This window comes from Protopterus annectens, chromosome 4.part1 (genome assembly GCF_019279795.1).
Source record: "Protopterus annectens isolate FY-2018-M chromosome 4.part1, PAN1.0, whole genome shotgun sequence".
In the NCBI taxonomy this organism is placed as follows: domain Eukaryota; kingdom Metazoa; phylum Chordata; order Ceratodontiformes; family Protopteridae; genus Protopterus; species Protopterus annectens.
The window spans coordinates 291,970,267-292,042,355 of NC_056734.1; positions in this window are offsets into that span (position 1 = coordinate 291,970,267).

Consider the following 72,089-nt stretch of genomic DNA (forward strand, 5'->3'; position numbering starts at 1 on the left):
CGATCACCCTTCCCTTGCTAATTCAGTTGTTCTGCCATTCTTGAATGAGTGGGAAGTGAAATCTTTCAAGGAATTTTCCATATGTTGATAACCTCATTGAACATGCTTTGGGAGATATTATTGTCCTGTTGGCAATCTAAATATAAACTTCTGTGGTGATGTATTATAAGCTAATCACTGTAAAGGCCAAGCTCAATGCATGAGGCCTGAAGGATAGAAACTCATCTTGCCTACGTAAACTTGATGACCTGTACTGGCCTGATTGTTTTTGAACTTCTTTAAACAAATTATTAAACTTTCATGACAGAGTATTATATCCTGAACCACAGAGACTGCAACAGTTCACTGAGTCAGAAAGCACCTGCATAAAGCCATGAAAATAATGTGGATAATGTGACAAAAGTGTAAAAGTCTTCTGAAATGGACATGACTCCTATAATGACATAGCATGATAATATCCTTCCAATCAAATGCCTGGAATCTTTGACAGATTCCCTAACATTGGTTAACCTGCTGTTGATCCCGTTAACTAACCAATGGTTCATAAGGTCAGGATAGCTGAAAAAGCTTGGCAAGTCTACCCAACATGGCTAAATGTATCCAGATTGAGCACACTGTTTCTTGCAACAAAAAATGTGTTGCAAGTAGTGACTGATCACTGAAAGTGACCAATGCCTCTTTGGGTATGATAAATGAAGATTCAAAGATTTAAAGAAAATTAAGGCCAAGGTATAATCATTCTTGGTGTTGGTCTCCCATGATATGGTCAGTAAAGCCAACATCAATCTGCTCCAATCAGCCATATCTCTGGCAAAATTGGTGTGGGGAACAGGTGAAGCTAGGTCTTGGAACCTGGAAATCTGAAATCATAAGCAACTATCAACTATGGTGCCAGATGTTGCCAGAAAATGCCTGCTAGAAAAAAGATACATTAATCTGTAAACTAAGCAAAACCAAAAGTCTCAGAACTGACTGTACTCATCTAAAATGGGAGGAGTAATTATTTTATCACACTGCCTGATTATTGCATTGAAATACAACTTTGTAGTTCCTGAACAGATCCTGCCAATCTAAAATGGCCTCCCAGATCATCATCATGTCTAAAAAAAGTGATGTCATGCTTATTTATTAAGCCTTTATTAATCAGGTTAGTCCCACAAGGCTAGTAGCCTCTTTTCATGGGGGGACCTAAGGTGGTAGTTATACTACTACTAGGGGATATTTGGCCAGGGCATCAAGGTACTCCTTTTAATAGGTTCAATGAGATCTTTTACATCCACCTGAACTACCACCAATTCAGGCAGATGGGGCCTGTGTTTAATGTCTCATCCAAAGGCTCATACACTCAGCACTCCCATAATTATACATTGCAGTTTCAGCAACTGGTCTACCATGTATGGGAATAAGAAATCACAGCCTTATGCTCCAAAGGAAAGTGTGCTACCTGTTGCATCACTGATACTGGGCTGGCAGTTATGAGCCCCTAACTAGAAAGAGTTAATCTACAAAGATTACTTACTTATAGTCAGTGAAGGTGAGCAGGGATCAAGAGAAAGGATGGAGTTCTTATCAGATTTTGTCAGGATCTGGGTGTTCCTTTGGCTACATACACATTGGAAGGAGACAGCCAGTTGATTACTTTTTATGTCTTGAAATATTGAAATATCTGCTTTTCAGGTCTTAAATTTAATGTGAAAGAAGCAGCCTTTTATCTTCAGTTTTGAGTATTTTAGTTCTACTTATTTTACAAATTAATGAATCTTCTTTCTGTCTGGCATTTTCTGGGAATGCTGAACACCATAGCTGATAGTTTGTCATGATTTCTGATTTACAGGTTCCAGGAATTGAATCCAGACACTCACCAGTTTCTCACATTAGTTCTGTCATAGATATGACTGACAAAATGTCCTGCTCTCATTCCAAGAAGAAGAAGACTAAGAAATGGAAAACCATTTACCCTGCAGGTATGTCCCATCCCATCACCAGCTGCTACATTGATATATAGCTGAGGAGTGTCTAGTGATAACCAGTTACTCAATTATTTTTCCATAGACAGATACTGTTAAACTCCAAAAGAATAACCCTCGAAAGTCATAAGTTTTCTTTAATCCTAACAGTAACACAGACCTAATGGTACTTAGTTCTTCTGCCCTTTACCATATTTATGGTCCTGCCCAGGTCAATAGCCCAGCAAGCAATGTTAAGAAGACTTTGAAGCTCCATAACTTTGTAAATTCTAACTTTCTTTGGACTCGGGAATTTGTTATGGTTTCTTTCAAATGTTGAATCTTTTCTTGTGGTAGTCTAAAAGCTGCTTCTTTAACACCAATTTCAAGATCTAAAAAAGTAATCAACTATCCGGGTGCTTGCACATTGTATGTAGTCAATGGAACACCCAGGTCCTGGAAGAATCCAATAAAAATCTCCAGTCCTATGTGATATATCCTGAATGAATCCCATGGTGGTAAAACAGATGGTCTAGCCAACCATCTTGCTGCTATCTCACACTTTACTTGCTTTCACAAATAATGTGTAAATTCTTAGTATCTTTATTATTGGTTGGAGCTTTAGACTCAACTGGAAAACCTTTGGAAAAACAATTAAAAGAAAAGTAATAATTGCTTTATTTAGCTACTTGAGAAATTTCTTCCTCAGCTCAGTGACTCTAGAGGGTGAATGAATGAATCAAGATGCTTGAGAAACCTCGAAAATTCGCAGATATTTGAGTCATGAAAGGAATCCCTTTCTTCTGTTTCTGAAGTATCACTCTGTCTGCAACATGCAGGCTATTTTTAGCCCAGCATTTTATTGAAAGGTAAAACTTACCACAGTGAGGGTAAGCATGTTTAAATTGGCAGGAAGGTCAGATGAACCTACCACTGTTAAATGCTTAAAACACTTTGTCTGAAGATTTAATCCTGGACATGCATTACAATAACTAGGCCTCTCCAGCATTACATGACATTTATTCTCAATGCAAGGGCTTATCCATGCCCTTCGATGTGCAGAAACATTTATAGTAATCTATCCATGTTGTTCCCACAAACTTGATGGGCATTGTATATGATCAATAAATATGCCAACAGTGGTAATGTTGTTGGTCTTTCACAACTACAATGGCTATAAACATCACAAAACATCCAGTTATCCCAGTTTCTGTTCTCCATTTTTGCCAGTTTTTTTTTTACCTAATGTAGCAAGAGCTGTTACCATATCTTTGAATCTGTCATTATCAGCTTCCAATAACTGGAGAATGCTGTCCTCACTTAATAGCTGAAATACTTCACAATATAATTCCCTAGAATAATATTGTCTTTATTCAGATTAGGTATATGAGCTGTAATGTGCACTCCCAGAATTATGCTTCCTTTAGTCCCTGCTCCTTTGCTGGCAAGATTAAGACCCATTGGTGCAACCAGTTGTTCATTTCTTGTCTCTACATGATGACCGTCCCTTTTAGGCTGAGTGCTCAAATTCCCTGAACTCTTTGAGTTCCCAAGCCTATACGACCACAGATCCTTATTATTAGCTTGTCCTAGTGGTCCTAGCTGTAGGATTTGTGTTAGTTGATCCAAATCCCTTTTCTAAAATTATGTCAAAAAGCCTCAATCTACTGTCTTCATGGCGTGACAAATAATTCTTCCAAGTATTCTTCAGCAGACTGATTTGTCAACAAGATGCTCCCCGAAAAATGTATGTTATGACATTACCTTCTTTTTCTAGTGTTGGAGGACTTTTTTGACATCCTGCTGTCTGCACAGAGTGTAACCCTTCTTTGACACCCTTCTTTGCCTTGCACCTCATCGCACTGGTGGGTTATCTCCCTACTACTTCTTGTCTAAAACACCTGGTTGATTTTCCCTCTTAAATGGAGTGATACTGGGGCCTGCAGGATGGAAAAACCTACCCCAGGATTCATGAAGCTCGGCGCAAGGCCAGCGTTAGGCTTGTGCTGACCATGCAGCATGCAGATCATGCAGTAGTGCCATATGCATATTAATGAAGGCGCGCTGCCACCACATCCATGTGCATAGGAAATGTGCGCGAGTGCATGGGGCATGTCGAAGCGCCGCTTGGAGGCGTGGACATGTCGGCTGTTTACGTGCAACCTAAAATGCTGAATATTACAGCCTGCCTGCAATAGTAATCACACCTGTCAGTGGATACTGAAATGCATGCAAAGCATGCAAGACAGTTCTTGTAAACACAAAAATAAGAAGCAAACACAAATGCACGTAGCCAAATATTGAGTCCCCATCCCTCGAACAAATGACATTTAGAACCCTGTGCCCATATTCTAATGCAGTGTTGATAGTTATACCAAGTGGAAGCAAAATGCATTGTGTTAGCGCGCCGCCAGTAGCTAAGTCTAGTCCAATGGTCAGGGTTACCACCTGTCCCACATTGTGAGGGACAGTACCCATCTGGGCAGTTGTGTCCATACCAAAACCATTATAAATGTAAAATATCCTGCGACCGTATGACATAATTATGTCCCACATCTCATGTAATAGTCACATACAATAGCTATTTCCGTATGTAACATACCTACATGTTACAAGAAATAGAATAAGCAAGTAAACGAAACAGAAGAAGCATCTAAACTGCTACAACAATAAGCTTACATTTAGGCATAAAACAAAAGTACTATTTGTTGTACTGACCATGGGTATGTGTTGGCCTGTAAAATCTGATTTGTGTCCGGAATATATGCCATCCTGGCCATATGAAAAGGTGGCAACTCTACCAATGGTCAGAGCAGAGCATTCACCCAAAATCTGCCCATTTGTGGTTCAAGGCGTCCTTCTCAGGATGGGACAAAGATGAACGGGTATTACCCGGGTGTACCTACCATGTCATGAAAGATAAGTATGTGCGTGTACCGATGTGCATGATGTACAGCATGTTGAAGGTGAAAAATGCCAGGGTAGTCCTCGCAACCATACAGGTACCTGACATATGTAGTGTATGCAATGTGTTCCCTTGACCGTGCCATGGGCCATCAACCAGAGAATGGATGGATGGTGTGTGTGGAATATAGGTGTGTGTGTGTGTGTGTGTGTGTGGGGGGGTAATGTAATAATCCGCAAAGGGGAGAGTGTGTTGGATGCACAATAGGTGAACTGGAGGTGTATGAGGGAGCAGTGGGTGAATCAGAAAGAAACACAAAGAACAAACATAGACATCCGCAATACAACATGACAGGCCATACTGTAGAACACAATCACACAAACATATGAATATTAAAATGTGCGATTCACATGTACAGAAACGTCACCGGCACATACCCCCATAATGGTCTAGACGGAACTGAGCCATCCAACTACAACATACCTGGATGCATAACTGAATACCTGTCATCCCCTCTACAGCACAAACCCCCCCCCCATTCCTGAACATCCACCAAATCCAGCCATACTCGGGCTGCTAGCTTGGTGCAGCCATATCTGCACATAGTGACCTCTACTCATATCTAGTAGGCAGTGTCACCCTAGGCAGTGTCAGGATTACAAACTAGGTATCCCTTGCATGTAAAACCCTATCACATTTTCGTAAATCCAAAAAAATCGAAGGTTATTGCTTGTTCAGTTTTTGGATAACCCTCATGGGATAAGTATCCTGTGTAAACATCAGACTTGGTCTCACGACACGATATCCAGTCCTGTAGACATCTGGACACAAGTTGTATGTGCAGTAGTGGTTCACGACACTGCTCAGCCTCCAGGCAGTCATGCAGAACCTACTACCCGGGATCAAACACCTGCCCGTGATGCACGGCTCCCCACATGAATTATCGTGAAAATATACTTTACACATCCGCATAGTGGCAGTTGGATATAGGGTGATTAAGGCGCTGATGTAAGCAGGGTACCTCCTGTCCCACTTTGTGAGGGACAGTCCCTGTTTGGGTAGGTGTGTCCAGACCAAGAATGACACAATGGCAAATGTCCTGTGATTGTAGGAAAAAACTATGTACCATATTTCATGTAACAGTTGCCTAAAACAGTTATTTCTGTATGTAAAATACATAAATCTTACAAGAAACAGAATAAGCAACTAAACTGCTACAGGAATAAGCTCTCATCTAGGAAAATAATGAAAGTTCTACACCCTGTACTTACCGTGGGTATGTGTTGGCCTGAAAAATCTGGTGTGTCCCGAATATATCCTATCCTGGACATATGAAAATGTGGCAACCCTACCAATGGTCAGAGCATTCGCACAATAACTGGCCAGCCTCTTAATCCCTCCTAAATCCAGTGACCTTCGGAGGAAAGGTGTTAAATGACACTTGAATGAATAATGACAATAATTAAGGGTAATAGATGCTTTTAACTTCAGAAATAAGTATTAATACATATGCTCGGAATCTGTCAACACATTTCAAGTTAATAGTACTAATATTGTAAAAGTGTCCGTGATTGTCCCTGATTTGTCCTTGCCTTGTCCCTGTCACTGTTGAAATTAGTCCCTGAGTGGTTGAGAGGTCCATACACATATGTACACCAACCAACTGTCACAGTTGTTGTCAGTACTATTGAATACCTGTAGTGAAGTCATATATCCTAACTGCCATCCATGCGGATGGTGTAGTGGTTAAACCAGTGACTAATGTGTGTCTATTTCTGGGTCCAAGTCATGTAAGGGCCGCTAATTTTATGTGATGGCCAGAATAATATCCTTCGGATATAGGGAGGTAAAGGCAGCGGGGATGTGCAGTGGACATTCAACTGCATGGGAAATGTAAATAGGTATGTAGTTGTATATGTGACATAATAATCACACACATTGGGACTAACTCTGTCCACCTACCTATTCTACTTTTAAACTTGAGTGGGCAATTCTCAGACAAGCCATCTCCAACTTGAAAACCACATGACCACACTGAAACACCTGAAAATACAAACACATGCTACATCTATCTATATTCTTCTTGGTGTTTATTGAGGATCCTTGTGAGATGCAGGGTCAGCAGTAGTCAAGCAGTGGGAATGGGGCATGTAGTGCTGCAGTTTCAGTTTTCCCAGAATGGAGATGCCTGCTGTAGAAGTGAAGTTGAGGCATATATGTTAGCTAGGAATCATGGGTATACATATAAATGAAGCAGAATGAAGCATAGTACCATAGTGTAGAGAGCGCTTGCAACGTAGTTCTTGTTCCCAGTTTCCCAGTAGCACATATCATTAGCACATTATTTTGTGGAATGAATGTCTCTGTGCTGTACAGCCAACATTTAAACAAACATGTAAAGGTGAACATGTCACATGGGGCCGGATTTCCTTGATTCAATCATCAATGTGTTGTCATAATGAATAAGGCACACGTAGCACAAAGTGGCAGTAAAGGCAGTGTAACGTGTAACATTATAAATATATATAAGTCCTCGCGGTGTAAGCAGCTCCCAGCATAGCAAAATGTGTGCTTTTATGTACAGACTTATATATATATATATATATATATATATATATATATATATATATATATATATATATATATATATATATATATATATCTATATGAATGAATGAACATGTTTACAATAAAGCATTCGTAATGAATGTGAAAAGAAACACCAGTCGTGATTACGAATCAGAATCTAACATAGTCCTAACTGAACCCTTCCAGAACTAGTGATATTAGGTGGACAGCTGGCAGAATACACGTAATGACTAATGACAACATGTATGAGTCATAAACAGCATGTACCTCGACAAATGTGAATGAATACATATGCCCTGTGACTGTCAATGTGTCAGGTTGATAGAACCAATCATCTAAATGTGTCCCTGAGGGTGTTATGTAGTATCCCTGATACAGTGTTCATTCTCCCCCATTCGTATGTGAGGTCAGCTAGTGATGGAAAGTGCATATTCCGCCGACTACCTTAGGTAGAAGATAGCATAATAGGATGGGGTTACCACCTGTTCACCTTTGTGAGGGACACTCCCCTCTGGGCAGTTGTGTCCTGCAAAATGAATGTTATTATGGCACATGGTCTATGATTTCGGGCAAAGAATCCATACATTGTCTGTAGTGGTTGCATAAAACAATTTTGTTGTATCTGAAACACCTAGATGTTATAGGAAATAGTATTAGCAACTATAATGCTACAAGAATAACCTTTACTTATGCAAACTGGTGAAATAGTCAATTTTCTACTGGCTGTGGGTATGTGTTGCCTTGCCAAATCTGACATCTCTACATATAGGCCCTATAGGGCTGCCACCTTTCCAAATGGCCAAAGTGTGACCTGCTCCATAGAAATGTCAGACGTACCATGTCAGAACATACCTACAGCAGTGCATAGTACAGAAATATACGTATTTGCACAAATCAAAGCTTAGTCTAGTAGCAGTCAAGTTGCTTATGCTACTTCACATAACATATAGAAGTGTCATTTATACAATAACTGTTACATGCAACTATTAGAGAAGTGTAGAATATAATATTGTCCTGTAATCAGAACATTTGCTATGCCTAGATTATTCTTGCATGACACATACGCCTAATGAGGGACTGTCCCACGCAAAGTGGGACAGGTGTTAATCCTAAAGTCTCACTTTGGCCAATTTAAAAGGTGGAAAACCTACAATAGGTATGCGGTAGCATGACCCGGCAGACAGATGTGGTTTCCAAAACACATTTACTTGTCTGCATTGCAGAGTATCGGTTCCCATGTATCAGCCAAATGGGAGCAGATTATATGAGGAACATGCATATAATATGATTAACTCACTGGACAGGTCGCCGATTCCATACAGTCGAACGCCATGCTGTCGCCTAATGGTCAGCCATACCCGATACTGTAATCATATAGTCCGATGTAATAGGCATCACAAGGGATTGTGCCCACCCAGCGTGAGTGAGAAATGCAAGCACCAATGCCGGTGCTTGCGCAAGTGAGGGAGTGAGCAGGTGTAAGTGTGTTTGGCTACCAGTATGCGAGTTTTGCACTGTTAAAGAAATGTGGAGTCTAAACAAGTATAAGAAGCTGTAACCAGAAGTCAGCAGTGCTTAACACCATGCAAACCCACGCACAACCGCTCCCAACTGCTGCAATGTGCCTTACTCACTCCGTATCCGATGGCCTTGTTCTGGCCGCAAACAAAGAACCATCCTTTGCAAGTGTTGGTAGCAACACCCGGCACACACAGTTAATCTGAATTACCAATACACCATGGCAAATATACAGACAATAGACAGTACCACACATATACCATACAGCACAGTCATCCAGCAGTATAGCAATGTACCGGAAGATATGTCCGGACCACTGGTGTTTGCAGACCTGGCTGTCTTGTGTTTAAGTGTGTGAGCATGCCCAGTATGACTGTTATGCATGTTTTTGACTGACATTACCGTCATACCTTCATGTGTTTGAGCATGCCCAGTATGGTCAACTGGATCGCATGTGTTACATGTCCAGGTAGTCAGTACTCTGGTGCCGACCACTGCGTTGTACACTGACAGGTGGCATGCTGTGTCTGCTGGGTATCCATCAGTAATGTGGCATTGACTGTTGCTACATTTCTGCACAGCGTGGGGGGACATCCAACTGTATCCACATTCCTACACAGCACCGGGGGGGGGGGCGCACATGACTGTTACATGTGTACGTTGGAAGGGGGGCACAGCTGACAGTTGTACACTTTTGCTACTACTGTACTGGTATGTCAGGTACTCCATTTCAGTGTGTGGACCTACCTAATGTACTGGCTAGAGGCATACCAGTGTACTCCAGATCCTAGCTTTAATTACCAACATATTAGTTTCAGACGTCCTAGCCTTCACAACCTACATCCAACTGCCTGGCCGGCTGTAGTCTGTCTGTGTGTGTCTGTGGGGGGGGTCATCCATTGGGCATATTCAGAGGCCATTGGACAGCATTTGTCTGTGCTGGTCTACACCTGTCCAGCTGGTTGAGACTTGTGTGCGCTGTATGGACACACATGATGTTCAGCCCATAACCCACAGTGTATGACTGCCAACCACAAACACCTGTTATGCCTTGGAATAGAGCACCTATCTGTTTATTCTATCACACTACAGCATTATACAGTTACAGAATGCACTACCGAGATTACTGGGACACAGCCCTCCCAGAGGCATACTTCTAGGTGGGTGACATCATCAGCAATGGAAAAGACGCCGATAGGGATTGTATGGAGAGTGAGCAGTCTAAAAGCATTATTCTGTCCCCAGGCAGATGGAAACACACACACACAGTTGGCATGGCTGGGATTAGAGCACATACCTAGCTACCTTATCACACTATAGCATTACGCAGTTACAGAATGTGCTACCGAGATTACTGGGACACAGCACTCCCAGAGGCATACTTCTAGGTGGGTGACATCATCTGCAATGGAAAATACACTGATAGGGATTGTATGGAGTGTGAGCAGTCTAAAAGCATTATTCTGTCCCCAGGCAGATGGAAACACACACTCACAATTAGCATGGCTGGGATTAGAACACAGACTTAACTAGCTTATTACACTACAGCATTATGCTGTTACAGAATACTCTACCGAGATTACTGGGGCACATCACTCCCAGAGGCATATTTCTAGGTGGGTGACATCATCAGCAATGGAAAAGACGCTGATAGGGATTGTATGGAGTGTGAGCAGTCTAAAAGTATTATTCTGTCCCTAGGCAGGTGGAAACACACACACACAGTTGGCACGGCTGGGATTAGAACACAGACCTAACTACCTTATCACACTATAGCATTACGCAGTTACAGAATGTGCCAGTGAGAATACTGGTACACAGCACTCTCAGAGGCATACTTCTAGGTGGGAGACATCATCAGCAATAGAAAAGACACTGATAGGGATTGTATGGAGTGGGAGCAGTCTAAAAGCATACTACTGTCCCCAGGCAGACGGAGACAAACACATGCCAGTGGTGTGATCAGGACAACTGCCTATCTATGGACCACTATTATAACACTACATAGATATGAGATGTGCCACAGACACTACACCTTTCAAGACTGTCAATATGACCTTCTAGGAATGCGGACATCAACATGGATGCTGGCAGTTACGATGTACAAACCTGTGAACCAGTATGTTCAATGCAGGAATCCATCCTGAAGTGGCGATGGCCATCTGTTGCCTTGATGACCACTATTGCTATACAGGGTTACAATGGTCATGCCCATACACATAGAGGCACATAACCGACACAAGGTTTCACTGGGCATGCTCACACACTTAGTAGCACACGTCCATTTGGAATGCACTATGTGTCCATTTACACAACGTCATACTGGGCATGCTCACACACTTAGTAGCAAATAGCTGTTTTGTATGCACTCTGATTCTAAACACGGAAGGGCACAGTGTGTCGATAGTTGTCATTGTTAGCATGAATGCTGCACTACATATATCTGACACCGGTCTTCTACACAACGTCTGCTGCTGTCCATCACCTTAGATGTATCAATCTAAACCTGGCACATTAATACCACCAGTGGTGATGTCCTGCCAGGAGTGGCTACTTTGCCCATATAGTGCCATTCATAGATGAATGTCCTGAGACCAGGTTAACACCCTGACACCTAGAGGACAACTGCATTTTATGTGTATGCTAAAGAGTGCTAGATGTGTAGCGTTTGTAATCACAGCTGCCAATCTAAATCCAACAATGGGGAATACTGACATCTGTGCAGTGAGGAACACCTGGCTGAAGGCTCAGTTGTACACAAAAGCACTACTACCGTATACCTCGGATACAGACATGTGGGCCATAACACTGTTATGGACCTCTCCAGGTGGTGGTGTCCCCACGTACATGAAGCCCACTCACATGTACTGACCAGTACACTGTCAAAAGCCATCACAGATGTGTCAGGTGCAGATCACAGTGTCAAAAGCTGCATTCTAGGATGTAGCCCTCAGTCATCACCATGTCCTTGGACCAGCAACACACATCTATACATGTTGCAGAACATATATTAGTACAACACCATGTGACCCATGACCGGTGGACTGTACCTAGCTCTACAGCAACTGTGCAGACTACCCATGTACTGACTCAGTTGCATCATGTGTTATGCAATGCAATGATACCACTGTTCATAACCAGGTCAGCTGTACACATAACAGGGGCCCTGGGTCATATACAGCTGTAACAGATGACTGTTGCTGTACACCAGTAAACACACTCATGTTTGGATATGACATACATGTACCTGCCATGGATATGCACATGCCCCCCACACACACAACACATATGTACATAGCATAGCTGTTCATCATAGGTTAGGTTTTTAGGCTATCTCTCTGCTAAGGCATTTAAGCCCCTAGTCAGAGTGTATGTGGCTTACACCACCCCTTAGGATGAGAATACTACGCCCTTTTAGGGTTTAGTTTACTATGCCTCTATCTAGTAGTTGCTGTCCTTCATGCAGACAGGTGGCTACAGCAATTATACACATGCACGTGGAAGGTAGGTCCATGGCTGTTGAATGCTAACAGTACATAAGGTGTGATAGCAATGTTGACTGAGTTAACATTCCCTCTGTACTGTTTACCCATGACAACTATCATATCATACAACAGTCCATGTGTCATGTATTTCATCACACATGTTCACCAATTACAATGCCTACAAACATGGCTAAATGACAGGAATGTAGGACCTACACACATGTACATGTAGTGGTGTGCATTCAGCTACCATGCGTGTGCAGTAGCTGATGTTTGCAGGTGATCTGTGTCTTACTACAACATGCAGTTGCAATGCAGCCCCATCATTGCCATCTGTATATGGTGAAATACTGACAGTACGGTAAGATGTACATCAGGTATGGATGGATGTGTGGACATAAAGTGGTGGGCCAACTTTGCAGATGGATGTTTGTTGAAGACAGCTCACAGGTGTGTCACAAGCCATCCTACCATAACATGTGCAAACACTAAGCTATGTTTCTGTTAATTGAAGGGGAAGACATACAACCTACACAGCAGTCAGGGTGTCACTGACTGTAAATCACTTGACACCTGTAACACTTAAGACCTCCTGTGTGCATATATCAGCACAATTGCCAAAGGTAGTGTCGGTACACATTGTAATGCGGGCAGTACTGCTGAACGTCTGTAATACATATCATAAGATATCAGGTGTTTGATTCACAGTACTGCCATGTGTGTTTGCTTGTGTGTCCATATATGTCACATATGATGGGGAATACATCCCAATTGTTACACACTCCTGTACACTGTTGTAGAGATCTGTACATACTGCAGTGTAGAAATCAAGACATAGGCAGGGGTGGGATGTGTATCACACACATGTGAGCTATCTGTATGTGCATGACATAGGTGCATTTAATTGTGGACTCTACAGTGTGTGTGTGTATGTATGTATGTATGGCTGTCTGGTCCATGGAGTGAGGATGTATGCTACCATAGTGAACAGATAGGACCCCTAACCCCTCCAGGTGATGCAATCTACTACCCTCTTGATGCCGTTGATTTTAGGCATTACTGACTACCTTTACATGTTCATTTTCTGGGTTGTGTCATGTGGGTGCACAGTACTGTAATGGTGATTACCACATAGGCAGGGGTCCTCACCTGAACACTATCAAGTGTGTGTGTGTGTTACAGTGTCATTGACCCCGTGAGTGTGGGCGTGTTACTGTGTCTGAATACATGTGTGCGAATACTTGTGTGTGTGTGTGTGTGTGTGTGTGTGTGTGTGTGTGTGTGTGTGTGTGTGTGTAGTTGTGTATTCTCATCTTGTAATGTGAATGTGTATTACTGCTACACAGTGAGGCCTCAAGCTATCAACTGGCCTCTACCCTTGTCATCAGCTAGACCGCTATGTAAACTCCCCGCCCCATGTAATTGTACCTGTGATGTCACCCGGTATGGATGTCATGTCTCTAGCCACTGTAGCTTAGTACACAGCTCACATGCTCCTGGATCAGTAGATGTGTAGACATCTTTGGAATGTCAGCCTTTCTAACAGTGAGGTTGAAGCTATGTATAACATGCTGGTATTGCCATACATGTCTGTGAGTAGTCCACATTTACACATGGGAAACTGCAAATACTGGTACTCAACGACACATGCAATTGGACCTGAAGGAGGGAAGCAGGGCATCATTACCAACATGCTGTTACTGTTGTTACCAAGACACATACTGCGAACAGAAAACAATGCATTCTAAACCTGTACTACATGGTATGTCTGCTGATTGTCAACAGTACACAACAATTGTAATCTACACTTATCTCCCTATTCTGTTCACTCTGTGCATCAGACCATATGAGCATGTCCCTGCACCAATGGTGTGGATGACAGGGATGCAGCACAGGCATCATCATATGCACAGTGTGATAATGTTTGCCAGGGGCCTAGGCTGCACCAGTGGATGACATCATGTGTGTGGATTAGGGCCTGTGAACTAATTGGCCATGTGTGGTTGTTATGCATGTGAGTGTTGCGGTGCCCTACAGATGTTTCTGTGTGTGTGTGTACGTGTGCACACAGTTCTGCCATGTGTCTGGCCTACACAGAGGTATTATTGACAGCTCCAGACTGTACTGATCAAGATTTACAGCTCACAGTTTCAGCCATGGCCACGTGACCTGTGCCTGTCAAGGGTTGCACGGGCACTACCAGGCAGATGTGCAGATTGGGTACTGTCTGATGACACATGTCCACTGGAACTGTGTCCCCACTGGGACCATCCAGGGCCACGTCCACGTGGCCTGCTGTGTCCTGGTGTGGACAGCTCAGCACCAGCTGCACTGCTGCTGCTACCGCCACTATGGGAGCAGGCATGTGAGGTAGCTCGTTCACGTAGACCTGCACCAGGTGATATAGCTGGCCTACGTCCACGTGCCCTACACCTCACTCCTACCAGATGTTCCAGCACAGACAGCTCACGCTTGCAGATTGTCATGCCACGGTCAAGGATTCTAACCATGTCACCCAATCGTCTGTCCAAAACATCAGCAATCTGCTGTTGAGCATTTGCCAATGCCTGGATGTTGTCATTTAAAGAACAGATAGCAGCCCTCTGAAGCCTCTGCCCTTCTCTGTTCTGCAGTTCAGTGCATGCCTGTGCCGCCATTACAGTCTGAATCATGCGTCTGGTGACACCAGCTGCTGCGCTCTGTCCTGCAGGGGCATGTTGGCCAGTGGTCCTCCTATGAGCAGCACTGGCCACATGCCTGTGTGGCACATCTCCAGTCATTTGACTGACACCATGGTGTGAATACACACCTTCTGTAGCCACCACATGTTCCTGTTCCAAGCTACCACATGCTAACTGTCCTTCCTCTATGGCCACTGGTGATGGGGTATGTGTTGGCATGAGAACTGTGTGCGGGGATGAGGGGGATATAGGTGGAATGGCAACCAATGGCACAGATTCATCCCCTGACAACCCTGCCTGTTCCTCAAGCATATGTTCATCATCACTGCTAGAGTCTGTGGGGACACTAACATCAGATGGACTGCAGGAGGGTAACGCACCTACATCACCTGTGAAGGCAAAGAAAGACTCTACATTACAATACACACACACACACACACACACACACACACACACACACACACACACACACACACACACACACCATGCATGTGATTTGACAGAAGGCATGCAACATGTATGTGATACAGCAGATGGCATGCAGCTCAGACAATAATAGTGGTAGTTATCATACATCCCTGGGTTGCACACAACAGCAAGCATGTGTCATAGCAGAAGCCATGCATTTCACACAATCATGGTATTAAGCATGCATCCCTGTGTTACACCATGTGGATCAGCACAGGTTAACAGTACACATGGCTGATGTGAGGCATAAGACCTTGACATTAACATGTAGTATGACATGTAATCTGCTGACGTGTGCATTGACATGTATACATGTTTGACACAATGGTGTCCTGTCACATGTACAGTGGTGTAATGGTCTCACATTGCAGTGTTGTCTGTACACCCTACTGATAAAATGCACTTTTAGCAGATGTGCATGACCATTGAAGGGTATTATGAGGCGTCTATATTGCTATACAGTGTGAAGCACAGACATAGTGACATTGCATGGAGTCATGAGGCATCTCTATTGCTATACAGTGTGGATTACACACACAGTGCATAGCCATGACTGTGTGCATACACAATACATATATACTGCAAATTGTGACCCACGTCACTGAGGTGTATACACACTAAACCATGATGTGTAATGTGTGATAGGTCACCGAAGGACATATGGATGACAACCCTGCACATCTGCTAACATATCTTAGCTGCCTGGCAACCATGTCCACACATGGCAGACTTGTCAATACACCATGTCCCACATGACATTTGTGTATCACGCACATGAGGTACACAGCTGACAGTGATGTCCAACAGCAGTAAGGGAAATGTACTGTATCTGTGGCCTGATGTGGTTGTCTGTATATGCATGTGGATGCTGTACAGGTGACTACTGTCATGCTGTGACACAATCATGATGTTCAACACATCTTATGTGGTCGAATTAAGTGACACCTCCACAAGCTGTGCACAGGCTTGTAGGATGTCCAGTGTTTCACATCTACAATATAACCATTCAACAAAGGCTATTATTGGACCATGTGTAGCCAATGTACAACAGGGTGTACACACAAACACATCACATCTACTGTGTGTTGCTTCATGTCTCTGGCCATCCTCCATGGCCATGTGTGAACATGTGTTGGCCAAACGGTTGTGATGGCCATCTATCTCACATGTCTGTGTTGTCCCATATGACATACACCCATAGATGTCAGATACTCCACTGTCCACAGGGTTATGCAGACAAAGGGTTGTATGTTTGGTATGTGGGGTATGTTTTATGGGATAGTGAGACAATGTTGCAGCTGGACCACTACATGTCATGGACATGTCAGATGGCACATCACAATGTGTGCACTCATTTCAGGAGCATATTCCACAATGGTGAATCCTGTGGGCTGCCCATACTCCAGCTCACTGTGTAGTACTGTTTCTGTACCCCACATGTGTAGTTCTGATGTATAGTACATATTCCTACATTGAACAACACCTCCACTGTTGTATGCACAGCTGTCCACCCATCTAGCAATGACAGTTTCTGTGGTTTCATGTCATTGTTTCACTTAGTTTGTAAGTATTGCACATGGGTAGCCAGTGTGATGGATTAAAGATGCAACCTGTATATTGTGACCGGAACATACATTATGTGTACATGTGTTAACTGGCCACATGGCGAATAGATCTGTGCATTAACATGCCTGATACTTATAACTGTCTCACCTGCAATGCCCTGCTGTCTCTGCAGAATGCCAGAGGTACCTATATAGGGGTGACACAGCAGTATGATCATTATCCATGACTGTATGACAGCTACAGGGTGCAATGTGCATGTTAACACATTTGCCAGTACAATAGGATATACTATGGAGTATGCACATGTGTGCATACACAGAGTATCATACTATAGTATGTGGCATGTGTGTATACATGCCTTGCATATGATGTTACATTACATATTGTACAGTGACACATGCAACTAAATGGGATATAATAGTTATATGTGCAGTAGTGACTTACCAGGCAACTCCAGGCTTGCGTGGTTGAGAGACACCCACCTCCATGATGGCAGCTAGGGTTTGCGGATGCTGTTCTGATGGTGTCCCCAGGTTGGCCAGTAGCTCCTCGGTACATGTGAGTGGGGGCTGGGTTGGTGGCCCACCACCTGTTGCACCTTGTTCCCTGGTGACTGCATTTGCACGCTGTTTTGCACATCTGATCAGGTCCATGCAGTGTCTGTGCACCTGCTGGTATGTGTGGTTATGGCCACCCACATCATTAACCCTCCTGCGAAGTTCCTGACGCAGGTCATCACACTGCTGTGCATGCTGTGGCACATGGCTAAACAAGGCATCATAGTTGTCTTGGAGGTAAGGTACAAGGGCCTCATCCTCCAAGCGGGTATAGGCTGGAAGCCTTGCTTGAGGCATAACTGGAAGACATTATGATAGAGACAGGTCACAGTATCTCAGAAATGCACAGAGATACAGCTGCAGATACATGTGTATTACATTTAGTACATATGAACAGTTGTCTTTGCAAATCTTCATGACACTGACACCACTGATATGTTTGTGTCACACACATGTGACACCCAATGGGGATTGGATATTATCACCATATATGTGTGTCACCTGATTACATTGCTCATACTCCATGTGGATGCTGTCTTGATGTGGGCATGTCTGTTTGCCTGTACTGGTGTTCTTACCTATCAGCACATGCCTGGATGTGTCCACATTAATGCTGTCGACCTTGATGCTGTGTATATGTCACATATAAACACATACATTGCCTTAACGGACATGACCTGTGACAATGCAGACATGCACATGGTAGCCTTTACATGCATGTGTTTTGCCATTATACATCTACACGGCACTGTACAGCAGTTCAACATCCTACCACATATTGCCTGTGTTGCACATGTGATACACATGGGACAATGGCTAGCCGGATGGTATTTGCAGGGATGGTTATCAACTATAGCATGTACAGCCAAGGTCATGTAGTAGTCTGCATGCCCTGGGCCATGTATGGACGTAGGGTGTAAGGTTTTCTAGCTGTAGCCGACAGCCATGTTTCCATCGCCAAGTGAAGCAGTGCCACAAATCTGATCCAGATGGTTAATGATACATCTACCATGCGGTCATCTCACCATGTCTGAAATGAGGTGAAATGTGCAGCTTTGCTGGACAGGGTTGCATAGTATGGCAGGAGTATGTAACGTGTATGGCACAAGGATCTATCCAGCATGTGGCGATCCTTGTACTAGGAAGGTGAATGTCCGATGTATGTATTTCAGATCAGGATATGTACATGTAGCATGTCCAACATCACAGTGTTGGACATGTCTTTATGCAGGGTAGGCATCATGCTACATAGTGGAGATGAGGATTGTAAAGGCTGGTGTCGCCCATCCAAACATGGGCAATACCCCTTAAAGGTGATATGTGATCTGAAATTGGTCACTTAAGTGATGAGTATGGCTGTACAATGATCTCCATGTTCATGGATGGCACCCTGTCATGACTAAGGTTGCCTCTTATGACTACCTAATAGGCTTGGTGATGTCACTAGCTCAGGGAGGTAAACTGCACAGCACCATCCCTTACACACAGTGTCCATTATGTTGACCGCTGCCTAGGTGGTAGTTCCTAGGTACAGGGTTATTAACCTAGCAGTGACAATGCAATATGCAGCTGTCAGATTGTGCACATATGTCACACACCTCACCCACAAAGACCATTCTGTATGTTGTCCACAACACTGAGTCAGCTATTGCTCCTAGGTCATAGCCATTCACATACTTACATACGCAGATGCCTCCCATTTGTCTGTGTGGTATGGGCTACAATGAGGGGGAGTACAATGAATTAACTGTTTTTTACTGTAGCTGCCATTGGTGTGATATGCACATGTTACTCAGACACCTTTGGTAGTGTTGGTTCTGTCAACAGTCCACTGGCAGAACACTCCTGTGACATACAAAGGTACAGCTAGTATACTGAGTGTAGGTGGAACACAGTATGGGTGATGATGTCCTATGACCTGTCACAGGTATGATATGCAGTGTGAAATCATCTGTACTGTCATCTACATCTGTACTGCTAACAACATATACGTTGATTAAGGTTCATGGACTTTCAGACCAGACTCAGCAGGGTAGTAGTGCAGTGCCTCCCATTATGAGTGGTGTCTCCATTTTGTGGGTTGTGATAACTGTTGGTGTGCACCATTCAGTGTTTTCACAGACTGACATGAAGCTATGTTTTACATGATGAGTATGTGTAGAGCAAACTGTTTTGCCATATGTGTATGATACAACCAGGGATGTGGACAGGTCACATGCAGCCTGAGTGCACCTTGTACCATCATAGTTATGGTTGCAGGGGCTCTGTAGTGCTCATGGATATGTGATTGTGTACCTGTTGGGGGGCAGTGTGTTTATGTTATCCAACACCCTATCTGTACTGCTTATTCATGCTCAACACTTGTTCAGAACATGTAAGCACTTCATGAGCTACTAATTACTATAGCACTCAGTCCTCCTCATTTCCTACAGGTAAACACTATTTGTACTTACATTTCCCACTTGCTTAGAGTAAAACAGCTGCTGTACACACTTTCCTCACATATCTAGTGGGAAATAGTTAAATATTCAGGCATGTCCAAGTGTCAATTCCCAGTGTTATCGCCTGTCTATATGATGAATATGGGCATCATGAGGCAATATAGAAATTGTCTCGTGTACACAGTCAATACTCCCCTCCTAACATACAACACTACAACCTGTGGGAGATGCACATATGTAGCCATGCTGGAGGTAAAGCTCTCTCCAACCCAGACTGAACCTGACAATCATGTGGGGATGTTAAACGTTTGCACCACACCACACTCATCACATAGTCTCACTAGATCTCCACCACCACAGGCCACACATAGTAAGACTACATCATTTGCGGAGCCTCTCAAACTACTCTGTCTAGGCAACAGAGAACTCCAAAGCAGAAATGCAGGCAGCCCCCATCACCCAACACAACACCAATTACTTATAGCCCACAGCCTCAGTGTGCCCATCAACTACAGCCAATAGGGCGATATAACGTACCCAACACACTAGTCATAGGTGACTCTATAGGCAGTCACACTGATGTCCCACTCAGCAGGCTACACAAGGTGATAGTCACATTCAGCTGGCTGTCGGGTAACAGGATCCGCAACATAACCTATGCACTCAGGTCACTCCTCAACAGGTGCAATATGACTGTGTCATTCTCCATGTTAGTGTGAATGCCCTGAGATGTAACTTCCTGGACTACATGTACAGACACATGGAATAGCTCTCCAATCTTGTAGCCCAGGCAGGTATCGCCCTAGCCCTGAGTAGCATTCAACATTCATCCAGACTGATAACACAGTACAAGGACTGAATTATTCACTTCAACAGTTGGCTATGCTTCTGGTGTCATTCCAAGGGTATCCAGTATCTGTCTGCTTTGGCACAGATGGCCTGCACCTGTTGGCCCTGGGATTACGGATAAGGTCTAAGGCTCTTGCTGCTCCTATAGTGCCTGTTTTAGGCACAGTTCAAATAACATATTCACCACCATAACAGGAACAGGCAATCAAAACCTGAGGGTAATGCTACTCAATGCTTGACATCTTCATTTCAAATGCACACACCCTAGGCACTCCTTGTAATGGACCACTTTGATATCTCTGCAGTGACAGGGACCTGCTTCTAGGCTCCTGAGTGCACCCCTGCACTAACAGGCTATTACTCAGACCACACCTTTCAGTCATGTAACCAGGACCGGAATACCCACGGCGGAGGTGTGTCCTTATTTCCCAAGGATATACACACTTCCAGGCTGGTTGCTTAGCACAATGCATCAGAGGTAATCCACGTGCAACTAACTGTGGCCATAACTGCTATACAAATTGTAGCTTGCTACAGATTCCGCAACATACCTCACGGTTAACAGGCCTCACTTCTTAGTGTACTGGAAAGTAGGGTTCAAACAGAAACTACTGATGTGCGACTGACACTACCCCACCATTAACTGGAATACCTACTCATGTACCAACACATTAGGCCAACGCTTTTCTGGGATTCATAACCTCCAATCGGCTGGATCAACCTATCCACACCACCACCAGGGCCAATAATATCCTAGACCTGGACATTACCAGCATGTGTGACTGGTGTTCCACACCTGTGGTTATCTCCTCATTGGTCAGATCCGAATGTACGCTAATTACCCTTGTTATCCACATCCCAACACCACACCCTTTATGGAAAACACAGTACAATATTTTTACAAAGCCAACTTCAGGCTTCTTATGACAGCAAAAGAAAAAATCCAGCACCCCGAGTAGGTGTAGCAGAATACTCGTTTATTATTAACCAGACCGGTTTCAGCAATTAGCTTTCTTCAGTGGTATGGTCATGATGATTAAACATACCCTATTTATAGGTAATTCAAATAAAAAGATATGACATCATTTCCTGTTTATATAAATTATAAAAAAAAATATTATAATTCATGACCAGAAAATGTGACTAAAATATGGCAATGGCAAAAAGAAAGATATAACTAACAATAAATCATCATAATTTTAAACAAACATGTATTCCCAAAATTGGAATACTGAAAGCATATTGTTTGATAATGATAATAATCATATCGGACCTGTGAAAAGTATGTCAAGGTCAGAACAAAAGGTGAAGATGTATATAACAATATTGAAATAATGATAACAGGTAGTTCATCATAATTTATCATTGAGACCTGGTGGAAACAAACCACCTAATTTGATTATCTATTTGGTTTCCTTACTGTTTAACAGTGTGTGCCATCCAGTTTTAAAAGCTCTATGACCAACAATCTTGTCAATGCAAATGAAAGAAAATTGAGCCGTTTTGTGTACAACAGTATGTTTATACAGAGCGTTGGTAGCTCTAGCATTTCTTATATCTCCTAAATGCTCAGAGATACGAATACGTAACTGTCTAGATGTCTGTCCAATATAGAATGCCTGACATGTACATGTGGCCAAATAGATCACCCAGTCCATGCTGCAATTGGCAAAATGATTGATGTTAAATATCCTGCCTGTATTCTTACTGGTAAATTCCTTTGTTGTGAATATATATTTACAGAAAGAGCAGTGACCACAAGGATGACAGCCAATTAATCTATCCCCTAATAGAGTAGTCTGGGTCATGCAGACATCCTGAGGTGTAATTCTTTTGTAATGTGAGAAATGTGATCCAAGAGTTTTGCCTTTACGGTAGGAATAAAGACATCTGTCATCTAACCACTTAGCCAAGTGTGTGTTGGTTCGCAGTATATTCCAATTATTGCTGATTATGTCCTGTAATTGGTAGGTGTTCCTGCCAAAAGTTGTTACTAATCTGAGTGATTGGACCGATGACTGAGCAGTCCTGTGTTTATAGCCCAACAAACTGTCCCTTGATAAGTTATTAGTCATACTAGCTGCAGATTGAACATCCATTTTGTTATAACCTCGCTGTATGAATCTGTTTGAGAGATCATTCTGACAATTCTGAAGGTCTAAATGAGATGAACATATTCTCTTAATTCTGATAAATTGTGATTTGGGAATGTTTCTTATAATGTGTTTAGGGTGAAGACTAGAGGCATGTAGAAGACTGTTGTATTGTGGGTATTTTCTATGTACGGTGGTATGAAGAGTGTTATCCACTTCCTTACTTAAGTGGACATCCAAAAAGTCAATTTGGTGTGTGTCATGATTAATTGTGAATCTAACACCCCATTTATTGTTATTCAAATATTCAACAAATTCCATAAGATATTCAATTTCCCCTTTCCAAACCAACCAGCAGCCATCCAGGTACCCTCTCCAAATATCCATTTCAGGCAAATATAGATTATGTGTTTCTGTGTATATAATCTGATCTTCTACATATCCCATAAAGAGATCTGCATAAATTGGTGCAAAAGAATCACCCATCGCCGTACCCTGAATTTGCCAGTAACATTGGTCTTGGAAATAGAACACGTTCTTGGTTAGAATGTGTTCAGCCATACAAATGAGTAAGGTATTAAATCCTGGACTATAGAAGTTGGTCTTAAGCAGCCAGTATTCCAGTGCCATTAGACCTGCCCAGTGTGGTATACTGGTATACAATGATGTGACATCCAGAGTACACATGATCCAATTAGCTTCAAGTTGTGATTCAGAGACAATCTGAAGGAACTCTGTGGTGTCCTGCAGTCTGGCCCATACATGTGGCAACAAGGGCTTTAAATATTGGGTCAAGAAAACTGATAGAGGTTCCATCAGTGATCCAATGCCTGAAACAATGAGTCTACCCGGAGGTGTAGAAAGGGATTAATGAATTTTGGGCAGCAGATACAAATATTGTTTAACTGGGTCCTGAACATTAAGGTGAAATTTCGTTTTTTATACTGATAATGCCCTCTTCAACAGCAAGTTGTAAGAAATTATCTATTTCTTGTTTAAATTTGGGCGTAGGGTCAATGGGCATATGTAAATAATGCTGAGTATTTGACACTTGTCTTATTCCTTCAGCCCAGTAATAACTGGAATTCATAACCACAATGGCCCCACCCTTGTCTGCAGGAAGAATGGTTATGTCAGTATTATTTCTAAGATTAGTAAGAGCCTGTTGTTCCTGAACATTTATATTGTTTCTGATAGTGTTTCCTGTGCCCGACTGGAGGTGTAGATCTTTGAGAACAGCATTCTGGAATATGGCTACGTGTTTGTCCATTGGAGGACAGAATTTAGATGGTAAGAATCGAAATTCAGTGGATCTTTGAGTTGAATCCTGTTGGTCAAAAACAAATTTTAAGTTCAGTCTTCTACAAAAATCTATGACATCTGATGCAAATGTGCTTTCATCAACAAAGAAACCAGGAATAAAACCTAGACCTTTATTTAACAGATGCTCTTCCATGGGTGTCAATACATAATCAGAAATGTTATGCACATTTGAACAGTCTATGTTCATTTGACAATTGACAGAAACAGTTCCTCTAATGTTCTTATGCTTCCGTCCCCCCTGTGTCTGTGCCTAAAGGGTGATCAGCATTGCATACCCTTTTAGGAGTGGGAGAATCTGACATATTGGTGGATTCAGTATCAGTAGTAGATGATTCTTCCCCCGAACTCATGTTGGGTGATGTACCCCTTTTAAGTATGGATCTAGGCCGCTTTTTGCATGTATGTGTAAAATTTCCTTGCCCTCTGCAAATCGTACCGCTTTGTATAACTCAAAGGGTTTTCCCCTTTTATAATCTTCAATATCTCTGGAGAATTTCTTTAATTTCTTTTCTTTAAGAGTTTTTTTCAGAGGTTGAGAGTTCTTTGGATAATTTACTGAGTGATTCTTGAAAACTCAGTTGATTTTCATATAGCTTTAATTCTTTACACATTTTTTGCACATCACAAATATTGGTTTGAATCGTCCTGTCATAATATGAAGACAGAATGTTGACAAACATCATGGCTGAATCTTGTTGTGCAACATTCCACTCCTTAATCAATACGTCATCCGGTTGACCAACCAAAGGTTGCAATTTAGTTCTAAGGCCCCTCAGGGCAATGTTCTGATGTTTATATGCATTAAATAATCTGGAGTGCCAGATATTGGAACGTAATGTTTTGATTTTTTTTGCCAAATTGAGTGAATAACATACTACAATCGTCAACTGGATCAGAAGTTCCACTAGCAGCAGATACGTTGTTTGAATCAATCCCTAAAACATGAATATCATCTTTATCTGCGCATAATCCATGTACCATGTCATTTAGATCCATGACAATAGATTGTATGTATGTTGAAACCAAATGTGATGTGTTATTATCAAATTGGTGTTTGGGTCTGAGACACTTTGTAAAAAGCAATGGAGATCTTGCTTTCTCCGTTGCTTTTGCCCACAGCTCTGATGTACTGCATAAGCATATGCATGCGCAGTACATCAGAACTGCCGCAGAATAACAGACAGCTGCAGAAGGGCAGCAAGGAGGCATTATACAATGCCATTATTTAAGAATAATAATTATTTTATTTCTTAAATAATGTCACTGTATAATAGCAATAACCCACTTCTGGGTGTGGGTAATGCCAGCATTACCCACACCCAGAAGTGGGTTATTGCTCAGGCTTTGCCCTCGTAACCAAACCACACCAACAGTGGGTAAATCCAGCATTAACCACACCCAGGCATGGGTTATTGCTATAATATAGTCTCCATATATTTGTTCATAACGTTCAGTCATGGCGGAATGTGTGATTGCTATGGTCCATGTTGTGGATATATTTGAAGACTTCAACTGCTGTATACGGCACAACCATGGATTCAGGAATGCACACACTTCCAACAACCACATTACCGTTCACAGACTCCCAAACCCCACAATACCGAACACTCAAACTTGCGACAGTCAAACTCCCGGAACTAACACAGACACAGAACACACACATGCACACACAGACACACTGCTACCCATCACATCCAAACAAACCATCCTACACTACGTATGGACAGGTGGTCATGCCCCATACACACCCCATGTAGGTGGCTGCGCCCCCCCACACCACACCTACTGTAATAATCTACCTCCAAGATAGCATGAACAGACACACAAAGCAAACACACACACACGAACACACACACACACATATTACAGTCCCACGGAAATACACACCGCACTCAGAACACACACTTACACACACTACAGCAATCAGAAATGCACTTAAATACAGTACCTACCTGGACCGCAGCACCAGAAGCACTAACTAAATGTCCCTTAACATCGTGATAATAGTACTCGCGATTCTAGTGTTCCGGTACTGTGGTCTTTTGGTCTTTAAGCCTCGTGATTACACGTGTCGGTATGTAAAGCATTTGGTATTTGTTAGTATCCTATTTATATGTAATTCCATGGTTGTGTACATGTTGTTAACCTATCTATATATTTGCATATATATGTATATCCGTATATATCAACATATATCTCTATCACCCTTTCTATCTCTATATTATATATATATATATATATATATATATATATATATATATATATATATATATATATATATATATATATATATATAGAGAGAGAGAGAGAACACACCTTTCGTTGGGTACATGGCGGTGTATACTATTTCCCAAACTCCGCCCTTTTGTGTTTTAACCTATCACAATACACACCTGCCGTTGGTACATCTCAGGTAGCTTAGTGGTAGGTGATTGTGTACATGGTTGCGTGTTCTACTCCTGGCAGTGGTCGTTTTACCTCTCAGAGCAGGCACTATTAGTACAAGGGTGAATAACGCAGATTTTAGTGGTTCTGGCCAGCTTTGTCTGTGATCTGCGCCATATTCAGCAAAGCTTAGACCTGTTTTGTGCATATCCATTTAGTCATGTTTAAATGACACTTACCAACACTTGCCGGTGCATAAACCCGCTAACATGTGCTTAAACATGCTCTAATGACCTGCATCCAACATCCATTATTCGAGACATCGGAATTACGTAACAGCCCTTGCAGGTCGTGGAACCGGGAACATGCACGAGACAGTCAGTGGCTTTACCACTGGGGCATCTGTGATATGTACAAGTGTTATGGTGTTTAGTATGTGGGCTGTACTATGGCTGTTCCTCCATACTGCAAACAAATGTGTAACTCAGTTAGTTTACATATGGATGATACCTATTAATGGTATGTCCAAGTGATGCTTAATGGATGCACTCGAGCTATGGGAATTCATGTCACAGTGAGCCACACACTATAATGTGCTACACCTTGCCACAACCATAACTGGAGAATGCTGGGGTGACAGATACCTGTCATGGGTACTCCCCATGCTTTGGAGCTACATCCCCGATTACATTATATGGAACCTCTCATTAACACACCAGGGAATCCTTGCAGAGTGGGTGGGAAACAGTGGTTACACCCCAGGGATGCCAGAATTGGCTCTGCTCCACAGAGGGACAGTTAGTTAATCAGTGGGGTGGTGACAGCAGACACATTTTGGCTAGGCTGATGAATGGCCTCTGACAATCAGGCATGTACCTACCGATGTACCTAGGAATCTATACATACAGTATCAACACATGCTGTTAGCTTAATTTACTGTTCAGGTGTTGACTTACCTTGTACCAATAGCTGTTGTGTGTGCAATAGTTGAGGGCTGCCTATGTAGGATGCACACAGTAGACCACCTATACATGACAATTTACAGGTGGTTGTGTGTGTGTGCCATCCATTTTACTGTGTATGCAGGTGGAGAAGTGTGTCAGCCCATAGGGGCCTACACTGTCAGTGTATGTGCTATACGTTCCCTCTTTGGCAAGGCATGGGCATATTGGGCATGCCTCTGTCTGCCTACTGGGGCTGGCACAGGGTGTTCATGGTCTTAATCCCTCTGTGCCTGTGATGCCCTTGGCAATTACGGTGGGCTGTGAGGGCCTTCACCATTATGTCCCTGCTGCAGCTGTTTCTGCAGGATCATATTATGTAGCATGGCACATACTATGAAGATGTGGGCACACGTGCCTGGAGAGTACTGCAAGGCTCCACCAGATATGTCCAAGCAACGGAACCATGATTTCAGCATCCCAAACACACAGTCTATGATGATTCTGGTTTGTGCATGTGCCTCATTATGGCGTTCTTACATGGGTGTGTGTGCATTTCTGATGGGAGTCATCATCCATGGCTCCAGTGCATAGCCAGCATCCCCCACAAGGTGGCCATATGGGATGCCCCCCTGACAAATACCTGGTACAGCTGTAAGGCATGCCAAATGTGGGAGTCATGGTAGATTCCAGGGCTGCCAGCACACACATCTGTGATAATGCCCTGGGCATTGCACACGACCTGGCAGTTGATGGAGTTGTATCCCTTGATTATGTAGCGCCTACCATGCTCACTGGGTGGTGACTTGATATGTATGTGCGTGCAGTCTATTGCATCCAGTACCTCCGGATAGTCTGTCATATGGTGGAAGAGGCGCATATTGCTGGCAAACTCCTCCTTAGTTCGGGGGAAATATATATGCTCATTGGCATGTGATAACATGGCATCCAGGAACTGGTGGAGTACCCTGGATGCTGATGCCTGTGAGATCCCCATGATATCTCCAGTTGGTCTTTGAAAGGTACCTGTGGCTAGTATTCTCAAGCTTACACATACCTTCATGTCCACTGGGATGGGTTCCCCCCAGTTGTTTCTGGATCTGAGGCCTGGCCGGCACAGCTCAATGATTTGATGTATGATGTCCCTGTCCACCCTGTAATGCTCTACTATCTCCAGATCATGTAGTCCCTGGTAGGTTACCCTTGGTCTGAACACTCTTCTCCTCCTCTGAGGACTGAGGTGGTTGTCAGCATCATCCTCCACACCACCTTCAGTCTCCAACACATGGTGATGAATCACAGCTATGGCAGCTCCCAACAAGTACATTGTAAAAGTTCCCCGTCTGTTTACACCGATGGTGCAGTGTTTGGGAATACACGAGTGTGTGTGAGGTGCCTTCACACTTTATACTATTGTGCTTTGGAAACTGATGATGTCATAGGGTGTGTATGTACAATCAGAGCTGCAGGGTATCTTACTTATGTGTTTTACTGCAGGTACTGCTATTGTGGTGCCTTTGGTGTTGAATTACATTTAGCTGCCATGGATCACCTCTTGCCCTTGCCTTCACTTTTCATAATGATTCTCCTCCCATTGTCAGGCATGCATCCAGCAGCCTGCTTTCTTGTTTTGTACTTTCCCAACCCAGGATTGTGTTGCAAAATGTGTTCTTTAGCTGATCTACTGCAGGTTTGCTTTGCTCTGTGGTGACAGTTCTCTTTTCTTTGCAATCTGGCACCTCCCCTATCCTGTTCTGCAGGTTGCTACTAGCAGCCTTGTTAGCTACTGTCAATGGCCAACTGTGAGTTAATAGGTGTTAATTACTCAGTTGTACTCCAATTACCCTATTGCAGCATTTCCTTATTGTCTTCTCGTAACCTTCCTGTTTCAGCTGTGGTGCGTGTCACGTGCAGCCATTTACGGGGTTTCGAGCACGTTGTCATCCACGTACACATGTGCTTTCGGTCACCATGTGTGCTCTCAGCTATGCAAAGCTATGGCTACATCCACACCCCTATCCTGCGGCTTTGCTTAGCAATGGGCAACCCAAATTAGCAATGCTCCAATGTGCTTACAGCTATGGTGGCACACCCCACTGCTGATGTCATGTATACCTCCAGGCCACTCCTCGGTGTTGTACCACTGCACCATATGGTACATCCTTAGGCTGGCTGGACGTTTGCGATTCAGTATTACTTGCCTCATTTGCATGGCATTGACTACTAATTCATAGTTACCACGCTGAACACTGTCACAGACCCTTAGCAACCCTTGCACCTTGGTTGTGGTGTAGCATGCATACCATTGACTATTATGGTGAAATCATGATTTGTGTTACATTGCAATTTTATGACATCTGTATATATTTTCCTTGTGTTCCCATTTGCGCACACATGCCCTGCGGTTGTACTTTGCTTTAGTGTGGCCATGACATTTAATGTTATTTTTTATGTGTTGTGCGTGTTTTTTTATGCCATTGGCTGTATATTTAGCCAATGGCATATGTTAACTTTGTAATACGTAAGTTTGGTCTGCTTTCATGGCTCCGATGTTCTGTTTGGAAAAATGTAAACCGTTTTTTTTTGGTTTACATTTCTGTATGCTTACGTTATGCCTGCACCACTTCATGAATTGCTATGTACCTTCATTTGCATGCTGCACTACTGCACATGGGGTGATTAGCATACATGAGCCGAGAGCTGCGCAGATCTGGCGTACACTGGTAGTGCACGTGGAATTGGATCGTACCTGAATCGCTCGGCGGCCATACTTGGCAGTATACCACCTACTCTATGCCTGCGCCTGGCGCAAGCTTCATGAATCCCGGGGCTAATCTTAACTAGCCTGGAAAAATCCTTAAATGCTGTGATACTCAAACCCAGCTAAATAAAAATTAACGAATGTCCTTGCTATCCCAAGTTAATTATTTCTGTTTTACTAAAGTAAAGTTCTTTTTTTTTGGGGAGAAGAGGAGAAGGGAAGGGAAATTATATATGTGATTGAAAAAAATGTCAAAATGGTAGTCATATGATGCCCAGTATAGTGAACTGAAGCTCTACATTAAGTAATTCATAAGCACCAAAAATTGTAAAAGTCAGTTGGGATCAACAGATACTTAAAATATAGGGTCACTGATTATTAGTTTAGTTCTTAACTCAGTAATATGAAGTCTATCACAACACCCATTGGGAAGGCCTGATGCTCACATTTTTAATAGGAATCCATTTATTGCTTTATTGATAAAATCCTGCTAAAGCACCTGCCTGCATCTGATTTATATGCTCTGTCTTTGTAGCTGGTTTAAAACTGTGATCAGAATTCAGTGAAAATTTTATATCCTACACTAAATTAAGGCACCTTTCAGATGGATAGTTCCCTACCTAGCACGTTGAAATGAGGAGGCTGCTTTTCATCATGTGGAATCAATGGCAAAATGTGGAAAACTTGCTAACAGATTACAATTTCATCTAGGACACTCACAGGATGGTTAAACAGTGCTGTGTTTTAAATATAAAAATCCATAGATAGGTAAATATCATTTGATTCAATTTACCATGAATAATATCTAAAAAATACACGAAATGTGTGACAGCCCCTTTCAATGCAGAACTTGGAGGAGCATATATATTTTTTAAATATATGCTAAATGAGGAGCATTACTTGTAAAAGGTTTGGATTGAAAGGTATTGTTAGTTATGTCATATAATATTAAATATCTGGCTCTGGTCAGCCCTTCCGCTTTACTTATCCCATTCCTTTCCTTACCATTGTTTTTCTATTTTTATTACATGTCTTATTATTTCCCAAACCCAAGACTTAGCTTAAAAGCTTAATTTATTGTTGAACGTCCTTCCTCCAGGAAAGTATTTGTAATCAACAGTATGCGACTACTACACTAAAAATATCTAATCTCATGTTGCCCTTTGGCCATGAGAATGCCAAACTGCCTGAAACATTCATAAGAGTGATGCTTGACAAGGGAAAACACACTTGAATGAAGACATCTTAAGGCGATTCAACCTCAGTAATAATTGTATTTATTGTTCTCTTCTTTTTATGTATTCCAAATGCCATCTGGACTGATCCACTCCAGTACAACTTTTCAAGAGGGCAGCACAGCTCATCCCCATCAGTACATCAACCATACTGGATAATTATACAGTGAACAAACTAAAATCAAAGCAGATCACTTTACACATCCATCTGGTACAAAACTAAAACCATTGACCAGATGACCCAACTGAGAAAACCTAAACACAGAGAAAAATGTCACTGCTCTTAATAAATCTAATCTCCACAATTTAAAAGACTAATCTGAACAGAACTAGTAATCCTGCCTCAAATTAGTCCACCACTGTACCTGAAAGCATGCCGGCTCTCCCCCTTTTAAATGAATTAGCCATATTGCCTTAAGACTAAGCTGCACCATCATTAGTAGCTGGCTCAAGTAACATTCTCTTGGAAAGCTAAACTGCTGTCCCCTGAACAAAGAATCAAACCTTTTCAAAAGCTGCACTGTGCATTAGATATGTCACTTTGTTCAACTGAAATAAAACCTATCAGACTGTAACAGGCATGCTGTTAAGCTGTACATGATTGAAGCCATACCACCAAAGTGACAGCTTAGGCCAGCAGGACTTTTAAATAGCCTTATCTGAAACCATAACTCCCCCCTTAACAAGACTCAGTGTGGGACGATTTGTTTGCTGTGCAATCGTCTCATGTCAGAGAAGTATCTCATAGTAACTACAGCAAGTTGCTACTAAAATGTCTTACTCAGAGCTCTGCATTATTTATCTTTAATAGATAATCCATTTCAAACTAAGGCTGTAAGCAGGATTAGGTTTAGTGCCAGGCCAACTGTATATACTCAAAAGTAGGACAGAGTGCATGAAGAATGGGCTGCTCTTTGAGGATCTGCATATGCAACATTTAACCTTTTCCCAGTAATTTGTATTCTTTGTCCATGCAATCTCCAGTGTGACCTCTTCTACTTTTCCAGATAAATTATTAAAGTATTTATTGTCTTAGTATGAACTATTTAAACATTATAATATGTGCTTTAGATGACTATTCAATCAGACAGGTTAGTTGCACTCAAGGGAAAATACTTACTTTTTAGATTAACATTCAACAAGTGTGCAGCATCACATACCTATGAGTCTTAAATACATGCTGTTATGGTTCCTAGTTCTTGTAGATGCACATCTGGTTGTTGAAGTTCAGAACAGAAATGCTTTGCAAAATCTGCCAGAGGACTATGACAATAATTTTCTTACAACAGTGACAGAGTCTGCTAGGTCTGTATTTATTTAAACCTATTGTAATGATTGCCCATCATACTTCTCTATTGACTGGGGCACGATTGAAAAGTAAAGTACATTTTCATTTGCTATCATCTGTTTAAACAGTACCTTATTCTTTACTTGATATTTGTGCTGCACAGAATACTTGCAAGATAGTCATAGCCTTTCCGCTTTAATTTTGATTTTCCTTTATGTATCATGCTTTATTATTGATTTATCACAGTCAGTCATTGCTTAAATTAAGGTATTTTGGCTTAAAAGATTGGCTTTAACAAAAATTATATTGCTGAACGTCCAACGGTAGAATGAGTTATGGCTCTGTCTTCCAAAACAAATATTTGTTTGCAGTACCTCTGTGAAGTTTCTGCTTCAGTGGTTATTGTCAAGGCTTTCTCTGTACTGTTTAGGAATTTCTTTAGCCACCCTATGGCTTGGGACCTTAGCAGTTTAATGCTTCTGTGTTTAAATCCAAACAGTTTTGCAAAATAGGAGAACTGCTGATTACTGTATCATGGGTCATTACCTGTTTCAGGTATGTCTGGAATTTGAAGAAGTCAGAATATGTTGCAAAAAAGAGGTATTTTTTTGTAGCTGAGACAGATGACACTATATATGTATACAGATGTATGTCTGAATATATATATATATATATATATATATATATATATATATATATATATATATGTATATATATATATATATATATATATATATATATATATATATATATATATATATATGGATCCCCTTCAGATTGTTGAATGGCCAGAATGTCTAACTGCGGATCACCGAGATGAAAACATTGTTTTTTTTAGAACATCAAACCGTTTGCATGGAGATCGCCATAGGGAAAAATTCCCATTCACTTCAATGTAAGTGCGAACTTGGAGTTGGTATATTTAAGTAGTAGGGGCTATGGGGGGTGCATCACCCCCTCAAAAAAAGTTATTTTTTTAATTTAGGTTTCGATGATCAGAAGTTTCATACATATGGTCTCGACCACATGCAGTTTGATGTTCTGGCAGTTCGACAATCTGAAGTAGCCCTATAGATATATATAGATATATCCATCTATCTATCTAGCCATCTATCTATATACATATCATGGCTGTGTTGCTAAGTTTGGCATACTGACTGACCATATGATTTCATCTGGATTCTCTGCATTGACATGGTTTTCAGCACATACATCTAACTCTGGGAAAGAGATCTCTTCTCTGACTAAAGCTTTGTCTCTCATAACTTCCTGTTGTGCCACAAGTGGTAACACCCAGTGCTTTAGTCAATGAAGTTGAATATGTGACCAGTTTTGTGCCATTAATTACACAATTTGCCATCAGTTGACATACTTAAATTGGAATGACGTCTGACACATCTCCTTACAACTCATGTATTCATTGTATATCATGTTGTTCAACCTTTTGCAACATAGTGCTTTAGCTATCTCATATTATTTGGTTCGGTAATAAAACTTTGGTCAAAGCATTCTGTGAAATAAAATTCAAATAATCTTCATCTATCTCATATTATTTGTTTCATTAATAAAACTTTGGGCCTATCTCATATTATTTGTTTCACTAATAAAATTTTGGGCAGAGCATATTGTGAAATAAAGTTCAAGTAATCTTCACCTATCTTTATTTTCTTTATTTAATAGTTTTCGTGTTGACTATTATGCAGTTTCTCATGACATTAAATCACTTTGGATTCTCTTCCGCTTAAAAAAAAAATTCTGAAAAGAATGTGGTTATAATATGAAAACCCTGCAATCATTTTTGGCTGCAGACTTGGATTTACTGTTGTTTCATATAACTTCTCGACACAAACTGTCAGTGAAAGGGATGAAGCTATCAATATAAAGATGCACACAAAAGAAGAAAGTGTTCATAATTCTAAATGACTGTCAAAGCTTATTTTTATGTTTAACAGTGTGTGTGTGTGTGTGTGTGTGTGTGTGTGTGTGTGTGTGTGTGTGTGTGTGTGTGTGTGTGTGTGTGTGTGTGTGTGTGTGTGTGTGTGTGTGTGTGTGTGTGTGTGTGTGTGTGTGTGTGTGCGTGTGTGTGTGTGTCTGTGTGTGCGTGCATGTGTGTGCGTGCGTGCCCGTGTCTGTGTGCATCTGTGTGCAATTTAGCTGTTTATTTAGTACTGGATAGTTTCTATAATATCAGTTTATTGGTATATCCTTGTACTACTGATACATAAAGCTGTTTGTCAAGGTGTGGTGCTTCAAGGCTTTTATTCGTGTAGGTAATTAACAAGATGCACATGTATTCTATACAACACCCAGAGTGTTTTTTTTTTTTTTTGACCAGTTTGGTTTATGGTGGTATTCACATTTTCCTGGAAGAATAGTTTATAATCTATTTTGAGTCCTGGTTATTTCCCCAAAATGTACAGGTTCTATGAAGCCACGCAATGCTTGAATTATCAGTGATGGTTGATTGGCAATTGCTCTGTAATGTTAAAAATGCAATGGCTCACAAACACTTGCTTATTTCAGCAGAAAAAATGAATAAAATACAAATAAAACATGAATAAAAATCTTTCTGATGTTATTCAGATTTTATTCAGATTTTGTTCATGTTTTATTCATTGTTTTTATGCTGGATTAAATGAGTGTTTGGGAGTCCATTACGTTTTTTGTTTTTCCTGGTTTGTTGGTGGTCTTGCTTGAGTTTGTGCTTCGTAATGTTGTTTGGCGAAGACTTCTTCTTCTTCTTTCGACTTTTCCCAGTTAGGGGTCACCACAGCAGATCACCTGTCCGCTCATGATGTATTTCCTGTGCAGGATGAGTTTGTTTTTTGAAGGCTAGGTGCTGGCAATATTAATCTCACAGTTCATTTATGAGGGTTTATAAATCCTTTGATGAGCATAATGACATAGAATTGGATAATCTAAACATTATTGATGTGCAGGTATATGTTGTTAGTAAATAATACTGAATCAAATTAATTCATCAAAATAACATTTGATAAGTTTAATATAAAATATTTTAACCATCCTATGAACTTCCCAGTTGAAGTTGTTAGTAAGTGCTCCACATTTTGTCCATTTGCTGGATATTAGGAGAGGTAATATTTCATATTCTGGAACTAGATGGTTGAGAACTAAGACACACATTTCTGATATGAATATATACTTTCTCTAAGTTGGTGCAATCTATGAAGCAGTATATAAATATAGACTGAGAGTGAGAGGCAGGGCCTCTACACCAGGGAAGGAAGAGTGCTTCATCCATTGTAAAAACTGATTGCTAGTGCTCCATATTTCACAAGTCACAGTATTAATTAAAGAGCACTTGGTAATGAGTTACTGTGAGTTCAACAGATCATACAGTATAATGTGCATCCCCAACAAAGGAATATTTCTTAATAGGCTGGAAGGCTGGATACAGTACTTCTACGAGCCAGGTTGACAAAGCAGGACAGGTTTAATTAAAACTATAAAGGTTCACACTGAGCAAATGAAAGAACTAATCAAGTATATATGCAGTTGTACTTGAAAGAATCAAAATATTTTCTGCACACCGTTTGGCAAATATATTCCTTTCATTCACGTGTGCAGATTAATATCTTTCTGTTTTATCATGTAGGATTATTTCTTTTTTTTTAACTGTTGTCGGCTCTTAGTTTGTACCTCATAAAACTTTTAGCAGAGTAGGTTTACTGTTTCCTTTGTATATTGTGCATACCAAGTCTCTTTCAGACATCTGCTTCCATTTTATAACGTTTATCTATGGTAACGTGTTAGGTCATGTTCTTATTTTTCAGAAAGGAGGAAATGTATGCAGTACATAAAGTAGGAAATCATACCTCTCAACCTCTTTGCACAAAAAGTCTGGGCAAAGCCAAAAGTAATTGGGGGCAAATATTGCTCTGATTAACTTAGAAATATGCTAGAATAAAAGGTTTTGTGCTGACAATCATTTTCTGAAAGAAATGAAGTCTGAAACTCAAATGGCTATCATTATGCAATGACTTCAGTGCTAAATGATTTGCAAGAAAGCCAGAAATTTTATGAAGAACATACAAAAAATATGAGGCAAAAATCTAGACATTGTATAAAAATCTGGGCAGTTGAGAGGTATGTAGGAAAGTGTTCTGCATATCTTGTGTTGAATTTATGCCTTTAGGTTTGTCAAAGTATTGCCAACTGACACTATTAGTAATTTCTCCAGTGTCTTGCATTAGCAGATTTTTGACATTTGTTATGTCTATTATTTAGGTTAGGTTGCTAATGACTTACACTTCCATAATGTAAAGGTTGCCATGTGGTTACTGAACTATGTTAGAAAGGTGATGATTTAGGATTTATTGTTGTTTATTTGTTTTGCAAGGAGATGGTCTTGTATATCTGAGGCGTGACTATCTTGATGGAGATATTATCACTTGAGAAAATCCATAACAACAGACTTCAGAGATTTATTCCTAATTTCCATGCCTATTCTAGATTATTTTGAAATATATTATTAGTAGGATTTGTGTACAACAGGTATCATGAAACAAGCTATGGCTTTCTATTAGTAATTTGCTTTGGTGGTCAGAGCCTGAGATATACCCACCTGATACAGAACCACTTGTTCATTCTTATCACTTTTATGGAAGTATTATCCTGGAGTGTCTGGGCTTGCTAGTGCATTTCCTTTTGCAGACTGCTCCTGTGGGTATAGAGAGAATCTTTTTATCTATAAATATATTGAAGGTGCAGGTAGGCAGGAATGGGTGGAATTATTTCTTGTTGTCTATTTGCTCCCTGCTGGTGTGTTCTTTTTTGTAAGATGTTTTTCAGTATGAATAGTTAGTGTGAAGATTAAAATATGTAACAACCAAAATGTTATGCAGGAATCATCATGGTGTGAAGACCTAGGATAGGTCTCAAGCGTTTTGAATATTTCTACTCAGCATGTAGTGGTCTGAAACAAACCTAATCTACTTTATCTTGACAGTTACTAATAAGGAAGCTGATTCTCTGGCAGGGATGACCAGGTTGTGTCTTAGGCTAATGGAAATTCTAAATTTGTTGAGTGTTTGGTCAGCAACAAGGGTCACATGTAATAAGAAGAAGTATTTGCAAAACAATAATAATAATAATTTAACATAAATATCCAGACCCTTCTTGCACATGTAAAATGTTTTTGCTACTTGGTTTTTGATGTTTGATAGTGCCATGAAACTAGACTTTATGGGGCAGTCTTTACCAAGTTAAAGACACAGATACCCTTGCCCTTGCTATGTGTGACATAAGCTGGGTGATTATTTTCGTTATAAATGCCGCATGTTTATTTTACTTATCTCTTGATTCATTATCTTTAGTATTACATCTGACATTGCATAGCAAGTATTCTCATCCTTTCCAGAAATACAGGTAAGCTGTGACTGAAAATAACTGCTTTTGAAAACATTCTATATGTAAAACCGTTTGCTTATTTATGCCTTTTTGCCTATGTTGCATATTGTCTTCATACTGTTACTTACCTTATTTTTGCCTTTGCATAGTCTTGCCTAGTGATTTTGATTTTTCCCCACATATCTGTTTTTCTCTTACCAATACTGTTGTCTTCTGCACATGTGCACAGACAAGATGCCTTTTTCCTCACATCATGCATATTCATACAAATCTCATTTAAAATATTTTTTAATAGTCTGTTTCATCATTTTACATTTCTTTCATGCGTTATGTTTTGCTACGGGTTATCATTCTGCATCCCCCAGTCTTGTTTGCTTGCGTCTGAGACTCATCAAAGTTTTATTAATGATATATCTAGGTCTGAGTTTGCCTTTATCATTGCTCTTTGCACAGTATGACTGTGTTAACTATGTTTCAGAAAGTCACAGGATCTTGCTAAGAGCTCCTAAACTAGTACTACATATGTACTATGTATGTATGGTCTTATTCACCCCTTGCATAGCACATCTAAATGTACACATTTGACATTTTACATTCCTCTGTGGTGGGACAAAGCTGTGTAACTTTTATTTAATATTATTAAATTTGTCATTTGGATCTCTCTGAGTTTCTGAAATTGAAAATACCTTATCTGTTGTCAGGTGTAACACCAGTGCTGTCATTCTGAGGTTCACAAACATGCCTAACATGCCTACCATGGCCATGCAAGGGCTACTGTCATTATGTTGATTTGTCAGCCATGGCTGAAAGGTGATTCCCAATTAAAAAGGAGGCATTTAGAGTCTTGAAAATTAGCTAATTAAGACATCAATTCACATAAATGATAGTGGCAGAGAAAAGAGTGATGTATCTCAAGTGCTGTTACAGAAATCCTGAGCAGCAGTAACATGCATGCTCAAGCACAGAAGTATGTGGGCCCATATGTGTTATATACCCTCACCACAGTATCAAAACTGATTTAAGCAATGATGAGTGACTCACAGCAAGATCCCAATTAAGTTTATTCATGTAAATGTGGAGGAAATGGCAGCATAGGAAAATCAAAAAAGAGGAAAGAGAAAGCTGAGCAACATACAGAATGATGGACACGGAATAAATGTGGATGAGTGAGAAGAGAAAGTAGTCTACTTTTTTTATAGGCCAAGTACCCAATTCTGGGAGCATGGTATGGTAGATAGGGAAGGATATAAAGGTTAATCAAGGGATGAAAAAAGACTTAGGTATATTATGGAAGAGCAGACGTGAACAATACATAAAACACAGACAAAAGTCAGCAGCGGAGATGCTGAAATAAAGTGGGGGGAGGTGATAATGGATAGACACGCATATCAACAGAGAGAGGACAAGTTTTGATAAGGAGGACTGGACACATAAACAAGGGGGAAAAATTGTTTTGGAATAGAGTATGGTGCCAGCTTCTGATCTCTTTACCTTATGTGATGCACAGGCAGAACTCAGTCATCAGCATGACTGCACTCATCACTGAGTCATTTCTCAGACTGTACACCAAGCAGCACAAGGAAGGTCTCCAGGTACCCTCTCCAGCTTTAAGAAACTTGCACACAAGCTCCAGCATTACTTCTTCTAACTCTTACTAGATAACAAAATGTTATCTATGGGCAGTGTCACCAGAAGAAGCAACAGCACCCCCCTCCCTCCAAATTTTCGAACACCAGTGGCCATCAAGGACACCTCTATGTTTCCCATTGGTGCACAATCTATTTTGACATAAGAACAGGTGACCCTGTCCACAGATGGTGAAATAGCAGGAGAAGGCAGGGTTGAATGATGGACTGGGGACAACTGCTGCACTAAAGGCACTGCTGTGGCTGGCAATGTGTAAACTAATAACTTAAATGGAAAGAAATAAAAAGGCAGAACATAAAAATAAAACATATATATATATATATATATATATATATATATATATGTGTGTATATATATATATATCTATATATATATATGTATATATATGTGTGTGTGTGTGTGTACACACACACACACACATATATATATATATATATATATATATATATATATATATATATATATATATATATATATATATATATATATATATATATATATATATTATATAAGAAGGCTAGACACAAAGGGGTAGATAGAGAAAATACTAGCCTATCTGTCTGCAGTGACTAGGTACACTGTTGTGCTAGGCAATAATGCAGACAAGGTATATAGTGTTATTTGTTTTTATCAGAAGTGTGTACTAAGAAACAGTAGCATAGTACCAGCTGGCTGTATGGGGAATATATGACACTAGAGTTTATATGGTGCTATTTTCCATAATAGGCCATGGAAATGTGAGTGTGTTATGTCATGTAGGACAGAAGCAAAGACAGCCCATTTGGGCATGGACAATGTTCTAACTATTAGGCCAGACATACAATGACAGTGTTCTGTACCAAAGACAGACAAGACTGTGGTGGTAACATAGGCAGCTGTCAGCATATGGGGGGAACAACTGTAATGTCAGCTTATATGTATTATGTGGTAGAGCTGTTGTAATGTACAAATGCCATGGGTATGTCAGCTGGAAGTGTGATGTGCATGGGCATTTGTTGAGCTTACTCATGGCCAATATGATATGCATTCCCTACATGTCAGAGTGTTCTGCTCTGTGCCAATGGCCACACCATGGCAGTGAAGTAACAGACCTCCATAGCTGGCATCATGTAGAGTAGGTATGATGTACAGAAATGCTGTGATATGTACATGTTTACAAATGTGGAATGCATGGATCCCACAAACATATTCTGTGTAAATCTGGATTATCATACAACATACACACAGAGATCGTTTCAACCAAAGTGCAGTGGTGTGACATGTGAATGGTACAATTACCTCTGCACAGTTCTGGTAGTGGGTAATACAGTACTGCTATGATATACAGAACTGATTTATACAGTGAAAGTAATCATGTATCAAGAGTGTTCATGCATTTTAGTGTGTAACGTATTCAGCCCCCATGTGTTGAAATTAATTTCCTTTTTCAAACAGGCTCTGGCATGTATTCTGAAGAGAAGGATTATTATTAGATGATTTTTAGCCTGAGTGGTAGTATGGCCAGTTTTATTGCTCAGACTAGACCTTATAGTTCAGAGGTCTAGAGTTTGATTCCCTCAGCCTCCATTGCCTACCCATGTGACTGAGCAAGTCATTTAACCAGACAGTGGTCCTAGGTTGAGTCTGTAAAATGGTAACCATGTTTAAAGTTGACCCTATGAGCACACCCCCATTTCCTGCTAATTATATGTACCAAGTCAGAGATTAGGGTGTAATGGGAAACATAGCATATTCTTTGGTCCCTGCTGTTTCATGATCTCAGAACTAAAAAAGCTAGCAATTCAGGGAACAGTGACATTATATGTCTTACACATTTGCAATGGAAAAGATGAGACTGAACCTTCATGGACTAACTGGCTACAATAAATGGTTAGATGGTGCATCTTCATTTCCAGTCTGTATAAGGAGTGACAAGATTCATAGTTTTTGCAAGAATTATGGTCACGTGCTTCTGTTCCTATCAATGATAGGAGATTTGAGACATGATGTTTGCACTATTCAAGTGTTTTGTTTAAAAAAAAAAAAAAAACTTCCACGTTGAACTCCCAATCGCAGTTCCCATAAGCTGTATGGAGGCTTACTTAAGTTTATATAGTTATTTAAACTGTTTTTATACTGTGCTAAAACTGCAACAGAAGAAGATGTAATTAAGGGAATTACTGTTTACAACTTGCATACAGAGGCATAACATTAAACCTAACAGGTACAATAGTCTAAGATCTGAGTTTAGCAGTCAGTAAAATAGTACTAAAGATACTAATGATATGCATGCAGTATAACGCAGAAGCTGACATCAAAAATAGAGCTATGGCACTTTATTTCAGATGTAAACAGGAGAGACTAGGAATTGTTTGTAGGAGCACCTTAACCCATCAAGGAAGCATTTCTTGTAGCAATGGTCTGCAAGGATCAGAAAGCAAGCAGTCAACTGATGAAATGGATTGATGGACAAGTATGGATAAAGGTAAGTGGAATATTTCATAATAAAAACGTGCATGTAATTGATGACAGGGATGGTGATGGGTAGAAAAACTTCCTTCAGCACACATTGACCTTCCCTGTACTTTTAAGAAGGCATGCAAAACTTAAAAGTGGGGGATTGGCATAATGGTTTAGGTGTTTACCTCACAGAGAAAAGGTAGAGGTTTTGATTCTCACAAAAGGAAATTGGCTAGGCTTAAAGTAGCCCACAAGGGCAGCTAGTCTCATATTTTCTAGGTATGAAATGGTCTGCGTACTGGTTGATTGTCACTTGCCTAAAGTTATGATTCTGCATTAGAGTGTGCCTCATGGGGTGCATAGGAACTAATGGATTCATTTCCCTGAGTGGCCAGCTTGCAACAGTTGTTCCAATTGTTTTCTGTTCCTCTTATTTTATACTTAAAATTTAAAGAACAAAGGAAACAGGGACTATATTAGTGCCAGAAATGCTGTTTAGACATTAAGGCACTGAGAATAGTCAAACTTCAGATGAACGATAACTGATTTACAGCAGATATGTAGAAATAAGGATTAAAACAGAGAGTGGGTGGAACAGCTGCTACATTATTGAATGTGTATATTATTTCCATGGTAATAAATGTTTCACTGTAAGATTATCAGCTGAGTGAAATTCATCCAAATATGCAAGATACTTTAAACAGTAGCTAATTCTTGGTTCTAATTTAATTAATTAAGTAGGTTGATAGAAGTAACAGAATGATGAGCAATGTGCAATTGAAAAATTAGTGGGGGTTAATTGCAAAGTCAAGTATTGTTTCATGCAGCAGAAGAACAACATGTTCCATCACAGGGATATAATTACATGCTTGCAACACTGAAGAGCTCTGCTTGCAAACATACTTCACTGGGCAGGGACTTGAATATAGGCACTGTCTATAAACCAGCAGGGGGTTAAGAAGATTCTAGGATATAAGAGGGATATATATTTATGTAAACAATTAAAAGATATAATGAAGCATTTAAATAATTTCCCTTCATAAATCTGAGTGAAGCTTTCCATTTGGGAGATGAATAAAGGTGTTGCTGGCTGGATTTATCAGCTGTTCATTTAATAATGCACCATAGTGTATTAGAGTGGTGAAATAACACCAGACAATTGTTAAAAAGGCACTAGATGTGAAATGTGTATGTAAAATAGAGCATGTGTAAGAAGCAAGAAGGAAATCTCTTTTTTGTTGTAGACTGAGCTGGTCTGTACCAGATTCAGCTATTCTCTTCCATGTTACGGTGTTGGCTGGAGCAGATTGTACCTTGGGGGTTCAGATGGAAGGCAGTGCCTCATGGAGAAATAGAAGTTTTTGCCAGTTGTCCAAGTTACTGCTTTTATTTTCCGTATTTTATATTTTATTTAAGCCTGCTGCTTCAGAAGAGAGTCTTGATTAAAGTCATAATGCTTCCAAGTCTGGTTGTGTTCCAGGGTTTATATGAATTGAGGGGCTCTTATAGCAGTCAGAGGCTTGCTTCCTCAGTGCAGCAGATCTCTGCCATTTGGGTTAATGTTTTTGTGTGCACCTTCTTTTACTTAAGCCTTGGTTTGGAAATCTACCATGTTCAAAGTCACAGTCCATTCAAGTTTGTTTTCTCAGCCTAGCAGTTCTTTGCCATTTGCGCTAATGATTTTGTGTTCTCCTGTTTTACTCAGGTCTCTGGGTTTGGAAAGGTATCATGTTCAACATCACAATATTTTCAAGTTAGAGTATGTCACAATGTTTCTTTTTCCATTGTGGCTGGAGCAGTGATTATAGAGTTGGCTTTACTGAATAGCACATGTTTCTTTTCCTTATACTATTTTTGTATAACCATTGTTTATGCTCTATGTAAATTAAGTTGTCAAAAAGCTGAGTATATTTTCTGTAAGACAAATGCACTAATATCCATATGAATTACTACAACAATGTGAAAATGGTGTCAAATTATCAAACTGGTTGACTTCATCTACCCCTCCATCAACTGGGCAAACTATTCAAGTACTAATATACAGGCCCAACACTTTCTGGAATTTATCAGTGCCAATGCCCTGGACCAGCTCATTCTGACCCGCACTAGAGAAAGCAACATCCCTGACCTGGTTATCACCAACATGGGAGACTGTTGCTCCACACCTATAGTCAATTCCTCCCTGGTTAAATCTGACCACAGACTGATCACCATGGAAATCTACATCTCACCTACACCCCCCACTAAGATGACCACCCTGAAAAATTTCTCTAAAGCTGACTTTGGGCTACTAAAACAGAGGTGGCTAACTTCTTGGCGCCCACGCCAATGGAAAATAGCTGTATGACTGCTGAATTATACACCAATGCACTGTATGAACATGTACACAAATGTATGGACCTTGCCATACCAAATAGAACTAAGATGCTATCCTCCAAAAAAAGGAAGCCAATCTGGTGGTCCCCAGCCATCAATAAACTCTACAAAGAAAGGAAGAAACTGTTGCAGAAAAAATGAAGTCACAAGACTGGAAAATCTCCCTTATCAGTCTCAACAAAAAGTTGAGATCCCTTATCAAATCCTCTAAAGCCAACTATGAAGGCAAAAATTGCGGCTGACACAAAAAACAACCACAAAGCATTCTATATCTATATCAAAAACTTCAAAGGCAATACTCAGATTTGCTCTGAGTTATTACACAATGACACCTCCTATACTGAGCTAACAGATATAGCCAACATACTAGCCAACAGATTCAGTGCCAACTTTAACCCTCTCCCCACCCCCAAGAGCCCTATCACAATACCAGAAGAAAGCCTGGTACCCACCAGTTCTGTGGTACAGGTAAACGCTGCATTGTCCAAAGCCAAAAATACAGCATCCATGGCACCTGAAAATATCCCTGGCTGCATTCTACATGAGCTACAAAATAAGCTGGCACCATATCTGTGTGCCCTGTTCAATCACAGGCTTACCTCAGGTTATGTCCCTAATGAATGGCGCATTACTACAGTCATCCCATTCCATAAAGGAGGAGCTACCACAGACCCTGGGAACTATTGCCCCATTAGCCTGATGAGTCTGGTATGCAAAGCTGTGGAGTGCATCATCATGGACTTGCTTAACAAAGATATAGGTAATCTCCAAACTCTTGACCCCACACAGTTTGGCTTTGTTAAGGGGAGATCCTGCCTACTGAACCTGGTTGACTTCTTCGAGGCAGTCACCAAGGCTGTGGATGAGGGTAAGGCAGTGCATACAGCCTACCTTGACCTGGCCAAGGCATTTGATACCATTCCCCACTCAGGTATCATTGATAAACTCACCAAACTAGGCATCAGTCCTTACATCACTAGGTGGCTTGCAAATTGGCTGACAGACAGGACCCACAGAGTGAAAGTTGTATATTCCAAGTCAGACTGTCGACCAGTCATGAGTGGAGTCCCACAGGGCTTGGTCCTGGGCCCTCTCCTGTTTGGCATCTACTTCTCAGAAGTCCAGGCCAGCACAGAAGGACTCCGGCTGACCAAGTTCACTGATGACTGCAAGTTAGGAGTCATTATCAACTCCCCAAGTGATGCAGACATCCTACAAAAGGGCCTCTCTGAGACCAATGACTGGTGTCAGAACCATGGCCTGAAGCTTAACACCAAAAAATACGTTATCATCCCCTTTGGAAAAAAACTCCATTCCCATAAATTACCATATTGATGGGAGCCCACTGAACAATGAAGGGGCCATAAGAGATCTGGGCACCCAGGTCGACAACTACCTCACCTTCTACCACCACATTGCCACTGTGGTCAAAAAGTCTTTCTATGTGGCACATCTTATGACCAAAGGTTTCACGTCCATGAAGAAAGAGGTCATCATCCCTATTTACTCATCCCTCATTAGACCAATCATCGAATATAACGCCCTGTATGGCATGTACCTGACCAGACACTGACAACAGCTAGAGAGGCCACAAAAGTACCTCACAAAAAGGATCCTAGGCCTTAAACATGTGTCCTACATGGACAGACTCAAGAAACTTCAGCTGTTCTCAGTCTGTTATCATCTGTTTAGAGGTATTCTCTGCTTGATTTATAAGGCCATGTCTGACCCAGCTATACTTGAAATGCTACACCTAAAGAAATCCCAATCTCCCCACACCACACGCTCCAGAGATCACAACCTCATTACCACAATTAACATAACATGCTGGAGGGATAGGTTCATCACCCAAAGACTGCCCATTCTCTGGAATAAGCTTCCCTTTCATGTCAAACAGAGCACCTTGCTGGCCCTCTTCAAGAGAAATCTTGATGAGTGAATGGGTAACAGAAAGTTCACTGCAGGGATCATTCCAGTTGCCCTACTGGATAGGGGCACTGTGAACTAACATCGGGTGGCACGGTACCTGGCAATTTTTGGGGGCTAAGCTTGTAAAGGCTCCAGGGCCATTAGCCTAATACACACCTACGAACCTATGAACTGCCAGTTTTTGTACACTGTACATGGCATCATTTCCAAAGAGATGAGTAGTGAATAAATCTAAGACATGAATTTACATGAATAGCATACACATCTAAAATATGAATGTACCTGATTAGTGTATACATCTAAGATATGATTTATAGAGTGGTCTATGCCAGAGAGATAATCAGTTATGGAGTTAAACACAGGACATTTAAGATTCACACAAACCTATACTACAGAAAGAAAACATGAATCATAGACACCAGGAGAAAGGTATTGTGATAGGAAAAGCTCCTAGAATATGATTAATAGATAAGATATTTGATAAGTGTCATATTCTATTTCTTGGGTAATAGAAACTGCTCGGGACATTTGTGGGTAATGACTAGAGATGTGTGCTCCATGTAGAGCATATAGCAAACTCATGTCCTGCAAGCCACTATGCATACCATCTGCAAACAATTGTATGTACTGAGTAGTGTGTGCATTTATCCTGTGAGTTGCATGTTAAGCAGGGCATCCATAAAGAAACATACATTATGACAATGACTTACCTTTTGTTCAACACAGGCAATGGTGCATACATGCTTGCTCATATGCATGTGAACTCCTGTTGCCTTTACTTTGTCATAGCCCTTTTGCATGACATTATGTATGAGCTTTGTGTTTCTACCACACTGAGTATTAGCTTGTAATATGAACTCTTGCTTCAAGTTCCCAAATTTGACACTTCCATAAATGCACTGGTGTTTGGTGCACATCCTAAAAACGAGGCAGCATTAGCAGCACCATGCATGTCTGCAAGAAACATCACTGTGCACAACTCAAACACAATGCTGCAGGTATCAGCAGTTAAAGTCCTTAACCACTGATCCACAAAGACAATGCAAGCAAACACAAAGTTTTATTAGACAAGGTGATTTTTAATGCTAATTGTTTAATGCTAATTTATAATGAAAATTATATAATATGTTGGAGCTTTTCTCCCCGGGCCTCCGCTGAAAAAGGGCTCTTCAGCTCAGTCAGACAATCCTGGTCAACAAATGTAAAATAAATAAAGAAATAAATAAAATGTTACCTTTACAAGGTCCATAGAGAGCTGATGACATTGAGCCATATTCACAAAGACAAGTTTATGGGATAGTTCCAGAATGAAAGTATGAATTAAATTTTCTAACAAAAGCTGTAAATTCTAAATTGGTAATCTTGTCACTTTTTAAGTATATCTATTAATCTCAGAAACAATATGTATCTTCTGATGATGAGTGTTATACGTCTGAACCTAGGGTATATGTCTGGCCTTAGGCTTAGAAATCATAGGTGGCTGTCTAGGATTACTTTGACCAGAAATGGTGTTTAACCTTTTTTCTCTTTTTTGTGCCAGGTTAAAACATGATCCTACAATTGCATTCCTGTTTGAACCAGTACTGGCTACTGTACCCATTAAGAAAAAAATACGCACTTTTCTTAATTTCTTGTTTTTTGTTTGGCCCCACTCACTTTCCAGGCAATAAATCATTAAGATACTGTGATTCTTTGTCCAGATCATAGTTGTTAGGACTGAGTAGAAACCACAGAAATGTTGAATGATGGTGGACAATGACCCAACAGCTCTGGGAGTTTATAGCAGCTGGAACAGTGAGGCTCTGTAGACAGTCTGTAAGAGATCAGGGTGCAGTGTATTAGTAAATATTTTTCAACTGTGGCATATAATCAGATAATATATAATATAGATTTCCATGGTGATCAGGCTTTACAAGATTAATGTGACTTAGTGAACCGAGCTGGATTACTTTATACTGTAGCTGGCTATTGAATGCATTCAACAGAGTTAAAAAAAAAGTAACGTGGCCATTATAATTTTTTTTATTTGTTTATTGCAATCAGACATCTGAGGTGTACACAATGTCCGTATAATCGTTGGGTAAGAGGGCACTGTATGATGGAAAGTGAATGACCCTGGCCTGCTATTCTTTGTTAAAGTAAACAGTCATTATTCTGGCATTGCAGGACTAATGTGACTTTGTGTGAAGCAAGCTGGAATATTTTTACTGTTGGTAGCCACAGTGTGTTTATGGGAAATAGACATGGAATACATTACTGTGGCAATATGTATTTCATCACAATCAGGCATTTGAGGTCTACTCAGCCATTAAAATGGATACAATTACCACTTAGAGGGTACAATCTCTGGTTTAAAATGACTGATCTTGCTGTAACTTGCTTAAGTTAAACAGTTTTTACTTTTTTTCTTTTCATTTCTGTAAAGCAAGTTGTAATACTCCATGAAGATCTTGTTTGTGTGAACAAAGTATAAATATATTAATTTTATCATTATATTTTATCACAATCATACATCTGTGGTATGCACAGTCAACTAAGTGGCTATGACTGCTGAATATGGGGGCTTTCTGTGGATGAAAGTGACTGACCCTACTTACATTACTCACAGAGCTTGGCTTTTTGATTGAATTCTTGGCTGTAATTTCTCTGTTTAGAGTCTGCATATCCTCCCATCACTGTTTGTAGTTTAGAATATGCTTTGGGTTTCTTCACAACCAAAAAGCCATGCTTTAAATCAGCTGGCGTTGTTGCAATTTGCCTTTAGCCAAGTGTCTGTGTTTAAGTGCCTGTATATTTGTAAGCATGTATTCATAGATCTGCTTGTTAGGGGCAGTATCAGTATGGGTGTGTGTATGAAAACATGAGAGGAAAAATATCACTGAATTTATATGTAGTTATTATACACAATAGTGGGAGGCACATACATAGTTGCTGTTGGTCAAATATGTCATGTCTTATTATCCCTACCCCCAAGAGATACCTTTCTTATTTCACCTGGCCATGATCAGCCATGTGCACAAAACATTGGTATAGCCAGAGTTCTTCTGACTGGAAAACACAGTTAACAAATAATTATCATTCAAACTGAGGCATAACATGCATTATTGTAGATCTGGACTCTCAGAGCATCTGGAGCCCCATCCTAACCCCTGTTCTGCATACCATCTTGTCTAAATCTGGCAAAGTACAGGACAGCGCACAGAAGATCAATACAGTCGGTTTGGGGTTGTGTGCAGACATCGCGATTATTATTGTCTTTAGATGTCCTCACAACTTTCTTCCCAGTCAAACCTCAGACGTGTGCACAGAAAGTTGCTATCTCCTGTTTACGGACAGTGAATTTCTAAGAACAACAATTTGGAATGAATTACTGACATCACTATCCTTTCTCTTTCCTCGCAATCAAACATCAGATGTGTATATAGGTGGCTATCCCTCTCAGGTCGGGGTAGGAAGGTATGTTATGTATATGTTCTTGACAGAAACAAGCTGAAATATGTTACTATAGCTATTTTCCTTTCACTGTCATCCCAGTCTAACATCGGAGGAGTACACAGAAGGCAATCTTCTTTTGGTGGAATAGGTGAGGGGTATGATGAAAATAGCTTGAAATGCATGACTGGGGCATTTTTTTTCTTTTATTTCATCCCAGTCTACTTCCAAAATGTATACAGAAGATGATTATTTATTTATTGATTTGTTAGGGGATATGGAGACAGGCAGTATTCCAAGATAAGCCCTCATAAGCTTTTCATTTCACTGGGAATCACTATTGTACGCATATTATTATTTCCTAGACAGAAAAAAAAGTTATTTTTCTTATTCATGATTTTCAAAAGCCATCACTGAATCAAAAGGTTGGAAAAAAGCATTAACTTCACCTCAGAGCATTTAGAACCCTATGGCACCTGGGATGCATTAGACTCCTAGACTTCCTGCTTAATTCATTCATTTCATACATATGGGCTTGGCCAGTTATAGCATGCTGAAAGGATGTGTGAAACTGAATTTCTTTCCTTACGTCTTTTATTTAGTCATGTCTCATTGGATCAAACATTTGGAAGAAAGATCTGTAATTAACTCAGTGTATCTGTAGTCCTGTGTTTGCTGGGGATGTATAAGACTCCAGACCCCTGGTTAGTTCAGTTACTTTTTCCACAGCTACAGTGCAGTCTTGGCCAGTTAGTGTGTGATGAAAGAATGAATGAAAATCCTAAAAGTAAGAAGACAAGCTATGAAAATAAAAAGAAAAATGAGAAATAAGATATCTATCTAGATAATGTGGGAAAAGCACAAAGGGGGGGGGGGGTTGGATGGGGAAAGGCCATTGGTGGGGTGTTGGGGAAATAATGAGCTGCAGGTGAGTGTCATACAGGCCTTTGCCTAGGACTCCATTTCACCTAAGGCTGGAAGTGCTTTTGCAAATAATACAGGCCATAAGTTCTAGATAGAAATCTCATTCATAAAAATCTTACTGTTTGTCTGTTAACATCACCCTTTCAAAATATTTCTGTAATAATCTGGTCTCTTTCAAAAATGTAACACCCAGACTTTCATTTGTTTAGTATCAAGTATATTCTTCCAATAATATGAGAACATACAGTTGTTATTTTGAAAGCAAGGTCACATTGTTACCCTTATGAGATTGTCCAGTTGTGGTGACTAATTGCTGAACTCCAAAAGTAATAACCATCCGTGACATACCCATATAATGCATTGGAGCATGAGCAATCTTTGCCACTAATAAGTTTGAGCTGAATAATGTGTTTACTGTAAATTGAATGTTATCAGCATATCGTCAATGTACAGTTAAGATTGCCAAACAGCTAAGACATGAGAGAAAGCAACACCCTCTGCTATATGCTCTTTTTTACTCGTGATGCTCTGATGCATCTAACACTTATTGAAACTGTCAATTAGGTTGCATAGCTATGAGGCTCTCCTTTTTGTAGATACTTGGTGAGAAAAGACCCAAAACAGATAAATGTATATCATTAGAAATCCATATAATAGAAATCCGTGGACAATCACCTAAAGTGAACATGCATGCAATGTGGCATGTCACACTTTAATGCATTCCAAAATAAAAAACAATAAGTTAATATTTTTACATACACAAAACATTGCATTGGAGCAGGAAGCAAAAGATAAGTACATAGCACATAACATAATGAGGAAAATTTAGGGCAGGGATGAAAACCAGAGAGGCATAACTGAGAAGATAAGTACGCAAGAAAGAGGAGACAAAGGAAAGAGAGAAAGGAAAAGAGGTCGGGTAGGGCAGAAAGTGTTAGGGAGAGAGATACGGAGAGGGAAGAGTACAAAAATTAAGGTTGTCTATTAATCAGGTGAGATTCAGGAAAACCCAGACCAAAGACTATTATTTTGCATGCCTTTCCTTGCATCCCTTGCTTTAGTGACTTCAGTTGAGTAGCTGCAGTAGTTGTTGAACATCTTTTCCTGTGCCACAGAGAATACAGATTCTTCATTCATCTAACAGAATCAGACAAGGATTTGAAGAAGTCAGTAATATATGAGACAGTCTATCAGTGTTCTAGTTCTGTCTTAGACTTCAAGAAAGATCATACTCTCAGAACAGTGAAAAACGTAGGTCAGAAAGTAGTCTGCACACATATGGATACTAAGATACTAAGTGTAGCCATCTTATCCTACTGAAGAAAATGCAGTTATGGTCCTTACATGAAGAAGTGCTGCTGAATCTATCTTCCTTGTAGTATCATTCTTTCAAAATAAGGCAGTAGTCAGTATTGTAATGTAGTGAAGGAGATGGAGCCAGATAAAGGTTTGGAGGATTTCTAGGCATGTGTTAAAAAGGGGTCTATATCACTTCATCAAAGTATTATTTAATCAAATACCTATTTGTCTAACTATTTTCAGAGAAGTTCCTGTTTGCTGAAGTCTTTTATTGTCAAATATCATTTTATTGAATTGCTTTTGTTGGCCAAAACCCAGAATGGAATATCTGCAGTAGCAAGTTCCGCCTAATTCCCACCCAGCATTGAACAATTGGTGAAAGTTAATGAATATTCATACAGCTGGCGGCATGAATATTCTTAGCCTATTTCTAGTTTACCCTTTTTATCAACGTAGTGCAATCTCAGATTTGGTATATTTAATTTGCTGGGGTGTGGGGGGTGCAGGGGGACACAACCCCCCTGCAAAAGAGAAGGTCTTTCATTAAGTATACTAGGTTTGTTAAGTGATTTTGAATGTTTTAAATATAAAGTTTAGTGGTTGAATGGTTCTGGGTTCCATATTTGCTAACTGATGTTAAACATCACATACTTTTCAGGTGGCCAACAAAAACTGTTTCATTAAATGTAATTCGATAAAAAGAGCATTTGACAGATAGGTGTTTCGTTGAAAATGGTTCGACAAACAGGTGTTCGATAAAATAATACTTTGATGAAATGATATAGACCCGTTAAAACCTGTCCAAATTTAAACATTTATTTGCTATTTGCTATAGTTCTGAAGCTCAAACATCTAGCAAATTACTGGCAATGCCTGTGAAGAAAAGCAAAAAGCCCTAAACTCACGACTTAGAATATCCAGGTTTCCATATATTCCAGAAACTGGAAAGGGTTGAACATCAGACCTGTGAACATTCTCTGATTTCACCATGATGCATGGCATAGTACTTCAGTAACATGACAAACATTAGCACCACCCATGCAAGAAGAAAATAAGGTTAACGCTGCCCTAACAAGCTAAACAAAATCAGTGTATGACAGTAAGGCAACTTCCTTGATGTCTAATATGGAGATATCCATGGTAGAGCTTGATAGGTTACTCTGTGAAAGTGAGTCGGAGACTGAATTTTTGGATCACATTGACTTCTCAACATTTGGAAATCTTTCTATCTATGGTGGATAGACTTACCACTACAAAGTAGTCTAATGCTATCCATAAAGATTTTATTCCCTAACTCCTTGTTGTAGTGGCTCTCTGATCCATAAATGGATTATTTCTGACATACTACTAACTCAGAGAAATTTGAATACATGTATTCACTTTTGCATGAATTGGTGAGATCAGGTGTGATAGGGTAAAGACACCAAATCAGAGCATGCAGTAGGTGCCATCGCCTGTAAAAACTATCATGTATATGCTATATTTGTCATATGTATGGTGAGATGTTGTGATTGGTAGGATATGTGTTAGTTTCTTCTTCATCAATAAAGCCTATTAAGCCTGAATATTTATTACTGTAGAGCACTATCCAGACTTCCTGTGTGGGTGATCAACAAAACTGTCCAAGAATGCCAAAAATACATTACTGTATCCCTTTGGGAAGTCATCTATCAACATATGTTCTTTGTTGAAGGACACAAAGGATTATGTCTAGATCTAGAGATGTCATTGTTCCCCTTTGCTTATCACTTATTAGGCCAATTATTGATTGTAATGTCGCCTTTTGCATGTATCTGTCCAGCAAGCAACAACTGGAACACCCACAGAGATACCTTACTAAAGGGATACAAGGCCTAAACAACATGTCCTACATGGAACAATCCAAAACTCTGTTACTGTCCTTGGTATCCTATAAAGTGCTAAGAGGTGACCTGTGTCTGGCAAAAAGACATTCCCTGATCCAATACTGATGGATTTATTGCACATCATCATCAAATGGCATCAAAAGTACTTGTTCTAGGGATCAAAACCTCTTCTGCAATATCAACAGACTGGTTTGAGGGACAGGTATATATCAAAGAGGATACCTCTGAAGTGGAACAGACTCCCCATCCACATAAAACAAAGTTCATTCCTGTACATATTCAAGCACACCTTTGATCTATGGATGGGAAACATAAAAATTTACCCCAGGACTGCTCCTAATAATGGACAGAGGCAGATCATAAATGCTTTATCTAATGCATGGGTCTCCTCAAATTATCTATAATATGATCCCAGTTATTCTCGTTATGGGTAATATATAATTACATATTACCCATCCCATGGTCAAAATTACCCAGTTATTGTCATTATGGGTAATATATAATTATTGACCATGAGATGGGTAAGGCCAATCTCTAACCAAATGCAATATGTTATTCTGAGCACAAAAAGGGAAACTAGCTAGGCTTAAAATGTCCTGCAAGTGCAGCTTGTCTAGTACTTACCTATGAACCTATGAAATAATGTCTGTATATATGATCTACCTGAAGATTGGAGAGATACAAGCCTGACTACTTTTCTGCTGACCTGGCTACCTAAAGCTCTAAAATATGCAGAGCTGAAAATGCTTCCAGTCCAAAAAGTATAAAACATTCTTAGAAATAAAGCCACTCAACTTGACTGGAAATACAGGAAGCACATAAGCTGCCTATAATTCCAAGATAAATCACAAATTCTTAAGACAGTCTAGGTTAATGTCCCATTGATTGTTAAGGCACGATTGCCGAATTTGACTCAGACATCCATTCTCAGATCATTGTCCAGTTAATAGATAAACTGGCATCTTGCAAAAATTGAATTTGTTTATTTTTATTTTACATTTGTTTACCAGGAACGTTCAACTGGATACAGGTCCTTTTTCAACAGAGGCCCAGGAAAAAAAGCTCTGAACAAAAAAGAGAAATACATGAAAATGTTAACATATATATAAGCAAGCTTACATATAACACAGAGAAATATATATTTACAAAAATTACATACAATATAAGTATTATGTGCATATTCATGTATACATGATCCACATAGATCTCAGAACATATGTAAATAAACAGTATATTAAGAAAATGTACAAAGTAGAAAAAGGGGATGTTAACATAATCGTAGCTAAAAATCATCAGATGGCATGTAAATAGACAAATCATCAGATGTTAAAAAAATGTATAAAGTAACAAAGGGGGTGTTAAAATAATCGCAGCTAACTACCAAACAACTAATGTCACTGGCAATCCAGTATCTTGCCAAAGTAAAGACTGAGTTAATAATACAACATACCTATTCAGCAACCTGTTTTTTAAGCCAGAACTAGACTATAATGCCTGTGGACATTAACTGGAATAAGTGTGTCAATAAATGCCTGCTTCTCAAAATGTGACAAAGTACAGGAAAATAGCCAACACCCCTAAACATACACAAGGTGGTGAAGAGTACCTATCAGATCAGATTTGTGTACTTTATTTCAGTTTGCCTGCATAATTTGACCATGTGAGATAAAAATTGCTTTGCTGGATCTCCAGACTTTGCCCCTATTTTAAGTTATTAATAAGTCCTATGGTTTCATGCATTATGTAAGGGTACATGCATTTTTACTGTATGCCCTTAAAATTATTTTTTTGGTTGTTACTTCAGAAGGACTGAATTCCCTTCTCCACTGCATAATAAGTAACAGCAGAGTGGTACAGTGGAAGGGTGTTGGGTCCATTACTCTTATGGGTCAATGGATCGAAACCATCCTCTGCTATGGAAAGGATAGAAAGTTTTTAATACTAGTTGGGTTTTGGGATTGGCATAATGGTTAAGGTCTTTGCCTATAGATGAAAAGTACAGAGTCTGATTCTGACCTTGGATTATTGGCTAGCCTTAAGGCCACACTTCAGGGCATTAGTGTAGTATTCACCTATGATTGTAAATCCAGAGTACCTCTCTGCTATTTAACCAAGTGATTAGATGAGAGTTGTTAGTTTTGACATAGCATTTGGTCACTGAACAATTTCAAGTAAGGTTTTGTCTTCAAATCATAATGCTTTGGAAGGGACTAGTCAGTATATATTTGGGGTTAGCTCAAAGAGAAAGACAGTCTTTTATTACATTAAGTACTACCCTTGGATTTTTCAACACTGGCCCATAGCCAGGTGTATGCATGATCTCTGGACACCATGCAAAGATGACAGGTAGGTGTAGGACTTTCTAATTCTGTAATTTTTTCACATGGAATATGCGTCAGTGAAATGTTCTGTAGTATAACTCTCATTAATCTGCTAGCTGAGCACTCATTCTAAATAAAGCCCGACTCTAAATTGTCTAGAATGCAAGTTTTACTGGTTTCTATAAAATAAATAATTTCACTTAAAGTGCAGCCTTTTTAACCTCAGTTTTGTTTTTTCCCAGTTAGGGGTCACCACAGCGGAACTCCAGTCTGCTAATTATTGGCAGTAGATTTTTATGGTGCCAAGTTGTCAGCCTGACGCCCAACCTTCAGTGAAGCAACACCCATTCGCACATGTCTTTCGACTGCCACTCAACTGCGAGGAGGACATGCAGACTCCACACAGAAGGCACTCCAGCCGAGAATCGAACAGGAGAACCTCTTGCTGTGAGGCAACAATGCTACCGCTGCACCACTGCGGCTTAACCACCTTTTTAATCTCAGTACTATTCCTTAATAGTTAATAGGTCTGATTTTCTCTACCTATTAAATAAAAGTTCACATGATACTGCTTTTTTTAACTGCAGTAACAGCCCTGTTCCTTACTTATTTTAATGTTCAACAAGAGTTATTGTTTTATACAAGCATACTGTTTATTTATTTTACATAAATGTAAGTATTGTCCAACTTAGGGGAAAGTGTCAGTTTTATACATTTTAACTTTTCTGCTGTTCTATAATGTTACATATATTGCCTTAGTAGATAAATATGCTTCACCATCATACATTGTATCTTTGCAGCTACCATTTACCATTATTTGCACAATCCCACTTTTTAATGTTTTCTCTTAACCCTTAATCTTCTGCTCTCTGATTTCTCTCCACAGCTCTCACCATCTTCCACTTGCCATCAGGTGGATCATCTGCACTGAACTGATACTTCCCAGATGCTTATCACTTTGATTAGCAAATACTGACATAACATCATTCCTGAAGACTTTAGCTGGCTGAAAAATTTAGGGAGATTAGATAAATGCAAATGATATATTCATTTGTTTGTTGTGGCAGCTGTCAAATGTCTATGTCCTCCTGAGCCTAGTGCATGCTATCTTTGTTCCTTGGAAAACATTCCTATTCTACTCCTCTTTCCATCTGCTCTATAATATTACTTGCTTTTTCTGAATGCCACAATAAAGGGTTTTCAGTGATAATGAAGCTCTTTTAATACAATTGTTTCCACATTACCAGTAATTTGGTGCTTCAAGCTAATGTGCACACTCTCTATTTCAGTAGAAGTCATTTTTTGTTTCTCTTTTTCATTCTTTGACACTAATGAATCTTTTTTTAATTAAAACATATTTTGCCAGTACCAACCTGTTATCACTGATGCTCTGTCCTTAAGTTGCAAATGTGCACATGTACAGACTGACTGGCTCCTGCAGAGCTTTGACTGGTGACCTGACTCCAAGCAAATAGCATCACAGAATTCTTAGCAGATGTTTGTCATCTGCAAATGATGAAAAAATGATATATCCAGACATAAATTCCAGCCACCATTCTCTCTCTGTTTCTCAGATTTGCTTGTAACAGGCAGCCCATCCAACCTTTTCTCCTGGGCCATACACCCAGCCTCCTTCAGTGATCACAGTCCCATTTCTTTCATCATCGTTAATATCACTGTTAAACAACCCCGTACACTCATCTCATTTAGACCAAATATCAACAAACTGCACTGATACCTGTCGTCACTTGACTGGTCACCATACTGGCTTTTTCAGTCCCCATTACAAATGTTATACCAATGGCATTTGACTCCTGCAGCAGTGTTTAATACAGGCATGACTCAGAATAATGTATGTTGGCAGCGCCAAAAACGGAGGCAAATTAAATACATCTTATCTGTTTTTTTTTTTTTAATGCCCATGCATTATGATAGAAGGTAATCAATGTTATTTTATAACCATTAAGATTACCCTTACCTGACTTTAATTATATAACATTTTACGTTTTTGGTATTTGTGTAGGGACTATAGAATATTTTTGCCTGTGAACGATAGTGTCCATAATTTTCATATGCATTTTTCTACACTGGAAATGTTTTTCATTGGTTGGAATAATGGCTTCTGTATGGTTTACCATAAGTTAAAGAAGTTGGTTGCTAAGAAATAATATCAATAAATGGATATCTGACCTATTCCTGTGTAGTTCTAACCTTTTCAAGAGATCCACCTGCAACTGCAGATATTGCCACTACCCCATTACCAGGGCAAGGAATCTTACTTTCAGTTGTTACCAAGACTGAAATCTATTCTTCTGCTCATCCCATAAGTACAACACCTAAAAAGCACCTGTCTTAATCCATTGTGGTCATCATATGTATTTCTGGTCAATTAGGAGACCTAGATGTCTCCACAGCAGTAAGTAACCGATTCCAGGGGTGACCTTCACTCTTCTTGTTATTAATTTCATCTCATACCATAATTCAAAGCCTCCAGGTTCCCATTTTGTATGAAGATGCACTGAAACAACATGGTTTCAAACACCCTCTCAAGATAATCTCCAGTCTGAACCAATGGGTTTGTCTGACCCCTAATTTTAAAGTAATTCCATCCAATGATGACCCATCAGAAAGTAATTCTGCCTTATATTTGCTTCAGTGAGAAAACATGTTGTACCTAGTGCTTGATGTTCCTTGATGAGGTTGCACCTAAACACCTGAGAAAAATATATTGATAGTATATATGCATTCCCCTTATAAAGTGCAACAAAATAGCAACTGGCATTATTTGTTGGCCTGGGGTGTCTTCTCATGCAGAGATTACACTGAAGAATAGCGATGTGTGCAGTTTGAGCCATAATACTTGGTACATATTAAATCATAGTATCAAACTACAGTATCATAATAGAATACTAGGCTATCAACTCAAGGGGTCTTTTTTAGTCTAGCCACATTTCCCAATAAATTTGGTAGATATTTGATCCCAAGGGTTTTGTGGACATGAGTGACAGAGCATTTACAAGCTTCCTGTCTCTAATAAAGACATGGGTGCCAGACCAGGGTTATATTTATGGTTCCCCATCCACTGTTCCAAGTTTTGCTTGAATAAATACTGGTATGAACTCTGCTTTGAACAGATGGAAAGACTGTTCCAGAAAAGGAGAGCATCTGAGACACAAACCTGTCCCATCAGCATGTCTTATTTATGTTTCAGGCATGGTTTAATTCCTTAGATTGGGTGTTCTGCATGTTATTTGTATTAAGGATGAACAACAGATCCATTAGGGACAGATTGGGGAATGCTTTGTAGGCCAGACAGGCTCCTTCAAAGCAAACGCAGGAAGATGAAATATTAGAAAAAGTCTTTGAGATGGTCCACACAGGATTTGTTTTCCACACCATGTATTTTCTTTTTTTTTGAATTTGTTAGAAATCCCTGAGGACAAACCAGTTGTTGCATATGCCTGGCCAGGTACATACTAAAGAGGACATTGTACTCTGTGGCTGGTCTTATGAAAGCAGAATAGAATGAAATGATGACATGCTTAACTCTACATTAAACTGTGTAACATAGAATGATTTCCTCCCTACAATAGACACATGATTGTCAAATGCCAAATCACATTCCATGTGTGTTACCAAATCCTGACTGCATAGTCTACTCTTAGGGGAATATTGTCAATATGTAGATTACTGGTATGGCAGTCATTCCAAAAGATACTATGATGCACTTTGTAGCATTGAGTTCTAGATCATGATTGTGACACCAGTTATTAGTCTTTGTCAAGCTATTTTGATGGTTATGTGTGTCTTAGGGGATTTAATGACCACACACAATTTGCAAACATCTGTAAACATCAGATACTCATGTATCAACACCTTTGCCCAGTGGTTCTTGGAATTCATAAATTCCAATGCCCTGGATCAACTAATCCATAGTACCACCAGGGGCTCCAGTATCCTAGACCTGGTCATTACCAACATGGGAAATCGATGCTCCACACCTATGGTCACCCCCTTGTTGGTCAGATCAGACCATAAGCTAATCACCCTTAACATCCACATCCCACCCCCACCTTCAGTAATGAAACCTCCATAAAAACTTCTCCAAAGCCAACTTCATACTACTCAAGTCAGAAGTGACAAACTTCATGACACCCATGCAGATGGGAACTGAAAGTTTGACTGCTGAGTCCTACACTAAGGCACTGTATGAGCACATCCACTCGTGCATGAATCGTGCCATCCCAAATAGAACCAAGATGCTCTCCTCCAAAAAAAGGAAGCCAATCTGGTGGTCCCCTGCCATAAACAAACTTTACAGCAAAAGGAAAAAACTGTTGCAGAAAAGAGGAAAATCCCAGGATGCAAAAAACTCCCTTACCAGCCTCAGTAAGAAGCTGAGATCCCTCATAAAATCCTCCAAAGCTAGTTATGAAAATACAGTTGCTAAATATTCCAAAGACAATCACAATGCATTCTATAACTATGTCAAGAATCTAAATGGCAATGCTCAGATCTGCTCTGAGCTACAACAGAATGGCATTAAATATACTGACCCCAAGGATATGGCCAATATCCTGGCAGATCGATTCAGTGCCAACTTCACCCCCCTCTCACCCCCTAAATGGCCCATCTCAATACCGGAAGATTGCCAAATTCCGGTAATAACAGCCACACAGGTAAAAAAACGCACTCTCCAAAGCTAAGAATACAGCATCCATGGGACCAGATGACATCCTGGGCTGTGTACTACATGAACTACAAAATGAACTGGCACCTCACCTAAGTGTCATGTTTAATCATACCCTCACCTCAGGCTTCATGCCCACTGAGTGGTGCACAGCTACAGTTATCCCACTCCACAAGGGGGGATCCATCTTGGATCCCGGGAACTACCGCCCCATAAGTCTGATGAGCCTGATCTACAAGGCTATTGAACGAGTTATCATAGAACTTATAAACAAAGACATTAGCAACCTTAAAACACTGGACCCCACCCAGTTTGGGTTCGTGAAGGGATGATCTTGTCTCCTGAACCTGATTGACTTCTTCAAATCAGTCTCCAGAGCCATGGACAAGGGTAAGGCAGTCCACACAGAGTGTCTGGACCTCGCCAAGGCCTTTGACACCATCCCCCACTCTGGCATCATAGATAAACTTACTAAGCTGGGCATTAATCCCTACGTCACTCGATGGGTTGCCTACTGGCTTACTGACAGAACCCACACTGTAAAAGTAGCTGACTCCAAATCCAGCTCCAGACAGGTGACAAGTGGAGTATCTCAGGGTTCAGTCCTGGGACCTCTCTTGTTTGTCATCTACTTCTCTGAGGTACAGGCCAACACTAAGGGACTCTGGCTAACAAAGTTTGAAGATGACTGAAAACTGGGAGCCATTATTGAATCCCCAAATGATGTTGATACTCTACAAAAGGGCCTTACAGAAACAAATGCTTGGTGCCAGAACCATGGGCTCAAGCTCAATGCCAATAAATGTATAGTTATCCCCTTTGGGAAAAAACACGTACCCATGAATTACCACATAGGTGGCAGTCCACTAAACACCAAAAGTGTGATAAGAGACTTAGGGACACATGTGGACAGTGATCTCACCTTCAATAACGACATCGCCACAACAGTCAGCAAATCCTTCTATGTGGCACACCTCATCACTAAGGGCTTTTCATCCAGAAAAAAGGAGGTCGTTGTCCCACTGTACTCATCCCTCATTAGACCCATTATAGAATACAATGCCCCGTTTGGTATGTACCTCTCAAGACATCTGGAATAACTGAAAAGGCCACAGAAATACCTCACTAAAAGAATCACAGGCCTAAAGCAGATGCCCTATGCTGAGCGCATTAAAACACTCCAGCTATACTCTGTCACATATTGTCTACTTTGAGGCAATCTCTGCTTAACATACAAGGCCATGTCAAACCCAGAGCTGTTGGACATGCTACACTTAAAGAAATCCCAATCCCTCAGAGCCACATGCTCCAGGGATCTAAACCTTGTCATCACACTAAACAAAACATGCTGGAGGGATAGGTTCCTGACCCAGAGACTCCCCACACTCTGGAATAGACTGTCCATACATGTCAAGCAGAGCACCTCTTTGGCCCTCTTCAAAAGGAACCTTGATGATTGGATGGGAGAAAGGAAATTCACTCCAGGGATCACATCAGTCACCCTGCTAGATAGGTGTCCAGGGAAGTAAATAGTATGGGAAGAAGTAGCCAGGGAATTGTTATGGCTAGGCTTCTATAGGCCCTAGGACCGATAGTCTATTACCAACCTATGAACCTATAAACTTTGCAGCCAGAGGCCCTTGACATTATGCTTGACGTTAGGGAAGTAGATGCTAAACAGGAGTTGCCCCACCTCTAAGCCTTGAGGTACCCCACTATAAAACAGCCTTTTGTGAAGGTAGAATCCCTTATTCTGACTTCATGGTTTCTGTCTGTAAGCCAGCTGACTAACCATTGGGTGATGCAGGGGGTTTATACCTCAGTTAGTATGTTTTTCTACAATGCTCAAGTGGGGTATTGTGTCAAATGCTTTGGCCAAGGCAAGGTAGGCAGTATGCACAATTTTGCCCTCATTCATTCCTTTGATGAGCGTTTCAAAGAAATCCACCAGGCTGAGTTGACAAGACCTGCACTTGACAAACCTGAACTGACTTGAGTCCAATGGTAGTATGTTAGCTATGTCGTCAGTTAAGATATCCAAGATTATTCTCTCTGTACCTTTATATATCAGGCTAGTCAGGTGTGCAGGTCAGTAATTCCTCTGGTCCATGGATAGTGTGCACTAGTTTCATATGAAGCCTGTTTTGGTTCAATAGTGATTCGAGTGGGCCTGATAGTTCAAGTTTTATGCTATTAAGCACACATGCTGGGATATTATTAGGACCCGTAAATACAATGTTCTTGGCCTTGGAGAGTGCTTTAAGTACCTATTCTCTAATAATAGTTGGGAGTTATGGATGTGGGTATTTCTGAGCAGTATCTTGAGAAGAAGGAGGGGTAGGGGTAATTGCAGCTAAATTTGTTAGACAGACGGTTTGCTATACTTCCTTGTTCCATATAGGTGGTGCCATTTACAATTAATTTGGCATACGCCTATGTATTGCCATTGAGGTTATAGGCATAGCTGGATAAAGCTTTGTGACTGTAGTTAGTCTAGGATGATAATTTTACCTCAAATTTGGCTTTCTTAGACTTAATTAGCCCCCAGGTTTATGTTGATGAGGGATTATTTTTACCTTGTGGAGCATTGCACCTCCTAATTTTTCCATGAATTTCTTCTTTTTGTTCTTTAGCACATTGATGTTGGATTCCACCAGGACAGCTTGTTTTTTGAGTTAATCTTGTTTTTAATCTGAGTAGGTGCAGCTGTCTTTCTGCAGCTGTTAATATGATAATACAACATTTCTAAGAATGATTCCACATATGCAGTGATGTTCTCAGAGTTGTGGGGGCTTAAAATTTTGTGAGGACATCATTTAGTCCAGGGTCAGTCAGTGTCCCTGGTTTTACCTTTATTTCAAAGGAGACAGACTTATGGTCTGACGTGAACAGCAAGGACATTACACTAATTCGTGTGCTATGTACAGCCATGTTTGTGAGGACCAGGTCAATAATATTATGCTCCTAGTAGGTATACAGACTCACAAAGTCCAGAAATCTCTGGGCCTGCTTGTTAGGGTTGTGTATGGTTCCTAGTTTATACTGGGATAGTTAATGTCATCCATGGGTATGGTGCTAAGTTAAATGGGGGATGTCTCTAGTATATTTAGGTATGTATTATGGTTTTCCTGGGTCATACAGTGGGTCCTATAGCTTGTAATGACTTGGCACAGGACTTTGACTAAGGTACTGTCAAAGGAAAAAACTTTAAAGACCAATTCACGTTAAGTTCAAGCAAGGCACCCTTTATTACTTGCAGCAAGGAGACAAAACATGTAGGCACAAGGATTGTCTGATTTACTGGTGATTAGTATGTTATTCTTATACAGTTCTTTTTCCTGTCACACAGAAAATGTTGCTATTCTATTGCTGATGTAGTTAGACACAGCTTTCTGTATGTTCTACAGAAAATGTTACTAGACTTATTGCTGACTAGGTTAGATTATTTGCTAGCTTGCAAAACATTTTGAGAAAAACAACCTGGCCTTGGGCTTATTTTAGCCCATTTTAACTTTTCAGTTCTTTAATTGTACTGTTCTAATACATGTGTAACATTTTGTCTAGATTCAAGGTACATTTCTAGCTTTGGTACAAGTAATGCTGACTATGGTTTATACTTTTAAGCATCTATTGTTTTCTTTATCAAAGCTTCTAGCAGCTGCACACTTTCTCATAGCATAAGCAGAAATGAATATCTCTTTGTTAAGTTTCATGACATTAGCAGAAATGAAATGCTTCTTGTTAAGTTTCTAATAGCTGTGCAGATTCATGCAGTGTGAACAGAATAAATGTATTAACCCTTTTAAACCTCGAATGCAGAAAGCATACATATTACTATTATATATTTTTCTAACATTTCCCCCCTTTTAATACTTTTATTCTACTTTCAAGATAAGCATAAACAGTTTTTTCTTCCCCTAACCTCTTCCTACTCAGGATTTGCAGTTAAGAGAGTCATTCAGTTTAAACTTATGAAAGCATTTTCAGTTTTTCAGCAATTCTTCAAGTTCAGCACCTTGGTATAAGGTTTCTGAAACTGAAATGTCTATAAAGTCTTTAATCAGTCTTTTTATGCAGGGGATGCAGCAGCACACACATACCACCAGTAGGATTATTCCTACACAGATGGCAATCAGAATGTTCATCAGGATACTGCCCCACCCCCAAACAATTTCTGGAAAAAGTCCATCAATGGATTTGGTTCTGGTTGGGTCATGGCTGACACCTGCTGAATTACCTCAGTATGGTTGTCTATCTCATGTTTGTGGTCAGGAATATACGAACAGCACTCCTCCTGGATTAAGGTACATGTACCTCCTCTCGCTATTAGGATGATGTCAAGAGCCATGCGATTTTGAAGCACCACTGTTCTCATGGCAGTCAGTTCATCAGTCCCCAATTCTAGGACAGAAAAGGTTGCATTGCTCATTATTTTGAGAAGCTTAGACAATTTTCTCAGTTCCCAGATTGATTTTGTTGCTCCATATGCTGGCAGTACACCTGCCCACGAGATAACAGTATCACTCAAGTCCATATGTGACAGTCCATTTTTCCCTAGGCCCACAGCATGATGGTTTTTCCAGCGTGCATTGATTTGCCCCACTGGATTGACAGGCCTCTTGATTTCTCGAACATTCCAAATTTTCCCTTAAGGTAAAACTGCTGTGTGTCGTATGGCCGGAACCAGGTACCCCAAAAAACAACTGCCGGACCAATTCTCAGGTAACCATTTATATGCTTTTCTACCACATACAAAGTAACAATCTTCTACTTTGGTAGTAACTTTACTATGCCCTGGCTCTGCATGAAACATTTTTTTTGTCGATTATAGACAGTTGCTTATAGAGATCAGCATTATGTTTTACTTCTTCAGTTGTCCTATGCATCAGTTCAAAAAATGTATCATAGCTTGTGTTGCAATAGGATCTGGTGTTATCAGGTTTAGTGTAGCATCTATAAGGAACAGTCACATTGCAATTGCTCCAACCCACCTGAACTGTATCATTCTTGTAAAAACACACAGTTCCCTTCTGTCGAGCAGACAAGTGCAATGCTACTTTATCTTATGATGTGACATCTGATGTATCATAAATTAAGTTTTCCCAGGTCTTGTTGGCTCCTAGGGGAACTGAAGTTAACAGTAACCCCCCCCCATATGCTGTTGGCAAAGCTGTGCAAATCTAGCAATTCGAAACATTGAAGGTCTCAACATACACATATTTGATTGCCTGGTAAGTGTTAAAGTTCGGGTGCCACTCTGCGTGCCACTCTGCACGCTTGTTTAGTTCAATTTGTGTGGCTGGGAAAAGGAATGGCCACAACAAAAAGATTATTGTCACTAGTACAGTCAACAGGATGATTATGCAATACTTTTGAGGAAACGGTTGTTCTGCATTTCTGTTTCCTCCGACTCTTCCAAGTAGATGTATTTGGATCTTACTGAATTCCGTCATCTTGGACAAGTGCTCTTACTCTCTGCCCTAATAGGACCTTCAGCACCGATGGTTTCTTCACTGGGGTTGAGACGGATCAGTCCTATTGATCTGCCCCCCCCCCCTTTGTAGCCAGACTTTGTGCTGAGGGCCCTGATGGAGAGGTAAGATTTTTGTCCAACTCAAAGTTCTTAACCAGCTTGCAGTGCATCAGGTGTATCCACAAAGCTCATTTTGCTATCTTGACTGCAGTGGGTATTGAAAGAAGCACCTGGTAGGGACCTTCCCACCTTGTTGATGACCAATTCTTCCTCTTGATGTTTTTGATCCACACCCAATCTCCGGGCGTCACTGCCACTTCTGATGTCTCGGTTTGTTTTCTATCTGAAACAGAATTTGACTGCAACAGATGTTTAGAACTCAACAACTTTTTCATATATTCAGCTAGTGTGAAATCAGCTTCCTGCTCTGATGACATGAGAAGTTTCCACTGGGGTGTATAATAAGCCCTTCCAAATAATTTTTCAAAAGGAGCCAATCCTTTTGCTGCAGGGACAGTTCTCATGCTCAACAGTGCCAGGAGCAAACGGTATAACCAGTTTTTTCCTGTCTCAGCTCTTAATTTTCTCAATTTGTTTTTTAGTATACCATTATGCCTTTCAACTAGCCCTGCAGATTGTGGATGGTATGCACAATGATTTTTTAAAGAAATACCAAAATGCTTACTCAACTGCTGTATGGTTTGATTTACAAAGTGTGTACCATTGTCACTGTAGATCCTTTCCAGAATACCAAACCTAGGAATGATTTCCTTGACAAGTACCTTTGCCACCATAGCTGCATCTGGATTTTTGGTTGGAAAGGCTTCCACAAATCTGGAAAACATATCTACAATGACAAGACAATACTTCTTATTTTCACATTTGTTCAATTCTATGAAATCCATACAGATAGTGTGAAACGGATATGGTGGTGTAGGGAAACTCCCTTGCTTGGGCTTTATCGCCCCCTGTGCATGATGTTTGTTACAAATCTGACACATCAAACAAAATTTTTTAGAGCAGTTTGTAAATCCATACTTTGTGAACACCTGGTTCACCAGCTGTACCATCCCCCTTGTTGAGACATGGCACTGCCCATAGTTCAACAAAGCTGCATATCGAAACAAATTAGAGGGTAGTATCGGTTTTCCTTCTCTAGAGATGTACAGCCCCTTTTCGAGGATTGCTCTTCGTTTTATCCATCGTTGTTTTTCAGCTTGCATAGTGAGTGTCTGAATTGTTTTTAACATATCTAAATCTAAAATCTCAAAGGGTTGTAATTCCTCATTTAAAAGAAATACTTCTGTGGCTGCTTGTTTTGCAGCTGTATCAGCGCTCGCATTACCTTTTGAAATACTATCTTGTTGCTTTGTGTGAGCTGTGCATTTACAAATGGCTACTTTCTGAGGTGACTGAATAGATTTTAAAAGATCTAAAATAAACTGTGCATGATTTATAGGTTTGCCAGTAGCTGTTATCATTCCCCGGTTTTTCTACTGTTGCGCAAAAACATGTACAGTAGAAAAAGTGTACTGGTTATCAGTAAAAATGTTTACACATTTACCCTTTGCTAAGGTACATGCCCGTGTCAGGGCAATCAATTCTGCTGCCTGTGCAGATAAGTTGTGTGGTAAAGGTTTTGCTTCTATAATCCCAGTATCAGAAACTACTGCATATCCTACTAGGTTCTGTCCTGCAGGACCCCTTTTGCACGAACCATCCAGGTAGTATGTCACCTCGGCCTCATCTAAGGGGACATCCATGTGATCTTTTCTAGGTAGTGTCTTTTGCTTAATTACCTGCAGGCAGCGGTGTAGTGTGCCGTCTGCAGGGGTCGGGAGCAGAGTAGAAGGGTTTAAAGTCGTGCACCGCTCAATTGTCATATGAGGTTGGCTCAACAATATAGTCATATAGGAAAGATGCCTAGCAGGGGAAAGATATGCCACCTTTTCTTGTAGTAAAATAATCGCGACTGCATGAGGTACTCTCAAAGTGAGAGGGTGGAACAAAACTACTAAGGCTGAAGCCTGTACTGCCATTGCAGCTGCAACTACTGCTTGTACACAGTGGGGTAAGGATTGTGCCACTGGGTCTAGTTGTAATGAATAGTAAGCAATGGGGCGTTGTTTATCTCCATGCTGTTGTGTTAGTACTGATGTCATGTAACCCTGCTTACAATCTACAGTTTGGGAAAAACGTTTATGGTAGTTTGGCAATCCCAGAACTAATGAGGATGCTACTAACTGCTTTAGTTTTCAGAAATCAGATTCTGCCACTGGTGTCCATTGTAAAAAATCTTGCACTGCCATAGGCTTCTTATATATAAGGTCAGTCAGAGGTGCAGATTCCAAGGCATAGTTTGGAATCCAGCTCCGGCAAAAATTGGTTGTACCCAGGAAGGACATCATTTTCTTCTTGGTAGTGGGTTTTGGTGCTTGCAAAATTGCTATTTTTCTGTCTTCATCTAATGTTTTACCTTCCTTGAATATTACATATCCCAGGTATTTGACTTGTTTTTTCCAATGCTGCAGTTTACTTTTATTTACCTTATGTCCTTCAGTGGCTAAAATTCGTAGAAGTGCTATGGTATCTTTTCTACATTCCTGCTGGGTGGGGGCTGCCAGCAAGATGTCATCGACATAAAGTAAAATCTGACTGCCTCTTGGTGGGGTGAATCCCGCCAAGTTGCTTGCCATTTCTTGTGAGAATATTGTTGGACTTTTACAATATCCCTGTGGTAGTCGCGTATATGTATACCTTTTCCCCTGAAATGTGAATGCAAACCAATACTGGCTGTCAGGGTGTATTGGTATCAAAAAGAACGCATTGCTGATGTCTACCACAGAAAAATACTTCTGTTGAGGTTTCAGATCATTCAACAGGGTGTGTGGGTCTGGCACCGTAGGTGCTCTTGGTATTACTGCATCATTTACAGCTTGTAAATCTTGGACCATACGCCATTTTCCATTGGCCTTTTTAACTGGAAATAAGGGTGTGTTACATGGTGAATTGGGAGATTCTACTAGTATCCCTTCTTTAAGTAAGGCTGCTATAATAGGCTTTATCCCTGCCTCTGCATCTTTTCTTAAGGGATACTGTCTTTTTTGTGGTCTGAATGCTGACTTTGGCATGATAGTAACTGGTCCCGCTGTACGAATGAGTCCTACATCTGATTTTCCTGTTGACCAGAGGGTCTCTGGTATATTTCATAAGGCATTTTCTTCCTCCTCTAACAGGAGTGTCAATCAGCTGTCCTCGCTAGACTGCAAGTGAACAGATGGGTTGGTCTGAGTTATCCAATTCAACTTCTGTATTTGTATTCCTTGTTTTGACAGTTTTAGTTCTGTCTGTTTCTCCCATCTGGTGACTTTTTTTCCTAGGTCTGGCCATTCTATATTTTTGATTTTTGTTAAGCTAACGTGGTAATCGATTAGATTTATAAAGTGCAAAGAACTCCTGGGGCAATGAACAGCTGGCTACACTGTTCCCTTCTGTGTCCCAGTACAGGTTACGCAATATCAATCTGTTTGCATGATTTTTAAATAATTTTTGCTCATAGTCTTTATCAGGTCCTGGTGTGTTACAATAATACAGGGTACAGTGCAACAGGTGTTGCTTATCAATGTCAAGGGAGGGGAACTTGCTGATGGCTACATTCATTAACTCTTTGGTCACAGTCCCTGGACCAGTTGTAACCAAGTCTTGGCTGTACTAATAAAACATTTCACCCTCCAATTGCACTGTAAAGGTACCAGTTTGTCACTGTGTTTCCATACCCTGCATGGTTGGGACTACTGCTATACCAAATAGCTGCATGAGGTCTCTGCCCAAGAGGTTCACTGGGCATTTTGCAGAAACAACAATTTTGCTTTTCTGTGTCAATCCTGAAACTGGATCAGTTATTGCAATGTTACGGGAGAGAGGCTCCCGATACAGCTGTCCATTAGCTGCTTTGACCAGTATGTTATCAGGTGACTCTGTGTTTTCTGGCAGTTTGGAGGAATGTATCAGGGTTTGTGATGCCCCTGAGTCACACAATAATTTGACTTCCCTCCCTTCTACCAAGAGTGTAACTTCTGGTTTTGTGTCTGCTAAATAAAGCTCCAAGCTCAATAAAGCTAGGTCCAATATTTCATTTTCTTTATTGTCACTAACTTTCTGCACTTCCTCTACTCCCTCTATCACATTCTCATTTGTCCTTTTTTTCACTAGCCCCTTCTAGTGATTCCTGACTACCATATAGTCAGTCCTCACTCTCCTTATCTTCCGTTGTTGCCTTCTTGTTTTTCTTGCAATCCCTTGCCAAATGTCCCTTTTTACCGCATTTAAAACATTCTCCCCTTTTCTTTCGCCCTTCAAAGTCCCCTGATAATTGATCAGATTGTTTGTTTCCCTGTGCATTTTTCTTGCCCTTTTTCCTGGACTGTAGTACGTAAACTTCTGCTCCATCTTCTACAGGGAATACTTGAGTTTTCTTTTTCTTTTTGCTATTAAAATGCCTTTCGGCATGCCTAGCATATTCAAGTAATGATTGTAACCTGCTTGTTCGATGGTCTACCATATGTTTTGTAATAAAACTGCTTATAGGTGCAATACTGCCCTTTAAAAATGCATTCTTTAACTGATGTTTATATGGGGAATCTTGTGTTTGATCTTTAGGAACCTGCATTCCACAGTGGTTATTAAAACACTCTAATAATCTGGCATAGTACTGGTCAATTGTTTCACCTTCTTGTTGGATGCATTGATTAATGCAAGTCCAGTCTGCCCTAGGTTTCCATTTTTCAGAGATGTGGTCTGTAAGACCTTTTACTCTGGTATCTAATTCTGCACTGCTATGTGGGAGGGGTCTTTGTGCAGCATCACGGGGATTCCAGTTTCCACTAATCATGTACCAATCTGGCCCTACAATCTGTCTACCTTTTCTATTTCTTCTCCATTTAGGTTATAACTCAGCCTCATTCCTTGTAAATCTTCTGAGAATTTTCTAAAATTAACCTTTGGATGGGGAATTCCCTCAGTGGCTTTCCGGATGTCTTCTGGAGTCCAAGGTCTATACACTAAAATAGTTGGGTCCTGATTGTCTTGACGTGCCTGAGGATTGGGTACTTCTATAAGTGGGCATATTTCTTCTTATTCACATATAGATCATGAATTCTTAACCATTTGCCCATAACTCGATGCCTTCATCTGAGTTACCTGCCTTTGTTCGGGACCTGGTCCTGATGGGATCTCTAATTTTAGTCAGTTTTAGTTTCATAATATCTCTATCTTCAGTGACTACAGGATATCG